The sequence below is a fragment of the Rhinolophus sinicus genome, linkage group LG15, assembly GCF_036562045.2.
Source record: "Rhinolophus sinicus isolate RSC01 linkage group LG15, ASM3656204v1, whole genome shotgun sequence".
Classification (NCBI taxonomy): domain Eukaryota; kingdom Metazoa; phylum Chordata; class Mammalia; order Chiroptera; family Rhinolophidae; genus Rhinolophus; species Rhinolophus sinicus.
In genome coordinates, this window is record NC_133764.1 from 4,239,379 (window position 1) to 4,311,467 (window position 72,089).

The window sequence follows — 72,089 nt, forward strand, 5'->3', positions numbered from 1 at the left end:
TTTGGCCAGAAATAGAGTTGCTGATAAGGAATATAGGAGAACAAAAGAACAAGTTTGCTGAGCTTGGGCGCAGAGACTTGGCTTGTCCAGTGCTGTGGCCAGGCTACTGACTAGCTTCTGATCATTGGATGTTGTCTGTAGTTTTCCTACTGGGGGAAAATATTCTGGGTTTGTCTCCATTGTCAGAGGTACTGTGTTGCTTTTATGTAAACCCGTTGCAGTGGCATTCCAGCTTCTCTACTTCAGGTTCCCATGAGTTCAGTTAGCCTGAGTTAGCCTCTAATAAACCCGGAAAACAAACAGAACTGAATTTCTGAAATGGCAAAGCTGAGGCCCCCAACCTGTAGTCACTTCACCAAAGACTGTTAGGGGCTGGCCAGACTGCCTCATCCTGGCAGCAAGTCCCCAGTGACTGTCACTCTTCAATGGAGTGTCACACAGCAGTTCCCAGACACACCGAGAATGATTACTGAGGGCTTTATTCTCTTTAGTATTAAGAGGAACTCCCGAGTTTTCCTGCTGTTCACACATTTAGACTCCTCTCTGGAGGAAAGAGTGTCTTGAAGTTGGATAAATCTGAATTTTAGTATGACCTCTCTGCCACTTATGGTTTGGGTGGCCTTGCCAAAGCCAATGAACTCCAAGTTGAGTTTCCTCAGGTGAAATGTAAACTCCTACTACACAGTTGTAAAGAGGCTGCATGGACGATCAGTGATGTATATAAGATATGTGGCCCAGCGCCCGGTGGAAATAGTAAGAACTACTGTTTACAGAAATATTGGCTAAAGAGAAAGGGGAAGCCCCAATTTTTTTCCTTAGCGTGAGGAAGTAGGGGAAGATCGCTGTATAATCCCATCATGAGAGCTCTGTGGGGCAGAAGACAGGTGTAAATGTGGCGACAATGTCAGCATCCTGGACCTTAGAATGGGTCACCAAGCTTTGAGCAGCTGGAAGAATTCCGAATCAGGTGTCAGAAGAAAGGCGGGGAGGGAGGGGCGTGGGAATCACCGCGGCTTCTCGCTTGCGTTACCCTTCACCCTTTTCACCTCCCAGATCAAGCAGGTCTCCCGGAGGGCCGTGGTTACTAAGCACGAGAGCGTCCATGGCAACCCGTTCCTCCAGCTGCGCGCGCCCGCCTCTCTTCCCACCGGCCAATCGGCTCCCGGCGAGCCGGCAGGGGCGGCCGTTGACTGGTCCGTAGTCGCTGACGTCACAGAAGGCGGGGCCAGGGCCCTACCCGTGGGGTCCGAGCCTTTGCGGGAGGTAGGTGGTGCGTCTGAGACCCCTCCAGCTAGCCGCCCCTGCCCCGCCCCTCGCCCGGCACCCCCTGACAGGTGAGTGGTCTCGCTGGCTCTCCGCTGGGACAACTCCTGTAAGGTCCCCTTCTCCAACCAGGGCTACAACGTTGACCTCAGAATTCGGGGTGAGGTCATGGAAACCCCGGAATTCCTACTCCCATCTTCACTTCTTTACTTCCACCCTCCGAAATAAAAACCCTACGAACCCACAGGCACCTCTACACAGTCCGTGCCTTTGTAATTTACGTTTCTGAGGCTTTTCAAGGATTGAGAAGTTCTTTCTAAATGCGGAACCGGGAAAGGGGCGTCGGAACCCCCGACCCTCTGCTAACTGGCATAGTTTAGGACACCTGTTAGCAGTGCTGTGCTTTCCCACTGAACACTGTTCCTTGTTCTTCCTGCTCCTTTAGCTCTGGTCTTCCAAGTGCAGCCAAGGGGAGGGCAGGACAATCACCTGGAGGTCCAGACAGAGTTCCCGAGATTCAGGAAAGGCAGGTGTTTGCTTACCGCCCGTGGCCATTTCTGTTGAACTCTGGCTGTGAAGCTCTCACTTGTACTTGGGCAGTTCAGAAAAGCCCCTTTATGATTTCTCTCTAGATGCTTATTTATCTAGATGATTTTCTAGATAAATAAACATTTTCTAAATGGGTAGAATTACTCATTTGGTCATTGCTAAAAGAGCAAGCACAAAGTTTTACTAATAGGCAAAGTGTTTTGTGGTATCTGATCAAATATTCCACTTTTTCTGACTTAAAATGAAATATTTCACCCCATAGAGTGTTCAAGTATCCATGTACCCACACCTCATTTAAAATAACAAAAACTGTTACAAGCACACAGGAGGCCTCCTATGTACCCTTGGGAATCCTGTTTCTCTCTCTCGTTCCCCACCTGTACCCGCCTACCAGAATTTTAGTGCTTTCTTATATTCTGCATATTTTTATAGTTTTACTATTTATGAATTTATCTAAAACGCAATATATAGAGAGTTATTTTTAAAGTTCACATAATGATACCATGCTATACATGCTGTAGGTCATTCATTTAGCTGTTGTATGAACATTCTTGTATGAATGAATTTACCACAAACTATGCATGCGTTGGACTTTTGCATTGTTGCACTGTTGATGGACTTTTAGGCTGTTTCCTTTTAAAACTGATTAGAAACATATCCTTGTACATTCTATTTGTATACATACTTATGTTTCTCTAGGTAGATATCAAAAAGTTGAATTACTGAATCATAGGGAATATGCTTTTTCAACTTTACCGAATACTGCCACACAGCTCTCTAATTTGTAGTAATTTATACTTCCACTATCAATGAAGAGAGTTTCTTATCAAACTTTCCTTGTTTGGAAGAAAGACTATTCAACTTTTCCTGAATTCTTATTTAATATATGCATAAAGATAAATTACTTAAATATTGAAGTCTGATAAAATTTCTTCTAATTCTGGTACTTAATATGTTGGGGCCAGTGTTTTATTTCTGTTCCAGTGTGAAACTATGAGTAATTAAATGGATATGATCAAACGAACTAATGGGTTTATACGTAGTCATTTCCAGATTATGTTTGCCACTTACCTGAGCCGGGTGTGGAACAAGCTGTGGAGACTCGCTGTACTTGTCATGTCTTCTGCAGAAAATGATCTATAGATTTTTAAACCTTGAAATATTTGTGATCTTAAAGTCTTGCCTAAATTTGCCTGTAAAATATGTTTATCCAACTTGAGGCTACCTTTTGGATTGTAAATGGAATTTTCTAGTACTTAAAATCTCTGCATGATTTATTATACTTTTATCATGTTAATATTTATAGGAGACTATCATAACATTTTTCAAGAATGTGGATAACTATTGACCCCACATTAAATTAACATAGTCAAACACTGTGTTTGACTTTGTAGCACATGTCTCATTTCTTAAAATGCTTTTTGGTCATGACTAAAAGAATAATAAAAAGCAGTTACATGATTTAGGGGATGGATTATTCCAAAGCTATTTTCAGTCATTTCCTCAAAGAATATGTTTGGTTTACTTGTAAATATGAAATATTTATAGGAACAATTAATTATCTCAGTAGGTGTCACACATAGCCTTTTAGGACATGGCTGAGTTAGGCTTAAGAGAATAATTTAAACACTATAAAAGGCAAAGCACCAAAGGACTCTGTAAGCTTTTACAAATTGAGGTATTATTTCTTCCTGAAATGTTTGGTGGAATTCATCAGTGAACACATCTGGGCCTGAAATTTTCTTTAAAGAAAGATTTTAAACTATAGAATCAATTTCATTAACTACTATGGGGCTATTCAGTTATCTGTTTCTCCTTTAGTCAGTTTGGTTATTTACATCTTTAAAGAAATTTGTCCATTTCATCGATGTCAAATTTCTTTTATTAGTTGTTGGTAATATTGCATAAAGTTGTTGGTAATATTGCTTCATTAATTTTCTAGTGTTTGCACGGTCTGTAGTAATATTCCCTCTTTCATTCCTTTTAATAGTAATTTGTCCTCTCTTTTTATTTTGATCAATCTAGCAAGCGGTTTATCAATTTTACTGTTAGGGTTTCATTCCTTGCCCCCTCCCGCCGCCCCCCATTTATCCAATTTCTACTTCATTTATTTTTCTCTTTTTATTATTTCCTTCTACTTTGGGTTTATTTTGCTTTCTGTTCTTCTAGCCATTAAAATGAAAGTGTAGATTTTTGATTTTAGCTCATTCTTATTTTGTAATATAGGCATTTAAAGCTATAAACTTGCCTCTAAACACTATTTAGCTGCATTTCACAATTTTTATATTTTGTATGTTTTCACTCTCATTCATTTCAAAATATTTTCCTATTTCCCATGTGATTTCTTCATTGATCTAGAAGTGGGTTGTCTAATTTGCTACTATTTGAGGATTTTCCAAATACCTTTCCATTATTGACTTTTAATTTAAATCTGATATAGTCAGAGAACATACTCTGCATGATTTCAATATTTTAAGGTTTTGAGACTTGTTTTATGCTTCAGAATACAGTCTACCTTGGTGCATGTTCTCTGTCCAGTTGAAAATAGTGTGTAATCTGACGTTTTTGGTGGAGTTTTTAGATGTAAGTAGTGTTCAAATATCCTATTAACTGCTTTTCTATTTGTTCTATCAAGTAGTGACAGATGAGTGTGGAAGTTCTACCTACACTGTGGATTTGTCTATTTCTCATTTTATTTTGCCAGTTTTTCTTCATGTATTTAAAATTCTGTTAATGGTTACATTTTGTTGTATCTCCTTGATTAATCCCTTTGTCCTATTCCTCTCTTTATCTTTGATAATATTTCTTGTTCTAAATTCTACTTGTTTTGATGTTAATATAGGCACTTCAGTATTCTTTTGATCAGTGTCTACATGACATCTTTTTTTACACCTTTATTTTTAACTTACTTGTGTTTTGTATTTAAAATTTGATATTTTTCTAGACAGTATAGAGTTCAATATTACTTTGTAGAAATCAGTCTAAGAATCTGTGCCTTTTGATTTGATTGTTAAACCATTTATTATGATTGGGTTTGTGTCTATCATCATGCTATTTGTTTTCTCTCTGTCTTATTTTTGTCTTTTCTCTTGGATTAATTACATATCTTTTGTAAGTCTTCAATTTTTTTGTTCCACTATTGGCTTACTATTAGCTTTAACTCTGTTTTATTTTTTGTCTTGGGGATAGCTCCAGGTCAACAGATTAAAATTTTTTGGTCTTAGGACCCCTTTATACTCAAATGACGTCATGTTGAAGACCTTAAAAAGCTGTGGTTTATATGGATTACATCTATTTATATTTATTATATTAGAAATTTAAAAAATTAAAACTATTAATTCTTTTAAAAATAACTATAACAATCCATTATATAGTAATATAAATGACTTGTGTGTTTTTTTTTTTAATTAAGAAAGCTAGGTTTTCCGAAACAAAAAATAAATTAGTGAGAAGAGTGACATTGTTTTACATTTTTGGTAAAGTTCTTTAATTTCTATCTTAGTAACTAGGTTCTCATATGTATTTCTGTACTCAGTCTGTTGTGATATCATATGTCACCTTTGGAAAACTCCATTGTAAATTTGTGAGAGAATGAGAGTGAAAAAGGCAAATGGCATCTAAGTATTTACTATGAAAATAATTTTTACCTTATCCCTCTTGAGAAGGTTTTAGGCTAGCCTGTGAATTCCTGTATCACATCTTGAGAACTGCTGCTCTAAAGTTTCAAAATGCATTTTTTAACTCGTCACAGTATTTTTTAAATTTCATTATTCCAATTTAGGTATAAAATATAACCCTTAGAATAATACATTCCACTTTGGCCCTTCCATCATTTGTGCTATTATTACCATATAAATTTACTTCTATTTTTAAAATAACCTCTATAATAATTTTTTATTAGTTTTATTTTAAACAACCATCTTTTAAATAAATTTAAAAGTTAGAAAAAAATTTTTTGTATTACCATTTCTGACACTTAATTTCTTTGTGTAGACCCAAGTTTCCATCTGGTATAATTTCCTTTTATCGGAAGAATTTCCTCTTACAATTTTTTTGGTGCAGTTCTGCGGCTGATGAATTCTCTTGGCTTTTGTTTGTATGTAAACATTTTATTTCACCTTCATCTTTGAAGGATATTTTCACTGGATATAGAATTCTAGTCTTACTCTTTCTTCCAGCCTTTTAAAGATGTTTGATTGTCTTCTGACTTGCATAGTTTCTGACAAGAATTTTGCACTAATCCTTATCTTTGTTCCTTTCTACCTACTGTGTCTTTCTACTCTGATTTTATGTTTCCTATTTATTGTGAATTTTCAGCAATATGATTATAATGAGTCTTGAGGTGATAGTAGTGGTGGTGGTAGTGTGTGTGTACATGCCCGTATGGGTGTGTGTTTATCCTCTTGAATTGTGTGGAGCTTCTTAAACCTAGGCATTTTACAGTTTTCATTGAGTTTGGAAAATATACAGCCAGTATGTCTTAAAAAAAAAATTGTTTTTCTCCCTTCTCTTTATGATACTTCAAGTACAATGATGTTAGACCACTTGATATTGTACCATTCATGACTGAGGCTCATTTTATTTATTTATTTTATTTTCAGTTTTAAAAAAATTCTGCTTTGGTTTTGTTGGATTGGAGTTTACTAATCTTTACTTCTCCAATGTCTCATCTGCTATTAATCCCATCTAGTGAAATTATGCAAGTATATGTTGTACAAGTATACATTGTATGTTTTATCTGTAAAGTTCCATTTGGTTCTTTTTTTTTTTTTTTAATCTTCCATGCCTCTCTTTATTATGTTCTTGTTTTCCTGTAGATGCTTGTACTTAGTTTACTAGTTCCATCACGTCTTTGCTATTCATAGGCCTGTTTGAATTGACTGATTTTCCTCCTGATTATAGGTCACATTTTTCTGCTTCTTGGCATATCTGAAAGTTTTTGATTGGATGCTGGGCATTGTGATGTTATATATTTGAATGTCTTGATGTTGTCAGGCAGTTTAATTACTTGTGGAGCAGTTTGATCTCTTTGAGGCCTCTTTTTAAGCTTTGCTAGAGTGAGTTTTCAATACCTTCATTCTAGAAATAGTTCAGCCTCCTCTCTAATGTGTGACCTCACTAAGGTCTCCATGGAAGGCTCCAGGTGATTACCAATAACTCTCCACTCTGACTGGTGCAAATTCAAAATGTTCTTCACCCTCTGTGAGCTCATGAAATTGTTGAGCTAACAATCCTGCCATCATTCTTTGCCAAGGTCTGTGGAATATCCCTTCATGTACATGCGTCCTATTACTCAGCAAAGACTCAAGCAGACCTCTACGTAGATTTATGCTGCCAGGCTCTGTTTGGTTTTCATCTGTTCTTCCGCATTGCTTGGAAATTGCCTCTAGGCAGAATTTCAGGATGACCAGAGGCCTCATCTTATCTGTTTCCCTTCTCTCAGGAATCAGAATTCTGTGCTGCTTTTTGTCCAATATCTGAAAACAGTTTCATATATCTTGTTTAATTTTTTCAAGATGTAAGAGGCTGAGTCTAGTTTTTATTTCTCTATCCTGGTTGGAGGCAGAGTCAAGTCCGTTTTGAGTATTTCTTAGGACATGACACTCTCAATTTTTTTTTACCAGCAATGAATAAAAATACAACACATTGCCATGCTGTTATCTTTTATTCAGCCTTCCTGAAAGACTTAAAAGATGTCTGACTGAAGCTAGAAGTTCAGTTGTGGCTGTGGAATATTATCTTTCATGTGACACTTACTGTTATACGTAAGGAACTGTACTTCTGTGAACTTCAAAAACAACTGACCTTTATGCTTCAGATTCAAGATTCTAGATTATACCCCATCCCTAATTAAAAGAACTATCACTGGATACTTTTGTAAACTATATTGATTTTTTTCAGTGCATATGTCTCCTCTGGCTTTTGAACCTCTACATCTTCATACATTGCCACATGGAGTAAATCACCCAAGGTTCAATATTTGACAGTATTTGACAGGTTGTGATCCCTCAAGATTTCAATATAATAGATGGAGGGTAAATATAATTCTACACTTGGAATTCCTTGGTTGAAGGACCAAATGAGACATTAACTTTTATACCCTCTATTGTCAAGAATTAAGAAAAGGCAAGTAAGAGTGGTTCAACCCTACGTGATGTTTCTTGTTGAACGAAAACTGGGTTATTTCTAGATTTGGCTTGGGGAAGCAGTTGGAAGTAAAAGTAGCCATAGGGACCCTAAGGTCTCAAGTTACTTTGAATTTGCTTTTTCAAAAAACACTGTTTAAGTTTCAAACTGAAGTGAAGAACAGCAAGTGGTTATTAAGGTTTCTTTTTTACTATTATACTCTGAGTGTGGTCAGTATAGGTACTTGAGGGCTAAGGGAAGGAAGAATTCAGGAAAAAGTCAGGGAGCTAAGCTCAGGTGGGACATCCCACTGGCAGTGGGCAGCTATTACATCACATGTGGTCCAAGTGGATTTAGATTTGACCACAATTCTACAAATAGATTATTTTGTGGTTTGGGTACCAAAGGCTTCAAGACATAGCCATTTAAATAATCATTGAATAATTTTTTTTTCTGAGCAAGCCTATAGAATTGGATCTAATTTTATTTTTCCTTTTCAGTAAATGGGTCCTAGACATTAACCCAAAAACAGTGTGATGTTTAGATGCTGAAAAATATGTTATAGTCTATGGCAGGCAACCTTGGCTTTCTGGACTAATAATGACCAAAAGTTCCAGATAGTAATAGAATACTTTCAACTGGTAAAAATAAATAAAAAAATAAAAAATGAAGAAGTGGATCTATATGTTCTAACGGGGAGAAGTCCAAAATACACAGAGGGTCCCCAAAAAATGTATACACATTTTAAGAAAGGAAAAAACTATATTAAAATTGTAATACTCAATATATGCTGATAACAAAAGATGAATATAAGTCACATTTGACTTCTGCAATTGCAAGAGGTGCTCAAAGTGGTTACCGTCAGCGTAATTTTAATACAGTTTTTTCCTTTCTTAAAATGTGTATACATTTTTTGGCACTCCTCTGTATATTTTGAAAAATGCATGTTCTAGAATGATAAATATAGTGATTAAGATAATTCATTTTTTTGTATTGAAAATATCTGTACATATGTATAAATGGTACATAGGTAGATGTATGTAGGTTTAAAACTAATACGTATGTTGGTATATGAACAGGAAAAATCTGGAGAAATACAACTATTAATGAACTGTGCACAGTGGCTACTTCTGAGTTCAGGTGTTTTTTTTGGGGGGGAAATTTATATTTATCTTTCACTTTATATACTCTGTATTAGTAATTTTAAAAGCTGACATTTATTGAGCATGTACCATGTGTCCAGAACTGTGCAAAGCATTCCACATACTTAGCATTGTCTTACTCAATCCTCATACCCTCTGGCTGCCCTAGAATGTCTATATTGGAGCTGCTTACAGGTGGCAAGTTGCCAGGAAAAGCAGATCTAGGTACTGGCCTTGAGCTATGTTTGCCTACCAACCACACCATTGTAACCGGGATTGTGTGTTTATTTAGGATGACGTGGAGGGGGGGCACGATGCTGCCAAGCAACCCCTTGCTCTGCTAATACTGCTCATAACAATCCAAAGAAGTAAGTACTATTACTCCCAATTTAGAGATGAGGCGCCTGAGGCACAGAGAGGTTAAGTAGTTTGCCCAATGTCACACAGCTAGTAAATAGCAGAACCAAGATTTTAATCTGTTAAAATGGATAGTTCAGGCGCTTAATGTGAATTTGTTACAATATTACTTTTTGTAATTAAAAAATGTTTTAAAAATTCAAATAACCAATCTAAAAATATGATTTTTAATACATCTAGAGACACAGAGGTAAAAAAAAAAATTTGGAATACATTATCACTGGTAAAGGTGGGTATCAAATTCAAACAAATCTCTTATGTGTCAGGGAACACTGCTGCTCATACTAAGTCGGATGTGGCCTTTTATTTGTACATTTCCACCAAAGATTAATTTATGTGACTGTCTATTTTTTCCTGTTTTTCACCCTTTTAAACAGGAGAGATTTACAAGTAGCATTTGAGAATCATGGAGCTTTTAGGTTCTACTTTAACGGCCACTTACGCGCACCCTAGACCAGCATCCACCAGCTTTCTACCTGCCATCAGTACCATGACATCAAGCTATAGGGACCGCTTCCCCCACTACAATTTGACCCATAGCTTGAGCCTTCCTTGGAGACCAAGCACATACTACAAAGCCGCCTCCAACTTGCCGACCTTGGGCCCGTACTGCACCAGATCCCAGAAGGTGTCTGAGAGCACCATGCTTCCCTTCGTCTCCAACAGAACCACTCTCTTCACAAGGTATACTCCTGATGATTGGTATAGGTCCAACTTAACCAACTACCTAGAATCTGACACTTCCCGGCACAATTCAGAAAGACTAAGGGTAGATACAACTCGCCTGATTCAAGACAAATATCAAGAAATGAGAAAAGTCCAGGCAGACTCCACCCAAAATTTGGGAGAACGTGTCAATGACATAGGGTTTTGGAAATCTGAAATCATTCATGAGTTGGATGCAATGATTGGAGAGACAAATGAACTAACAGATGTTAAGAAAAAATTGGAGAGGGCTTTGATGGAGACAGAAGCCCCTCTTCAGGTAAATATAAGACCTTATAAATGACACTGTGTCTTAATGGTTATAACCCACTGGCTACTTCCTGAGGTTATGTTTTCTATTGAACTGTGTTTTACTTCTCCTGTAGAAGCCAACGCCCGTCAATTACTTTGTAATTGGTTTCAGTAATGATAAAACAATTGCCATTTTTATACATTATACAGAACAACCATTTAAGTAGAAAGAGTTCTGAATGCAAAACAAAGGAGGCTAATTAAAGAAACACCTTAGGACATACAATGTTTCCTGGTGAAAATGCTATCTTTCCATCTCTTAAAATATGCTGCTTGATCATTGCTGTCCCTGGATTAACATAAATAATATTTAGGAACAAAAGCCAAAACCAACTATTTCTTTAGTCTGTGTCGTGAAATGCCTCCTGTGCATATGACATGATTCCATTTCAAGGTCCAAATGAGACCTTCTTAGGAGATGGAATGAGTTTGAGTGAATAGAGAAATGGGACTGAGGTTAAGCCAGTTGTGGTCGTAGAGGCTGCATTTCAGTTGGTTGCTGGCCTCTGACCAAGCTTCTGAGTGAGCTCAAATTGCCCCTAACCCTCTGAGTGTATGAAGGGCTCTGCAGCCTCGTTCTATGTGCCACCCCTGAAAGAAGACATTCAGTATTGGAAGATGTGAAAATGACAGAAATTATTTTAGAAGGTATATATAAATATGTATGGATGATAAAAGCTCTTACCATTTTTCTTCATGTTTGTCTGACTTATTCCTCATGTGATAAGCATTTGCTGTAGTTGTTTATTATGACATCTGTAGTGGAAGAGTTTAGAGAATCAAGGAGCTGGAAGTCTAATGGGTTGAGGAGTTTGTCGGCGACCCCTGCACACTGTTATTTCTTATTATGCTCCCTCCCCACTAAACACAAGCACACACAAATACATACAACCACTAGAAATCCTGAGAAAGGTTGATAGACACTAATGATGTCTTTTTACATTAACTCATTATGAATTATGTTTTGGGATTAGAAGCCCTTCTGTACTTTCTGTGCTCTGATTCATTTTGAGGATTCCTGGTGTAGTCTACCTCCCACTGCATCCCAACCCTCACTTACTTTAAATTATCCTGGAAAGGATAGCCACTTACCCTTTTACTTAATTTCCAGAGGAGATTTAGTTTCTTCCATTAATACTCCTTTTAGTGATGACTGCTTTCAGTGAGTTGGGTCTAATTTGAAATTTTTTCTGTAATTTTTTGTCCAGATGTTCTTGTGTGTTTGAACATTTACTGTCAACACAGTATCAGAAGGTTCCTGGTTAAAATTAGTGTTAGTCATATAAACAGATACATCTCAAAAGAGAAACTACAGATGCTCAACTCATATATGAAAAAAAAAAGTTAAAACTCAATAATAAAAATGCAAATTAAATCAATGAAGTAACTATCTTTGGTCTATCAGATTTACAAAAAATAAAAACTGGTAACATGTAGTTGACAAAAGTACAGAAAATGGACACTTTTATATATTGCCGGTAGGACTGTGGATGGGTAGAAACTTCCTTGGAAGTGATTTAGTAATACATGTTAAAATAGTCAGAGTTCCCCTCAACCCATTAATTGACCTTCTAGTAAATGTAAAGTATACTATTAAAAAATTAGAAATTCACTTAAAGATTTTATTCAGTGATATTATATCTGGATTACGGTGTACATACCACTTTAAAATTTGAAAAAGTTAACATTATACAGATATCTCATGTCGGGAAATAGTCTTTGAAAAAAGTATTTTAACAATTAATAATATTCTTTCATACATAATTCATTGTTAACAATCTGTGTTGTTTTCCATTGGAGTTATGAATATGCTTTGTCTCAAAGAATATTTCATAAATAGGGCCTTCATTTAATGTCAACCCTAAAAAACATAATATAAAATGATAAGGGCATTATAACCTCTGATTTGTTAAAACAAACAAACAACTCAGTAATATGAGCATGGCTAAATCATCTTCTATTTTTCTATATTTTTTTCTCTTTAGTGGGTAAGGCAATATTTTTATAATCAGGAAAACAATAAGTGGTACTTTAAAAATAATCGCTTGGGTTTTTGGCTACACAAATATTTTGATGTCTTTAAAGATAATCATTTGTTTTTCCCTTACTCTTCTCAGAAAATATTTGGAAATAATATCTTGAAGACTATGTTTCAGGTTTTTGAAGTATTTCCCTCAAAGAAATTAATGCCAAGTAATTGTCTCAGATGCTAATGTGTGGGGTTCAAGTAGATGTCATCTGCTTCATTTTGTCAACTTTCCAAATTAGAAATTTTTTCAAGCTACTTTGAAGAACTAACAAGAAACAGGGATTTACTTAGTTGTCACGGTCAGTTTCATGCTATATTTCCAACAAAATGGCTTGAAAAGTTGGTATTGTGAGCATTTGTTAACTTGTTTTAGAAACAGATCTTTAGACATGCTAGTCACTGATTTTAGAGTTTATATTAGTGGTTTCCATTATTTGTATCTCTGTAGGTAGCCCGAGAATGTCTGTTTCACCGAGAGAAGAGAATGGGCATCGATCTAGTTCATGATGAAGTGGAAAAAGAACTGCTGATGGTAAATGTGGGGGGAAAGCTTCAACAAGAAACTTAATTGCACACATGTGTTTAATGTGTATATACAAAAAATATTACCTAAAGCCACTTATAAATAAGAAGTTGTAGTATCAAGTGTTTATAGCATTTAAAAAATTTACCTTCTTTTTTGGTTATAAAAGTAATAGATGTTCATTTAGAGAATTGGAAATATATAGAAAATGATAAAGAAAGATAAAAATTACCTGAGGTTCACTTGGAAATCACTATAAACTTTGGAGTATCTTTATTAATCATACTTAGACAGACATCACCCAACTTAAAGACATGTCTTCAAGATTAGAATTATACTGTATAAATAAATTTGAATAGTGCTATTTTTGCAGGCTAAATACTCAGTGCTATTTATTCTTAAATATAGATGTGGGAAGGCAGTGCTATTTTTTTTTAAAGACTTCATTTTTTTAAAGCAGTTTTAGGTTTACAGTAATATTGAGAGGAAGTACAGAGATTTCCCACATGCCCCTTGCTGGGCCCCCACACATACACAGCCTCTCGATTATCAACACCCCACCAGATGGTACATTTATTACAATTGATGAACCTGCACTGACACATCACAATCATCTGAAGTCTATAGTTTACCCTTAGGGTTCAGTCTTGGTGTTGTAGATCCTATGAGTTTGGACAATGTATAATGGCGTGTATTCATCATTATAATGTCATACAGAGTATTTTCACTGCCCGAAAAATCCTCTGATTCTGCCTAGTCAACCCTTCCCCACCCTAATAGTGCTGTATTCATTTAAAAATTATGTTGGGGTAATTTCCCTATATGATTAGATATCCTTTAAGACATAATTTTAATGGTTACATAATGTTCCACAATGTGAGGTGCTTTCATTTAAAAAAAACATCAATTCTCTCTTTTTAAATAGTTAGTTTGTTTCCCTATCTCCTTTATTTCCCCTATTTTCATAACTTTGCAGTATACAAAAATATTATTCATAACTGTATGTATTGCTAGTTTTTTCCTTAGAACACATTTCAAAAAAGGTAATTGATGTGTCAAAAGGTGTATACCTTTGGAAAGCTTTTGATATATAGCCAAATCGCCTTCCAGAACCTTGTAGTTACATCACACTAGTATGCTGCTTCCCCCACTATGCTCTCTTCCACCTCTACCAATTAAATATGATTTAGTTCTAAGTTCGCTAACCTTTACTTCCTACGCTTGCTCCCACAAGATCTCTGACACTCCTTAAGATTTCAGTCATTACATACCCAAGGTCCTTCCTAATCTCCTTTTCCCCGCCCCCCGACCCCGCACTCCAGGTACTCTATTAAGCATTAGTTGAACATCCCTAAGTACCTGACAAACATATTTACATTGGTAACTAATTTTTTGGTTCACATTCATGAAGCCTAAAAGTGAATGTTTCTTCTATCCTGATGCCTTCTGTCCTCCCTTTCTATTGGTGGTACTGTTTGCTGGTTCTATTACTCCTCTGCCTTCCCCTTACGATTAATACTTCCAAGGTTCTCCAGTTACCACAGCATGACTTGCTGACTGTCACCTCCTCCACCTCTGTCATCAGCTTCCAGCTCCTGTACATTGTTCCTCTAATTTGTTTCATTTTTCTATTCCATTCCATTTTTCCTACCATTATTCCAAACCATCCTTTCCTCTTTCACAGCTAGTTAATGTGAAATCCCCAAATACCTTCCCTCCCCTCCAGTTTCACTTGGATCTGTACTGCACATGATTGCCAGTTTTCCTCGTCTGCTAAAACTCTTCCTTGACTCCGCAGTTCCTCCAGGAAAAAATCTACTTTGGCCTTCCATTGTCTGGCTCTCACCCCTTCTCATCTTTCCCATTCTGACTTGCTGAATTTCTGCTGCAGCAAATCCATTAACTGTCCGTGAACCAGTTTTGTAGGGTCCCACCTTTTTAATTTTGATTGGTGCTTGGTAAAAAATGGATCCTTGGAAAGAAGGTAAACATGACTAGCTAGCAACCTGGTCATCTGTATTTTATCCTTAGAAGTTATCAAGGGTCCCTTTTAACACTGCACTGATTTTTTTTTAGTGACCAATTACATTAAGGATGATAAGCAGAAGGTTTTTTCTTTGCTCTTTCCTTTTCTGTACTCCTGGCTCTCTGAAAGCAGTATGAGTTGAAATAATATACTCAGGAAAGCTTTCACCACTTCAGAGAGCCTATGTAATCGACTTATAAAAGCCACAGTCCCCACTGCTGCATTTGAGTAATTAGGAATATGGCATCCTGAGTGAAAGAGCTTTGCAACAAAAACAGCTCTGTTGTTTCTTCTCTTTGAGCCTCTGATGAATCTCACAAGTGTTAAAATAATCTGTCATCTCTTCTGTTGTTCTAAATGGGAAGGAATTTATCAGCAAATATTTCTTGGCCTCTTGTTCTCAGTAATCCTGAGGTGTTCTCTATGAAGTAAATTATAAGCCACTTCTAACAGCTTAACTTTATCAGTTTGCCCACAAACACTCTATGGTATTTCTAAGAGGTTTTTTTTATTAAAAAAAAAAAAAACTTGGTTACTTCAGTGTTTCCATTATTTTAGCTCTCAAATCTGGCTGGAGCTTAGAAGTTTCTTAAAATATCAGTGATTGGGTCCCACATCCAGAGATTCTGATTGAAATCTGGAATGGGGAATAGGCATTGATATTTTAAAATGTTCCCAAATAATTCTCATTAACAACCAGAGTTAAGAACCACTTCTTTAAAACTATAAAATATCATTGATAGAAATTAATGAGTATCTAAATAAATTGACATAGTACGTTCACATATTGGAAGACTTAAATAGTGTTAAGATGTCAGTACTTCCCAATATGCTTCAGAGATTCAACACAATTCCTATGAAAATCCCAGCTGACTTCTTTCTAGAAATTGGCAAGCAGATCCTAAATTTCACAGGGAAATTCAAGGAATGCAGAATAGCCAAAATAATATTGAAAAAGAATAAAGTTGAAGGATTCACTCTTCTTGATTTCAAAACTTACTACGAAGCTCCAACACATGAAACAGTGTGGTACTGACTTAAGGATAAATATATAGATCAATGGAATGGCATTTGAAAATCCAGAAATAAACCCTCATATTTATGATCAATTAATCTTCAACCAGGGTGCCAAGACTATTCAATGGGAAAGGGCTATTCTCTTCAACACATGGGAGTGGGACAATTGGATATCTACATGCAAAAGACTGAAGTTGGACCCGTATCTCACAACATATAAAAACAGTTGAGTCAAAATGGATGAACGACTTAAATGTAAGAGCTAAAACTGTAAAACTCTAAGAAGAAAACATAGGCATAAATATTTGTGACATTGGAATAGGCAATAGTTTCTTAAATCTGACATCAAAAGCACAAAGCATAAACAACATAAGAAAAAAATAAATTGGACATCATCAAAATGAAAAATTTTGATGCCTCAAAGAACATCATCAATAAAGTGAAAAGGCAATCACAGAATGGAATAAAATCTTTGCAAATCATATGTTAGAAAATGTGAAGAACTCTTACAACTCAAAAATAAATAAATAAACAAACAAACAAATAACAACCCAATTAAAAAATGGGCAAAGGATCCGAATAGAGAGTTCTCCAAAGTGGATACACAACTGGCAGATAAGCATAAGAAAGAATGCTCAACAACATTAGTCATCAGGGAAATGCAAATAAAACCACAATGAACTACCACTTCACATCCACTAGGATGGATATACTCAAAAATACAGATAATAACAAGTGTTGGTGAGAATGTGGAGAAATTAGAACCCTCATTTACTGCTGGTGGGAATGTAAAATGGTGTAGCTGCTTGGAAAATGGTTAAACATAGAGTTACCACATGATTCAGTAATTCCACTCTATGTATTTACCCAAGAGAAAAGAAAGAACATGCCCACACAAGAACTCGTACATGAATGTTCATAGCAGCCATTTAGAAACAACCCAGATGTCCGTCAACTGATGAATGTTAAGTAAAATATGTCCTCTCCATACAATAGAATGTTATTCAGACATAAAAAGGAATGTACTGATACATTCTACTACATGGATGATCCTTGAAAAAATTATGCTAAGTGAAGGAAGCCAGTCACAAAGAACCACAAATTGCACCATTCCATTTATATGAAATGTCCACATTTGGGAAATCAATAGAGACTGAACGTAGGTTAGTGGTTGCCTAGGAGGATTGGAAATTGGGGGTAACAGATAAGGGGTATGGTGTTTCTTGGGAGGGAGGGGGGGAGAAATGAAAATGTTTTATAATTGGTTATGGTGATGGCTACACAATTCTGTGAATATACTGAAAAAACACCCAATTGTACAGTTAAATACATAAATTCTGTTGTATGTGAATTACATCTCAATAGAACAATGAAAAAAAAAGAACCACTGCTTTGGAGATGAATTTTTCTAGGTCAGTAGCAGAGGCTGCTTTACCTCAAAATAACTGAGTCTGCAATTAGAGTAATGCTTCACCATTTGAGGGGGTGACTTAGTCATTGCCAATTAATTCAAGTAGTGAATTGTCCTGTAGTCTACTCAAGGTAATATTAGCACATCTTTTATTTTTACCACAATGGTCTCAATTTTTAGAATAACTAAATGAACACTATAAAAAAGTAGCCTTAAAAGGCCTACTTTTGGAAAATGTGGGTGGAATGAAATATTTTCTCATGAATTCTGTTGGCTGTTATATTCAGTCAGTGATATTCACCAAATTCTTACAGAATGGCTTCTCTTGGGAAATTGATCGGGATTCTATCTATATTCATAGTACTTCGAGACCATGCTAACTCCTTGGACTTTGAAGCCAAATGAACCTTTGAGCGCAGATTAATAGATAAGTTAACATTGGGGACAGTCACAAAAGTCTTCAGTTTTAGGCATTTAGACTTTTCTGCCTCCAACCATCTGACCTTCACCATATAACTTTTAAATTTTAATATAAAATCTATTGTTGAGTAATTTTTTATAACCAGAGTCTCATTAAATGTAAATTTTTTTCACTAAAAGTCCTAGGAATTCCTACTGTGTGCATGGTGTACACATAATATAAAAGCTCACTAGGTTTTGGGGTTTGAAGTGGCATTTTTAAAGTACTCCATGTATCTTCTGCCAATACCTCAGTGAAATAGCTACACACTCAAAACAAGCCATAGAGAAAGATGAAGACTGAACAACACTGAAAATGCAGACGGATGCACAACCTACTGTGAGAATATCTTTGCGACCTGTAAGGCCAGGGAGAACCTTGGTAACATGGTGGAAATTTAGTTTTTCATTTACTCCATTAATTCAAAGACTCAGACAATAGAGTTATCACTGAAATAAACCCTAGGTATATTCAATATTTTTATGTTAAACAATTAAAGAATAAAAGATAAGACTATATAGTTGGGTAATAATTAATATTGGAGTGAAGGACTTGATGATCAAATTAACAAAGGCAAAAACCAAAAGGGGATATTTGATTATTTGATAGTTTGACATCATAGAAATCATAAATGTCTATATATCAAAAATACCATGCACAAAATACAATGCAAGGGCTAAACTGTAAAACAAAGACCCATCTATCTATCTATCTATCTATCTATCTATCTATCTATCTATCTATCTATCTATCTATCATCTACATATATATAACAAATATATATGACATGTATCTTGGGAAAGTACAGGCTTTTAAATATAAGAACACATAAGTTAATAAGAAAAAAACAACAGAAAAAAGTGGACAAGCATATGAACAGTTGGTTCACAAAAGAAGAAAGTCAAATGATGAGAAAATACACAGTCAAAATATTAACCTGCAAATTTGAGCAAATGTGCTGTTTTGGGGGGACTCTCATCACACTGGCAGAGATTGAGAGGAGTTATATAGCCACTTGGTGTGCGAGGTGAGGAAACTCACACTCATTTATTATTGTAAATGGGTACAACTTTTCTGAAGGGCAGTTTGGCTATACTTGTCAAAACCTTAAAACCAGCATACCCTTTGGTGGTATCTAAATATTTATTGAGGTTGTTCATCACAGTACTGTTTCATGTCATGGGAAAACGTTCAAGTTTAAAATGAAAAAGCAGAACACAAAACATTATGCACTGTATGATTACTTTTCACTTGAAAAAGTGTTAACAATGATTATGTGCACTTTTTAAATGTCTTCTTGATGCTATTTTGAGTTCCTAGATTTTCTAATGTGAATACGAATTTTGGAGGAAAGTAAATGTTTGTTTTAAAAAAATCTCTGACACAACACGTTATGTAATAGTGTATACATCCTAGCAGCATCAAAATGCTATGTGTGTGCTCAGGTAGGGCAGAGTGGCTAGCAAATGTGTTTGTATGAGTCTAGGAGCTGGGCTGCAGGGCATAGTCAGGACAGAGGGGAGGGGAAGACAGCCTCTGTTTGGACCGTAAAACTGAGTCTGTTGGAGGTTACATGCACTGTGGGAGAGAAGTCCCTTTTTGGCTGCTCTTTTCTCCTCCCTGATTGACTTTGTCTTGGAAGAATAGTTAATACAGAAGAAGCCATGCATTAAATTCCGCCTTGCACATCACCAGAATTTTATTTATTTATATGTTTGTTTATTTAGGACAGAGATAAAAATAAAGAAAAACCTTAGAATTTTACCCCTATCCCAATTTATTCAATTATATAATTTCCCTATAGCCCTATAATATTTAGATTGCCATGTCATGGGGACATATATGTCATGGGGGCATATATGTAAATAAGTGGATGTAAAGTTGTCTTGTTGTTTTACTTTACAATTTTCCCAGAAACAAAGTTTTCCTTCATAGATGTTTTGTTACATTGTTGTTTTTGAATGTTATACTCAATAAATGAAAACATTAATGTGTATTTTTTTCAATTGAGTAGGAAGTTGATATTATTCTGAGTTGTCAAGAAAGGATGAAGCTACATTTGGATAAGGCCATTGCCCAACTTGCGTAAGAGCTTTACCTCTCTATACAATTTAAAATCTAATCATGAAACTGTACTTTTATGCCTTCCATTCAGATTTCTCTTAGCTTCTTATATAAGGATTTTTATGTAAGAAACACACACACACACACACACACGTTTTTATTTAGAGGTTTAAATGAGTACTTGGAGTATTTGCTTGAAATTTTAATTTAAAGAAATAATTTTGAGATTCCATAGAAAGGATTTCTGCTCTAACTTGGAATATGGCTAAGGTTTCTTTTAACTCAAAAGACTTATTCTTTGATAAGAGATTGACTTGTGTATGTTCAGCCCAATAGTTAGAAGAGTAATGAATTGTGGCTCACGTTTATGTTTATTTTCCTTCCCTCTGTAAAGACTCAGCCTTCCCTGGTTTTCCCGCAGCCCTGGTACACTGTCCTTCATGCTCTGGTTGCACCATCTCAGCATTCACGCATCCAGTGCATTGTAATTGCTCACCCGCCTTATTCGCTACCAGAACACACATTCCTCTTTTCTTGGCAATAGGAGATAGTAGGTACTTGATATGATGGTGGGGATTTGGGAAGGGGGAATAATAATCAAAGGAAGGTCTAAAGTCACGACCACAGCTGTCAACATAGTAAAAGTATTGGCTGAGCCTGCTGCGTAACCTGAATAGAAAGATCAGTATTCGTTCAGTTGTGGCCATGGGAAGAAGTTGTGTTGATATTACACAAAGGAAATAATGATTCTGTTTCCACGAATGTTGTCGAGGATCATGTGTGATACACCCAAAGGAATATGTGTGATAAAGGTATCACTATTTCTTCCTTAGTTTTCCCACCCTGCCCATCAGGATTGAAGCTGTGAGGGTTGGGTGAGGTTCAGATGGCTGCCATACCAGATCTGATGGGAAGGACTCTTTAATTCAGAGACTGGTGAGGATAGGCGAAAGGTTAAGGATGACTCTCAGCTCATGGTTTGGTTAACTGTACAATTTACGTAAGCTATAAATACCAGGCAGTACAGTTCCAACATCAATTTCTGGTTTCTGCTCCCTAGGAATTTCAGAAACACACTTTAGTGCAGTTCAAATAATTGTTTCTGTTCTGTTTTCTTCTTGTCCAGTTCCTATTTTTTTTCATAATCTAGAATCTGCTGCCCATCTTCCGTGTCCTTTGCTCTTCTTGGCCTGGATTGTTCCACCCTGGAACAGCCATATCTTCATATCAGCCCCCATTACAAATGGCCTCGGTCTGGGCCTCATGCAGGGCTCTGTCTCTGCATGTGCACTTGTTCAGAATCTTTGTTGGTGATCCTTTAAAGAGCTTGGCTTTCCTTGAACACACAGTGGGCAAAATGCTTACCTCATTTCCTGGGGTGGCTTCCCCCGGATTTGTGGGAGCCTGGGTCACTAACATCATGATGCCTGGGCTTTGTTCAGCGAGGGTGATGGGAGGAGGGTTTTAACTCCATTTGTCTTGGAAGGAACAATGCAGTGCTCAGCTGAAAATGATGTCTCATTAGCTATCAACGTGGCAGCCAAGCTTTTTCCGATCTTGGGCTATAAGGTAGTCCATGGGATGCTGTCTCAAGGACTTTCCTTTGGAAAGCCTGACATCAGGTCAGAAGGGGGGTCGAGGATGTCAGCCCAAGAGAGAAAGCCTATGGGGCATTTTGATCCCAGCCCATAAATGAGAAAGGCCCTCTAATCCCAGAGTTTCAGCACAACCTGAGGCATGAGTCTGAACACAGAAGTAGCAACCGGAGGCAGCTTCTTACTTTTCATCCTTTGCACATGTATATTATTTTAGAATTTACACTCATTTCCACTTCACATGCGTGTGTGTGTATGTGTGTGTGTGTGTGTAAGGAGAGAGCTCTGGTGACAGGTCAACTGACTTACCCAAAGGCACAGGCTATGTTAAAGAGAAGACGAGGCTAGAATTAGTCTATTCAGTCTGTCCATGCAGGCTTTACTGACTGGCTCCTGTACGCTAAGACCGTTTTTGGGTGCTGGGAATACAGAAATGATTAAGATCATTCAGTTGTCCTCCTTTTCAAATATTATGTATGTGATAATGCCTCCCAAATTTTTGTTTCTAGGGGGTGTCTAGGTCCTTCCCAAATTTCAACAACCTACTTGGTACCTCCGCGTGGATCTTTAGACACTGAAGCTCAGTGTGTCAGCGGAACGTCAGACTTCAACCTATTTACCCACAGCCTAGCCCACCTTGGTTGATGGAATTCTGCTACACTAATGACTCAACTTCAGCTCTTTTTCCTCACTGATGTACAATCTCCTGGGAGATTATGTTGGTTTCATTTTTTTTTTAATAGTGATGATATCATCTGAAAAGCTAACATGCTGTTTAAAAACAAGTCTATCCTATTTTTCTTGACTTCTTACATATTTGTACTTTGAAATTTTGACAACCATCAGCTGGTTCTCTGTGTGCATATTTCCATTTTACTTTGTTTATTCTTTTTTTTTTTTTTCAGATTCCACATATAATTGAAATAATATGGTATTTGTCTTTCTCTGACTTAAATTTCACTTAGCATAATACCCTTTAGGTTCATCCATATTGTCACAAATGACAAAATTTTGTTATTTATTTTTACTGCTAAATAGTATTCCACTGTGTGTGTGTGTGTGTGTGTGTGTGTGTTCTTTGTATCTTGGTTCCATCTTTAAAACATATCTAGAATCTGAGCTCTTCTCACTTCCTTCAGTGCTACCCCTGTGGTCCAAAGCTACCACCATCTCTTACCTGGGTAACTGCACCTGTCTGCTAATGGGTGTCCCTGTCCCCTGCAGTCTGTTCTCAACCCGGCACCAGAATCCTTTAAAATTGCAAGTCAGTGGTCTCCCATTCCACTCGGGAGAAAGCCTGACTCCTCCCAATGTCCATCAAGGCCCTGCATGCTCTGCTCTCCTCCTTCAAATCTTTGCTCAAACATCGCCTCCTCAAGGAGTCACACCCCTGACCATCCTATTTGAAATCATCGCTCACACTCCTAGACCCCTTTTCCTGCTTTGTTTTCTGCATTGTTCTGCTAACAAATCACATGATTTGCTTCCTTGTGGGTATTACCTGTCTCCTCCCAGTAGGATGTATAAAAGCTCATTTAGGAAGAGATGTTTGTTTTGTCCATTGATGCATTGCAGGCTTGTAGAACAGTGCCTGGCATGTAGCAGGTATCCAATAATTATTTGTTGAATGAACTACTCCATGAGTAAAGATATGGCTCACCCGTCACCCATGCCCACCCCTCAGGACGTATATTCGGTAGTGAGCAGCTGGGTCTCCTTTCTACTTGGCAGGGCAGTAAACACCATGCATCTCAGAGCTCACCGGGCCTTTTCCTTCCCAGGACTTCTCTGACTTTTGCCTCAGAGGTTAATTTTGACCCTTGGTTTCTATTTCCTGGCCAACTTCTCAGGCCTGGCATGACCACAAACTGAGGTCTCCTACGGATGGAGGGAAGCTGGGCTATAAATGCCTCATAACTTCTCAGGGAATAGCAACCAAAGAATGGCGGAGAAAGGGGTTATAATGTAGAAGAGGAAAAGGAACAAGGAAAAAAAGACAAGAGATGTGGACAGCTTACTCTTAACCAGTGTTCTATATGGAACAGTTTGTGTGTTAGGAAGATACGCCCCAGGACTGGGGCTCTAGACACCTGACTTTTGTCTATCTACACCTCTTCTCCCTAAGCCCCACCCACCCCACCCCATGAAAAGGTCAGTGTGGGAAGGGTTCTGATTCCTCACATGTATGGACACCTCCAGGGAAGGCTCCTTTTAATTGAGGAGTTGGACATTGTGTAAAGGAGGAGAGAGCCGGAGAGCAGTAATGGGTGGGTCCCATCACAGAAGGGCTATATGAAATTGTTACCCAAACTTGAAGCTCCATTTCCTCACTGTGTGTTACAGAGCCAGCAGAGCTGCCCAGCACGAGCTGGAGAAGGACCTGAGTGATAAACAGACAGCTTACCAGATCGACGATAAATGCCACCACCTGCGGAACACATCAGAAGGCATCAGCTACTTTCGCGGAGTGGAGAGGGTCGATGCGACGTAAGTCAGACACACACCCCATCTATGACTTTGATGTCATTTAATTCATTCTCCCTTCTTTCAAAATGATGCCGCTTACAGATTAGAACAGAAGACGTGAGAAGATGTGGAAAGGTCAGTGACACACCCTGCTTTGGACAAGTCTCAGTATGCATGTTCTGCAGTCAGGCCTTGACACTTACAGCCTGTATTCTTTTGTAAAGGAATATTTGATACTTATTTTTCTAACTATGAAAATAATAACTGATTGATGCAGAGAACCTAGAAAACACAGGTAATCAGAAAGCAGAGTGTTGCCTCTGTGTATTGGATGCCCAGGGCTCTGGGGTGCAAGCTGAAGACAGCTTATCGTTTTCATTACCACTGCCTGTTAAACTTGCTTTGTTAGTGGTTTCTTTGCCAGGACCTTGCATGAAATCTTCAGTTCACGATCTTTTCCAGTCATTCCCTTTTCAAATAATCAACTTTATTGAGGTGAAATTCACCTATCATAATACACAGTTGGTATAAGTGTACATTTTGACAAATGTTGACAAGTTCCTATGCCTAGGTAACCATAACGATAGTCAAGGTAAAGAACATTTTCGTCACCTCAGAAAGTTCCCTTGTATTCCCTCCCACACTCCTGACCCCTCCCTCTTGTAAAGTGAATCCCAAATGGATCTCTCCTCTGGGGCTGGTCACCCCCAAAGTAGGCCCCTCTCTTAGCACTTAGTAAGAGCAGCAACATGTACCTACTTTGACTTTTAGATTCTTCAGGTGTGAATCAGATTCAGGCTCTATGTCCTAAGTGGTCCCCACCAAATGCCTCTTACTTGGCTTAAGGTCAGCAGGAAGCATCTTCCTGTGCTCCTTCCAGGGTGAGGAGTGGGTTGGGATGGAGCCACATACTCTGAACACCCAGCCCTCCACAAAAGGCCTCCACTATTTCTGGCACGAGTTCTTAGCCATCTCTTATAGGACAACAAGGTATGGAGCACATCAGGTGATATTTTGGGCCATTGGTGCCTGAGCTAAAATCTCAAGTCAACAGTGAGAGTCTCGTTTGATATCCTATTACATCAAAGAAATGTCACCCATACCCAGAGACGCCCAATGGTAACAATTTACTGTTAGTCCTTCCAATATTCTTCTAGTCATGTAGATAAAAAAATTATGTATTTAAATAATGACATTACACACATACTGCCTGAATAGTATGTCTGATACTTTACTTCATAATATATCAAAAACACTGCTTGTGAAAACATTCTTCTACAATATGAGTTTGCATGTTATATGGATTACTTTTATAAATGTACCACAATTTACTTATTTTTTTCTTTACTTTTGGACATTTAGGCTGTTTCCAGTTTATCAGTGATTGGCATAAATAAAGCTGAAAATGACTGTCCTCACATATACATCTTTGAGTGCATTATTTCCTTAGGGAAATTTCTAGAGTGCTTGCTTCAGCAGCACACATACTAATATTGGAGTGAAAGAGAGATGATACAGACGATTCATGTGGCCCCTGTGCAAAGATGACTTGGAAATTCGTGAAGCATTCCATATTTTTAGTTCTGAGGGTGTAATGTACAGCATGGTGACTTTAGGTAACAATACTGTAATGGATATTTGAAAGTTGCTAAGAGAGTAGATTTTAAAAATTCTCATCAAAAGAAAAAAATTATAACTGTATATGGTGATAGTTGTTAACTAGACTTATTGTGGTAATCATTTTGCAACATGTACCTATATCAAATCATTATGTGGAGTACCTAAAACCAATATAATGTTATATAGCAATTATATATCAATAAAAATATTTCTAGAAGTGACATTTCTGGGTTATACGTATTTGAAAGGCTCTGGTATGTTGACGTTTTACCCTGTAGCATGGTTGTACCAAATCAACATTCCTACCTTCAGGATAAAAGAGAATCTATTTCTAGACATGCTCCTCAGCAAATCGTTCTCTTCACTTTTTGCTGTTATGATAAAGGGTTATTAGTATGTCGTTATTTTCATTACTTTGATTATTCCTGAGGTTGAATATTTGTGTGTGACATGTTTGTAATGAACCTACATACGCTTACCCTTCATCAATGCTTTCTTTCTCCCCAAATTGGCAGAGGAGTTAGTTTATGCTTTGGATTTATAGAAAATTGGTTAGCAGTAAAATAAAGAGCAATGAAGAAAAGTTTAAAACAAGCTTTGCTCTGATGTTTACATTTTACTCAATAAACCCAGGGTCAGTGATTTGGGTTCTTTTACACAAAATGAATGATTGCCTACAGACCATCTAGGCCAATGCATCATTGTCACCATTGTTTGGTTCTAATTCCTTTTATCAGGATTTCAGTGCCTGAGTCCTGGGCCAAATTTACAGATGACAATATTCTCCGCTCCCAGAGTGAACGAGCAGCCTCCACAAAACTAAGAGATGACATTCAAAACCTTTTGGTTGTGACTGCCAATGAGATGTGGAATCAGTTCAACAAAGTGAACTTAGCTTTCACCAATCGCATTGCTGAGACTGCAGATGCTAAAAATAAGATTCAGATTCACTTAGCAAAGGTAAGTCAAGCACTGGTGGTACCCTTAGCTGACCTGGATGGATAGGGCAGGGCCTTAGGGACCACAAATCTCTCACCACTCCTGGAGAGATGCCATAAGGCGCATGACCTCCTGGCCATACAGACTAAGAAAAATTTAAAACAGTACAAAGAGCACCATTTATTTTAACCAGGTAGCCAGGTATCAAAATGAAATTGGAATCCACTGGTTTTTTTTTTTTTTTTTTGAAACACAAAGAATGCACTATGTAATGAAAGGTTCATAGTATTTTTAACAGAAACAAAAATGTTATTATTAAATCTTAATGAATCACCATATGTAACTAGGAAGTAAATTTATTATTAGAACATATTGTAGGAATGTGTTCTGTTAAATAATTTCAGGCACCTTTTTCTGGAATATAAAACCAAACACAGAAACCTATTAGGTAGTTCAAAATGTTTCTGATATTAAATTTTTTAAAGTGCTCTAACTATAAGAGTTTTACAATAACAATAAAATGAAGGATTCAAGCAGAATTCATATGTTTCAAGATAAACAAGGAGCTCTTCTTTTATTTAGTATTAGACTTGGAGGTCTTATTATTTCTGTGGATTATGCTGCATATATTTATATTTCTTTCTTTCTTTCTTTCTTTCTTTCTTTCTTTCTTTCTTTCTTTCTTTCTTTCTTTCTTTCTTTCTTTCTTTCTTTCTTTTTCTTTCTTTCTTTTTTTAAAGAACCTTACAAGTCAGTCATGTCATTCTAAGGTTATGTTACCCAATTGAGAGCACCATGTTTTCTCAGGCTGCAGCAATTTATCTTTCCTTCTCATGGTACCTTTTTTGGGCAACAAATATTTATTGAGCCAGACAGTGTGCTATGTACTATGAAGGGTAGAGAGAAGTATAAAATGTAGTTTTTGTTCCCAGAAAGCTTATACTTGTGGAAAAGAGATGCATATATATGAAAAGCTCATGAATAATTAATAACAGTAGAAAAATTATAAATTGTGGTTGCCAGATAACAAATACAGGAAGTGTTTGGGGGACTTAGAAGAGGAAGTGAACATTCCAGATGGGCAACATCTTGAACAAAGCCTTAGGAGGTAATCAATCAGAGGTTGACTTCAGGTCTGTAAACAGACCCATTTGGCTAGCGTGGATGGTATGTGTTCTGGTACAGAAGCTCGGAAGGAAAGGTAGGTTGGAGCCAGACTGTAGAGGACATTTGTGGAAAGGTATCCTTTGGGCAGTAAGAAGCCAGTCTAAAGGCCTTTTAGAAGACTGACTTGATGGAGTCCCTTTGTTCAACACATTTTTATTTACTATTATATTAGTTTGCTAGGGCTGCCGTAGCAAAGCATTACAGACTGAGGGACTTAAACAGCAGGAATGTATCATCTCACAGTTCTGGAGGCTAGAAGTCTGAGAAAGGTGTTTGTAGGGTTGGTTTTCTCTGAGGCCTCTCTTCTGTCTGTGTCTGCACATGGTCTTCCGTCTGTGTGTATGTCTGTCCTAACCTCCTCTTCTTAGACACCAGTCATATTGGATTAGGACTTACCCTAATGATCTCATCTTAACTTAGTTACCCCTTTAAAGACTCTATCTCCAAATACAGTCACATTCTGAGGTAATAGGGGTTAGAACTTCAACATATTTATTTGGGGGGGGGGAAGAGGGTAGAATTCAGCCCATTAGATTCAAGGTAGTCATTTGGGGGTATACACACATGAGCGACACACTGACCCTGCCATCTTGTATCTTAGAGTGAGACAAAACACGCACGTAGAAAATAAGTGCCATCAGAAAGGTGCAGCATGAACCCCCTGCAGCTACAGAGAAAATGTTGTTTGTTTAGCAGAAGGAGCAGTTATTTCCAATAGCGAGAGACAGGGAGCCCCAGAGCGTGGCCTTGGTGATAGGAGCAATGTAATGATTCGCAGCAGGTTGTTGAAAGCATGGGACAGGAGTCAAAGCTTATGTGACAGTTTTAAGGGTTCCTGGCTTACCCAAGTGCTTGGATCTGTGTGATTCCGTGCTATCTCAGCAGGGGTGAAAGGATGGAGAAGTAGTCTGAGGGCAAAGCCTCGCATTAGGAATGAGGGGAAGTAGGTAGAGAGAAGCATAAGGAATTAGGGCAGCAGTTGGCCCAAGAAATTAAGCAAGGTGAGGGAATTCAAGGAAGGGGAGACATCAGAGACACCTCATCAGGGGTTTTGAAAGCGCAGTCTCATGAGGGCAACTAGGGCCAGAGACTTAATACAGGAGCCACCGTGAGATTCGGTGGGCCAGAAATGCAGGGAGAGAGAAGGCCATTGTTGAGTACACTTGGCAGTGAACGTGAGGAGAGGGGTGAGAGCACCGATTGGAAGCACCCAGGTCGGACTGGATGAGAGAATGATGGTGAAAACATGAGGTTTTAAAGGAATTTGGGTGATACTTGGACTCCTTTCCTGGCCGCAGGAAAGGAGCAGGGGAAGGGGGAGAGTGATGGGGAGACTGTGGGAAAATGAGAGTGCAGAGAGAGATCAAGGTGGGAGGAGAAAGAAGGGTTTAGAGCACAGAGAGGGGATAGCTTCACAAAGGAGGAACCAGGGAGGGATCCAAGTTTATGCAATTTGGGGGACCCTCTTTGAGAAAAAAGGATATAAAATTAGGACTACAAAATTGCCAGTGCTTCTCCCTTGTGAGTGAGGCACCCTGGGGCTTGACCTTGATTTGCTTCAAGGCAAATTCTCCACCAGCAGGAAAACATCTCTGTGAGATTAGTGAGAAGAGAGTGGAAGCCTCATGGCCTCCCTTTTTTCAGTTACACACAAATGTGTCTGGTAAATATTTAACAACCAGTGGCCTCAGGTGGGGAAAAAGCTCCGATTTGTAGTATTTGCCAATATCTGTGGTGTAAATACTCCCACCCTTGCTGATTTCACCCCGAGTTGGGAGTTGGGAAAGTTCCATGCAGTCAGCTCTCCAGGGCAGCGGGAGAACTGCAGGTTTGCTGGGCATGGGGCTAGGAAGGCGCAGGGCACTCAGTGAATCAACCTCCCAATTTGAGGGCCGAGGTGGGCTGGGCCCCAAATGGACAGGCAGGAGGCAGGAAGCAAGTGGGAAGCAGGCACAGCACGGAAGCCTCAGCCATCTGCTTCTCTTCCTACAGACCCTGCAGGAGATTTTCCAGACTGAAATGACCATAGAATCCATCAAGAAGGCCATCAAGGACAAGTCTGCCTTCCTGAAGGTGGCGCAGACCAGATTGGATGAGCGCACCCGGAGACCGAACATAGAGCTCTGCCGAGATTTGTCCCAGTTGCGGTGAGGCAGGAGGGAGCGCCCTTGGCGGGAGGGGAAAGTCAGGTTCGCTGTGGGACGGGACAACAGCCTGACTGGGACGCCATGCTCTTTATGAAAGCGCTTTCTGCCAACACACCGGTAATATGGAAGAGCATAATAATGCTCACTGAAAATATTAATAGTGGGGAGTTAGTGTTTAACGGGCATGGAGTTTTGGTTTGGGATGATAAAAAGTTCTTGAGATGGATGATGGGGATGGATGCGTAGCATTGTGAATGTACTTAATGCCACAAAACTGAACGCTGAAAAATAGTTGAGATGGTAAATTTTTTGTTATGTATATTTTACCACAATTGAAAAAAAGAAAGAAATGACATCAACATTACACACAAAAAAGTGATAATAAACATTAGGCCTCATCCAGGGAGGCCAACAAGGCGTTTGAGTTCCCCCACACTTCCCTGGACTCTCTAGTTTCCAGCACACCTACCTCTATTGTAAGTGGCAGAGTGGCTTGCTGTGTGCTCCTCAGTGCTGGAGACTTGTCAGAAATGGAACTTGGGTTACAGTTCCACTGACCCTTATCTATCTGCTTTCATCCATTTGCTCTCTTTGGCCTCTTTTAGCAGTTAGTGTCTCTGTTCTTGTCATGAAGACCATCCTCATGATCCCCTAAAAATCCCAATGGCCTTTTAGGTTCATTTTACTTTGTTCTGTTCTCAGTAGAAATTGAGAACAGCTGGTCTTCTTCAAGCATGTCTCCTGCATACACATGTCAGGAGGAATCTGATGCCACAGTTTATCGAATGAACACTACATGTATTTTATCATTATTATTATTATTATTTTAACTTGGAAAGTACCTTTTAGGATGGACTTGTAAGGAGTTGGCCAAGATACCCGCCTCCCCCCTCTCTCAACCCCCTACTCAATTCCGGCTTCATTTCTAATTTCCCAGTACCTGCTCTGCCTTTTCTTTCTGGATTTCGTCATTGCTATTCTTAGGTCATAAAATGCTCCATGCAGAGGCAAATTGAATTTATAGTAACTGGAGGAACAAAGGGGCAGCACTTGAAATCCAGAATTGTTTCTGGGGAGAGAGGCTGCCTGTCTTGTCTTCTACCTTGTCCGGTGATAAATTCCCTTATCACCGTGAAGGATTTATCCAGCAGATAAAATGACTTTGAGCTCTACCAAAGAAACAGTGTGGATTGCCTGGAGGGAAAGGGAAGGGAGTTTTCGTGAGGCCAACAGTGATGACAATAATCCTAAAGATAGAGACGGAGATAATAATGGCTGCCACCACTTACTGATCTCATTCTGTGCCGGCTACTGTCCTGAGCACTTTACACTACCTCATTCATTTCCTTCACTTTACAAACAAGGAAACTTGGGCTGAGTGCCTTGGCCCATGTGGCACCAGGTGGTAAGAATGAGAGCCACAGTCTGAATCCTAACCTGTCTTCGTGCAGAGCTCAATCCCACCAAACCAACTATTTGCTTCTGCTTCTCCCATCTTTCGTATTTCAGGGTGCTTTCTCCATTCCTCTATCATGTGTCTTATCTCATCTGACCTTCTTAATGCCCATGTGGGATGAGTTGACAAAGGAGGTACTGTATCCTCCTCTCTCTCTCACAGAGGATGAAACAGAGGGTCACAGAGGAGAGCGATACTGTGAAATACCCTACGCACATTCCGTGTTTCACTGAAAAGAAGATCTAGCTGGACTATCAGCTCTAAGGCATCTTTTGGAGCAAAAATTAATATAAGACCCCATATAATATAATATAATGTAATATAATATATAATATAATATAATACAATATAGTACCTGGTCTTATTTTACTGTAATACCCAGTATACTTTCCTATACTATATAATATATACCGGGTCTTATATTAATTTTTGCTCCAAAAGACGCATTAGAGCTGATGGTCCGGCTAGGTCTTATTTTCGGGGAAACATGGTGGCATGGGTATAGTCTGTGTTGGATGCTAAGAAGCATGCTTTAGAATATATGCAAATAAACTTACTGCATTTCCCCCAGTGGAGCTGTTATCTAGGCCATAGCCACATAGGAGTTCAGCCAGCTACATGTTTCAGAGTGGGTCCCATAGAAACCCTACTCATACAGTGCTCACTATTTAGGATAAGCTGCCCTCCACTACAGAGGCTAGGTGGGCCGCTGGATGGCCAATCTGAAGTGTGTGTTTGCTTCAGAAGAACACCCATTTGGCCAGTTGGGATTGGATCATGAATTGTGGCTTTCTGCAAATATGATTAGGAGAAGCTGAACCGAAATTTCATGCTCCAAAAATTTCTGCAGAGTCATCACAAGTAGAGATCGGGATAAATACATCGTTCAGACTGCCATTAGACAAACCCAGGGTTGCTTTTTAGGAGGGTGTTTAGTAGTGGTCTAATTTTACTTTAGAGTTATCAAACAATGAGGCATTCAGAGAGGCTTCTGAAAAGCTGAATGGTTTTTACTCTTTTTTCCCCTTCACAGCTAAACAGAAGTTGCTTTTCCTTTACTTCCTGTCCACTCCGTAGTATGTCTGTTCTTTTATTGGCTTTAGAACAAAACCTACTTTTGTTCTCTAAAGATTTCTTGTTAAAATATCGTTGCCAAAAATATGGCCCCAGAGTAACAACAGTGGAATTTAGGATTATTATTGGGGGAGGGGGTTATTTTTCCTTTTCAACTGATCATTCTGAAAGCAGCCCTTTGGCTGGGTTGCTTTCAGAATTAGATTAAGAAAAAATACGCGCATAAACTCAGAGGAGGGAGGACTGAGAAAAATTGCTGTTTTCATTTCAAGACTTTTATTTTCATTTAAAATTTTCTAAACGGGTTCTTTCAAAAGTAATTCTAAACATTCCTGGCATCTTTGGTGGCAGGCCTGACCAGGCTCTGCTTTACTTAAATAATCTCCATACTTTTTTTTTTTTTTTTTAACTACGGTAGCTTTATTTGTATTTCAATGCAAAATGTTTTTCAGTTCTGTAATTCTCCCCAAATGAGTGGTTTCAGCAAAATAGCGCTCTGTGATCTGCCAAGAACAAGGAAACCGTGAGTGAAATGTGGCCTTGAAAGATGAGGAAAAATGTTATTTCTAATGGTGAAAGTTGAGGGAAGTGCAGTATCTCGTAGCTGTGTTCACACAGCAGTGGGAAAACAAGGATAATTGCCTGTGCTCTATGTAGCTTGAATTCCTTTTTTTAAACATTGATATTTTAACGTGTATTTTTTCAAAAGTTCCCTGAGATAAATTTTCCACTAGACTAGTATTTGGCTGCAAGGAGTAAAGACTCATATATCTTCCTGCTTCTTTCCCTACTTTTGGGTTCAGGGTTCCTTTTGAAGCCAGTGGAAGGGGCAGAGGGAGGGGTGAGAGACCAGAGGCAGGCCCTGGTGTGACTGTAAATAACCTGCTCCCCAAAGATTGGTTTCTTTCCTAGTGATATTTTATACCCTGGGATCAGGGGGAAACAAAACAAACAAACAAACAAACAAACAAACAAAATATATATAATTCAACCTCCTCTAAACAACAACAAAATGTGTTTTAGATCAGTTCTCAGATTTTGTGTTTACCAATTCCAGACCAAAAGAAACTTGGCACTTAAGTTTCAATTCCTTCCCTTCCCCACTGAAAGTAAGAAAACAGTTACAGGTTCTAAGATAAAAGGAGATGCATAGTCTGGATGTGTTTTCAGAGCTTACTGTTGCTTCTGTGAGCCTTTGGGGTGGGGTGCGGGGGTGGGGGGGTGGGGGGGTGCGGGGGATGGGGGGTTGGAGCTTTGCAGTACCTTTTCCTTCCCAGGCTGCAGGTGGGTTGAAAGCTGAACCTCCAGGCTCCCTCCAGCCTGTGTTTCCTCTCTACTACCTGGAGTCTGGTTTTTGTTCTTTAGAAAAATGTTTTTAAATTAAATTTATTGAGCTACATTGGTTAAGAAAATTGTACAGGTTTCAAGTGTACAATTCTCTAACCTATTATTTGTATATGGCATTGTGTGTCTGCCACCCAAAGTCAAATCTCCCTCCGTTACCATATTTTTGACTCCCTTTACCCTCTTGTACACCTGCCCCCCACTCTCTTACCCTCTGGTAATCACTAAACGTTGTCTGTCTATGAGTTTTTGTTTGTTTTTCTTGTTCATTTGTTGCTTTCAGTTTTATATTCCACATATGAATGAAATCATAGGGTTCTTGAATTTTTCTGACTTAATTCGCTTAGCATGATAATCTCATGATTCATCCAGGTTGCCGCAAATGTAGTATTTCATCTTTTCTTATGGCTGGGTAATATTCCATTGCATATACGGTGTTTCCCCAGAAATAAGACCTAGCCAGACCATCAGCTCTCACGCGTCTTTTGGAGCAAAAATTAATATAAGACCTGGTATTACATTATATTATACCAGGTATTATATTATATTATATTATATTATATTATATTATATTATATTATATTATATTATATTATATTACATTACATTACATTACATTATTATATTATATTAGGCCCCGGTCTTAAAATAAGACCGGGTCTTACATTAATTTTTGCTCCAAAAGATACATTAGAGCTGATGGTCCGGCTAGGTCTTATTTTCGGGGAAACATGGTACCACATCTTCTTTATCCAATCATCTATTGAAGGTACTTTGGTTGTTTCCATGTCTTGGCCACTGTGAATAATGCTGCAGTGAACATAGGGGTACATATATCTTTATGAATAAATGTTTTAATTTTGGGAGGCAGATATCCAGAAGAGGAATTGCTGGGTCATATGGTAATTCTATTCTTAATTTTTCTGAGGAACTTCCGTACTCTTTTCCATAGTGGCTGTACCAATTTACGTTCCCACCAGCAGTGTATGAGGCTTCCTTTTTCTCCACAACCTCTGCAGCACTTGTTATTCCTTGTCTTGTTGATAATAGCAGTTCTAACAGGTGTGAGATGGTATCTCATTGTGGTTTTGATTTACATTTCCCTAATAGCCAATGAAGTTCAGCATCTTTTCATATCTCTGTTGGCTGTTTGAAGGCCGTCTTGGGAGAGGTATATCTGTTCAGCGCCTCTGCCCATTTTTTAATTGTAATATTTATTTATTTTTGTTATTGAGCTGTATGAGTTCTTTATATATTTTGTATATTAGCCCTTATCGAAGGTGTTGTTTGCAAATATCTTCTCCCATTTGGTGGGTGGCCTCTTTGTTTTGTTGATGGTTTCTTTTTCTGTGCAGAAGCTTTTCTTGAGAGATCCTGTGGGCTTGGACCTCTGGGCAGCTCTCTACCTCCCACTGCGACCTCCTTTACGTAGGACATGGAAGTTGGTCCTCCTGCAACAAGCATTTTCTTCATGCCTGTCAACTGCAGGAGGGGCTGCTGGGTTGAGCCTTGAGCAAAGTCAGCTCATGGAAGGGTGCTTTCAGGGAGCTGATGGCCTGCAGGAAAAATGCAGTAAATTACATTGGGCAACTACCTAGTCCCAGGGTTAAGGGAGGGACTTCAGGAAGAAGTGTGTATTTGCTTGGTCTTTGAAGATTGCATAAATTAGCAGATGGGGAGCGATAAAAATGGGCTGAAGGGATGGAAAGGGTGAAGACCCTGAGGTCAGAGATGGAGAGTACACATTCCAGAATGCGCCTACAGAGCAGAGGGGGAGGGGTGCAGTGGCACATGGTAAGGCTCTTTGGGAGATAGGAATAACAGGATTTTATGATTGAGGAATTGGGGGCCATGAGGAAGGTGATCAGAGGGTTTTAGTTTCAGCATCTACAAGGATGGTGACACCATTGCCTGAGATATGGGACACACAGATGGCCTGGGGTGCCAGTGATGCATCTGCTCTATACCCCACCTCAGCCTGAATCAGCCACATACTGGCATATTCACCAAGAAAGGTATGCCCACAAGGTGAGCACAGTGGAGCCGTCCTAGGGAGTTTCTAAACCATTCATCGTCGGCTGTGCTGTCTGAGTAAGATGTGATATTTCCAGTCATTCTGTTGGTGAGCGAGTCACGTCACATAACCTCTCTACAGGTCAAAAAGAGTTCAAATCCCTCAAAAACTGTATTTCCTTTTCGAAAAATAGTTATTGCTTTTTTTTAAATTTCTGCCTTTAAGAGTAGTATCAGTTCATGACAGAAATATCAGTAAATGAAATAAGAAACCATCCTCAATTCTTTGTGCCATCGAGGGATAACCAATGTTAGTAATTTGTCGTATTTGCCACCAGGCACATTAACAAAATTGTGATCTTTCTGCAGATAGGATTTAATATCCTGACTCTTTCAGCCAATATTATATTGTGAGTTTCTTTCCCCATGGCAAATATAAGTTCTTTTTTAAAAAGTATTGCTCGCCTAGTATTTAATCATCTGTCTTTAGCGTCCATTATCATTAGACATTAATATTGTCTCCTCTCATTTTCTCATACTACCAGTCAATACAAGATAACACTATGAAGAAAATATTTCTTTATAATTTTATGTCAAACTGTTCACCTTGCTTTTTTTTCCTGAAAGTTTTTTTGGTTTAATTTCACAAGTAAGATAAGGATACATTCTGATTTTAAAATAAATTCAAATAGTACAGATCTGTACGGAATGCAGAATTAGAGTCCTTTTCATGCCCTCTCCATCGTCTCGCTCCCCAACCTCAGCAACAGCTGCTGATTTGTGCATCTCCTTAAATATGGTTACAGTTTGTCCTTTAGGAAAGGAGAGCATGAAGAGTTTTGAACAGAAAAGCTGTTGCTTTGGTGCCAGTTAATTTGCTTTCTGTAAGAGCCACTTGGGGCCTGGATTGTACAGGCCCCTGTAGCAGGGTTGCCAGATTTTACAAATTAAAACACAGGATGGCCAGTTAAATTTGAATTTCAGATAAACAGTGAATCATTTTTCAGAGGTCAGACAATTAAGTTCACGAACTCATCCTTGAAAAAGTGCTACATACCTCATTGCTGAATACCACTAAGGTCACCTTCGAAGTGCTACTCCCCTTGGAAAGCTATGCACCGTTGCCAGTACCTAGTCTGCCCTTCAAAGCCCTTTTGTAACTCTTTCTGGAATGGCCATGAGAGCTGTCGTTGTATTACCCTTGATGTCCTGAATGTCATAAAAATGTCTTCCTTTCAGTATGTCCTTTATCTTTGGGTGAAGAAAGAAGTCATTGGGGACCAGATCAGGTGAGTAGGGAGGATGTTTCAATACAGTTATTTGTTTACTGGCTAAAAACTCCCTCACAGACAGTGTCATGTGAGTTGGTGCATTGTCGTGATGCAAGAGCCATGAATTGTTGGCGAAAAGTTCAGGTCATCTAACTTTTTCACGTAGCCTATTCAGCACTTCCGAATAGTAAACTTGGTTAACTGTTTGTCCAGTTGGTACAAATTCATGATGAATAATCCCTCTGATATCAGAAAAAGTTTAGCAACATCGTTGCAACAAGTTTGCAAACTTAATTGTCAGTCCTCATATATGTCCCAAATATTGCATGGAATACTTATACTAAAAATATTTATGCTAAATAAAAATACTTACACTGAATATTATTCTGCCTTTTAAAGGAAGGAAATTCTGACATATGCTACCACGTGGATGAACCTTGAGGATATTATGCTGAGTGAAATAAGCCAGTCATAAAACAACAAATACTGCATATTTGGTCGTGTATGAGTTACCTAGAGTGGTCAGATTCAGAGAGACGGAAGGTAGAAAAATGGTTGCCAGGAGTTTGGGGAGGGGAATTGAGAGTTAGTGTTTAATGAGGACAGTTTCATTTTGCAATATGAAATAGTTCTGTGGATAAATGGTGGTGATGGTTGCACAATGTGAATGCAAATAATGTCACTGGACTGTATGCTTTAAAATGGTTAAGATGGCAAATTTTATGTTATTGGTATTTTACCACAATTTAAAAAATACACTAAAAAAATTACACATGTATCTAAAATTCAAATTTAACTGGGCATCCTGTGTATTATCTGGCAACCCCACACTTTAGGGATTACAAATAGAAATGAGATGGCCATACTGAAAGGGTTCCAGTATGTTGAGGCCAACTTCTGGGGTCTCTGCTTCTGCCCTTTTCTCACAAGGAGCTTAGAGGGCAGGAAATGGGACCTAGATCTTTATTATGGCCACTGAGGCTCCTTATTTCCTTCTGAGCTTCCTGGATAACCGTGAGCGGCTTATAAACAGATGTGGGCTGTGTGTCCCTGAAAAGGGCAGTTCATCAATCCTCTGGGCTCAATTTCCTCTTCTGTAAAACAAGGAAACTGACCTTTCACACTTATTTTCCAGTTGCAACGTTCTGTGAAACTATAAAATGTATAACGATTTTAATATAGTCTGGATATTTTTCTATAATCACAAAATCCTTTTCTATCTCTAGAGATGTCCACATCCCTTTTGTTCATTGCCACTGTTCTCTTTCTATTACTGTATATTTTAATTAACTTCATGCACCTCTAGTCTGCTGGTAAATGAACCCCAAATAAAGAAACCTTAACTTTGAATAACTGGTTAAAATTTGATGAATTTGGAATTGTGTTTTCAACTGACCAGAGTCAGGCAGGGGAACAGCATGGGGATTAAAGGCAGCCAATGGGTAGAATCATTGAAAACTGTTCTTTTGTTGTTTTGTTTTCAGTTTTATATACAACAAAAGAACAAGACAAACAAATGAGGAAACAAAAACTTGTAGACACAGACAATAGTTTAGTGGTTACCAGAGGGTAAAGGGTGAGGAAGGTGGTAGATGAGGGTAAAGGGGATCAGATATATGGTGATGGAAGGAGAACTGACTCTGGGTGGTGAACACACAATGTGATATATAGATGATGTACTCCAGAATGGTACAACTGAAATCTGTGTAAAATTACTAACAATTATCACCCTAATAAACTTTAATTTAAAAAAAAATTAAAAAAGATAAACTGTAAAGAAAGTTACCTAAGGTCTTTGTACTTCAGTTTCTTCATCTCTACAATGGGGATAATCATAGTATCTACTTCAGAGTGTTGTTAATAGGATTAAATAGTCTGATCATGTAAAGTACTTAGGATAGTATATGTATATATACTACATATTAGTATATAATAGGTACTATATTATGCATATAATAAAGTAGTTAATAAATGAGTTGCTATTATTATCATTGTTGGCTTTTTATAACCTGTTTCCTGTTTTTTCTCTTGACTGACCACATAGTCATCTCCCTTGGATATTATTGGCCAAATCAGTCAGTAAAGGAGCGCTTGCTTAATTGCTCTTCAGGAAGAGAAATACTTTCTTAATATAAACATAATGCAAGAAATCAAAGAAAAAAGAAAGAGATTTGGCTTAGTTAACATTGAACTCTTACATATAACAAAAGCATCATAAAAATTAAAAGGCAAAAATCAAATTAGAGAAAACATTTGCCACAAGCATAACAGACAAAAAAAAAAAAATCAATATGCTTAGTACTGAAAAAGCTCTTTGCAAATGAGTAAGATAAATAGAAATCCCTCACTAGAAAAAGGAGCACAAGATAGAAAGAGGCAATTCACTGAAGAAATGCAAAATGACCAATGTATATTTACGAAAAGTTTACTAACAAAGAAATGAAAATAAAACAATATCAATTAATGTAATTTGAGGAGATGCTAGATTTTTCCATGAAGTGAAAAATTTTTTTTCCTTTATGTTTAAGTGAAAAATGTGTCATGTTTTTATCATCGCAACATAATTAGAACTGCAACTTGTTTCATGGTGTATGTAGCTGATTTCATGAATTACCATTTTCATCTTCTATTAAGTTTTCAACAATTACTAATATATTTACTCTGGGACCTTGGGATGTTGTTGGGGGAGGGGCATTATAATTTGAGAAGTGGCCCATTAATTAATCCCTCCCTCCATCCCACCAGGATATGTTGACAGGTTGGGCTGAATTCTAGCCACTGAATAAAGTTGGGTATCCCACTTTCCCTAACTATAACAATAATTTCAGTGATAAAGTAGATGTAAGAAAGTCTAGTTAAGTTTTCGTTTTACCATTTTTACTAAGTAAAAAACATGAAATGTTTAAGTTTTCCCCTTTTCAAAAATATACAATTTTTAATATGTGTATATGAAAATTTGCCGGTGTCCCCAAAATATGCTTAGTTTTTGCCTTTTGGATTCTGGACATAGTTAATAGGAGTGGTCCAGGCAGATAGGAGAACCACACACAAGGATTGCTTCCCTTGTGACTATGCAATACGAAGTAGTTCTGACGTTGGTGTAACCTGCATGCTGCTGAGGCCTCCATGTGAGCCCAGCCCAGCAGCCACACCTCCAACAGGGATTCAGTAACCACGCATGCCCTTAATTCAGATAATAACCACTGTCAGGAGTGTGACTTCTGCTAAACTAACTGGGTGCTTCTTCCCTCATGCAGCCTTGTTAACGAAGTGTATGAAGTGGACGAGACCATCCAGACACTGCAGCAGCGCCTGAGGGAAGCTGAGAACACCCTGCAGTCGCTGGTCCACACCAAAGCCACCTTAGAGCATGACTTAGCGGTCAAAGCCAATTCTCTGTACATCGACCAGGAAAAATGCATGGGAATGCGCAAGAGCTTCCCCAACACCCTTCGGCTGGTGGGCTTTTGTTAGGGACCCCCCCAGGAGTGGTTTCCTTACTCCTCGGGAAAGGTAGTACCAGAGCCCTGTCTCAGCATTTAAGTGGAGTGCTAATATATTCACTTATTAAAGGATGTACTGATAGAAATGTACTGGTCTCCTGTCTTGGAAAGCCTTTTGTTTGCATTCAGACCTTAATTTTCTACTATTTACTAGGTCTGGGCAACGGGAAGGATATAAAGAAATATAATCAATCTAATAGAGAAGGTAAAAATATTTATTTGTTTTATTCTTCTTATTCTCTGTGTAACATGAATGGGCTGCAAAGGAGAAATGTGTTTTTCTCTGGGGCGGTAGGGGCAGGAATCACAAACAGTGGATTTTGAGCTATGCCTCAAAAGGAAACATGGAGACAAGGAGAATGGCCTCTGGTTATGTCGTAGTTGGGGGTAGTTTGAGCAAAAGCAAAGGTGGAAAAATACAGAGTGCATTTGAGATAATAGTAAGTCGAGTTGTTTGTGATTCATAAGGCATGGTATACAGGGAGGAAATAGAACCCGCAAGTGCCTGGAAAAGTGGGGGGACTTCACCTCTAGCTTAAGGAGTTGGGGGAAACTGATGGACATCTCGAAGCAGGGAAATGGCCTTATGGAAGCAATGATTGAACAATGAAAAGTTTGAACTGGACAGATGGCAGTGAAAACCAATAAAGGAGGAATGCAAAATATAACAAATCAACAGGACTTGGTAACTCTTTACATGTGGAGGGAGTGCTGTGTGTGTGTGAGTGTGTCCAGTGTGACACAGAGGCCTGGACCCTAGGTGGGCTGGAAAATGGGACAGTGCTTGAATTCTAGGAGGTACGAGGATATCTCAGGGTGTTTGGGTTTTTTGTTTGTTTGTTTGTTTGTTTATTAACTTATTCTTTTTTACAAACAAAAGAACATTTGCATGACACATATTTTGGAAAATAGAGAAAATACACTCACACGAAACTTCTAAAAAGCACTCATTATCACAACACCCAGCAATAATCACTGATGTTTTCAACATTTTATTGCATATGCTTTCAATCCTTTCTCTATGATTATATATGTATATGATAGTTATTTACATAATAGGTAATTGTAATGTTTATTATATTTGTTTACAAATATGTGTAATATGTTTATATGTAAATACATAATAACATTTGGGACTATACTGCTGATTTGTAACCTTCTTCCTCCTATTCAAATATTATAAATGGATTTCCATTGCATTAGCTTTTTAGCTCATTTAGCTTTTTAGCCTTCCTTTTTAGCTCTAAAAACAATAAATATCGCTTATTTCAGTGGAAATTTCAGAGAATACAGATAAGCAAAAGAAGAAAATAAAAATACTAATAAAATGTAGTTAGTATTTGTAAACTAATTACATATTTTGGTATGCATAGATTTTATTTCTGAACATATTCTTTATTTCTGTGTTTCTGTACATATTTTTCTCTAAAATATGGAATCATTCTTAATAAAGTAGCTAGCACTTATAAAGCACTTATGTCAGACAACATTCTCAGTGCCTTACTCACTTGAATTCATTTATCGTTTTCCCCTTGATAATGTGTACTCTTTCCATGTTATTAAACATCTTTTCACAACTTCATTTTAACAGCTTTTTAATATTCTATTGTACTGAGGCTCTAGAATGCTCTATTACTCTTCTTTATGATAAACAAACAATGCAGCCATGATTTAATCTTGTTAGCTAAATATTTGCAAACATCTTTAATATGTTCCTGAAGTTTCTAGGTGTTAAATCAATAGATCAGAAGTTATGCACATTTTAAAAAGGGCTCTTGCATTGTGTTGTCAAATTGCCCTCCTGAAAGTTTGTGTTACTCTGCACCCCACCAGCAGTCTGTGAGAGGGCCTGTCTTTCTGCATTTTTTGATAAGCCTTTGCTATCTTTTTTTTTTTACCACTTAACAGTATAAAAATGGTCTTAATGCTTTAACTTCTCATTCTCTGGAAGCTAATTCTGTAGAACATTGTTCACGGGACTCTTGAATTTCTTCTGTCAATCGCTTATCCTTGTTATTTGCCTGTTAACCCGAGTATTTATCTTTTTAAAATTTATTTTTGAGTTACCTGTATATCGGTCATATGACACGTTCGTCACATATACTGAACATATTCTTTATATGCCACTTGCCTTTACATGTTGTTTATGGTTTCTAATGTACAGAGGATAAAATGTATAAATGTTTCATTCATGATTTATGGTTTTGGAGTTACATCAGCAAAGTTCTTTCTCTTCTCAAGATGATTTACTTATAATTTCGTCTAATTCCTTTAATGATTTCTTAACTTACATTTAACCATCTGGAATTCAATTTTCTATGATGTAGATAGCATGCTAGCTTTGAAGCCCTTGATCTAGAAGCTCTGAAATGGGAAGATGAGATTACCGGAGGGAAAGTGTTTCTTTTCTCTCATCCATCTCACTTGTACGCCCTCTCCCTCCTCACATCTCCTCTGTACCCCTCTTTACGCCCGTGTTCTCCTTGCTCAGCCTGACCACTGCCCATTAACCCCAAACCCCATCACTTTCTTTCTGTTTCTTAAAAGATTTTTTCAGGCCTTGGTTAGTCAACTTCACAAAACATCTCAAAATGCTAGTAGAGTTGACATAAACATGGTAAGCTTGTACCAGAGTTATTTTTGTGGTCTCAGTATATCATTTTAGAAATCAAATTATAGGTTTTGTCATTCCCCCTTTGTTTCTAATGGAAACAAAGATATGTAAGTGCCACTGAAACACTTAGCAATTAGGGCAATCGAGTGTTGATAGTCATTATTTTTAAGACAATTGTAAGAATAAACATAAATGCCATATGTCTCTTATTTGTTGTATGTTTCAGGGAAAATCTTGCCGACTTTTTCCACGAGTCATAATTTTGTTATCTTTTTTGAGGACTATATGCTTGTGGAGTACTTTTACGTAAACATATGTTACTGGCATTACAAGAATGTAATGGGAAGAAAATGTAGTTCAAACATAGAAAAAGGCTGGTTTTCTTGTTATTTTGGTAAACTGTGGGCAAGGCTAAATTCCACAAATAAACATTTGGTTTCTACTCTAAAATGTTGCAGCTACTTGGGTGAATATTCTAATGCCGAGGTCCTGAGCAGCCAAGAGTCACAAAGTGTAATCCTGTTTAAGAATCACAGGACTGCAAGTATCAACATGTGATCTGGCTTTATATATTCAGTACCAAACTATCTTTAATATTGTGTGGCTTTAAGAAGGGCTGATGGAATGGCAAAGGCTTCCGTCTACCCAAGCACCATTCAGATTTAGAAATGTGTGTAACTGCCCCTAAATAGCCGAGTCACCTATAATTTTAGTAATTTCCATTTGTGTCTCCGGAGAGTGTTGTCATAAACACCTCACCTGGCACTTTTGAATCCTGAGTTCATGCTGTAAATAGCTGAGGTGGGTCTGGGTTTAGGTTATAATTTTTGTTTTGCTCTGAAAACGGGGATGGTTTCCTTCCCTTTGTGCAGGGCTGACCCAGAGCACAGGGGAGGAGGTGGAGCTGCTGCTCATTGTTGTGTCCAAAGCTTTCCTGTCAGTCTCCAATCTCCTAGCTCTGGCCCTTCGACTATTCCCAACAGTGCTGGCTTCACCATTGGCATGATGGCCAAGACCAGCCTCCTATGCAGAGTGCTCTGGTGGGATTGTCTGGATCCTATGTCAGTACCCATGCATTCTTGGGGAAAAGAGACAATACTTAATCTTTTCATCAGCGATGCAAAATCTATTTCACCTTGAGGTCCAGCTCTTGACTAGAGTAGTGCTTATTTGGAGTGTGGAGTGGAGAAGGATTCTGAGGCAACGTGTGAGCTCAGATAGGTAAGAATCTAGGTGTCCTATAGGATGGTCACCTCTCCAGGGGGTCCAGGATGGAGAATGGCAGCACAAATACTGTCACCCGTTTTAAACAGTTCTGAATGCTTCTTTATTTTTCAACTTCAAAAGGATTCTGTTTTGTGATCTATGGTTCATTTCCTGAAGGCCTTGCTGTTTGCTATTTTGCTGGGAGCTAATAGGAGACTCTTTCTGCTGCCAAATTATTCAGTTTAGCAAGGATCTTCTAAAGAGCTCACCATGGCTCAAAAAGCTCTGGTGGCATCCCGGTAGCATTAGGAGGGAGCTCCTTGGGGACAGGAAGCCTTTCACTGCTAAGCAGAAGGATGTCCTATTGTGTATGAGTAAGGGTGTGGGAACCATAAGAATTAACTTTTATTTTTCAGGTTTTTCTTTTCTCCTGTAATGTAAAGTGATATCATTGCACTGACTTGCAAAGTGTTCATCTTGGGTATTTTAGCTCTGCAGTCACTTAGACGTAAGGCACTTGTCTTACTTCCCCTAAATGGTGCTCTGCTTGCCTGAAAACCTGCCCTTTTTGTAAACCTATGTGTTTGCTAAGAATAACAACAAATTATATATATAATATATACATTATGTACATATATATTATATATATATATATAATTGTATACATAATTGTATATATAATTGTATACAAGGTCAGACAATTAAGTTTGCAAACTCATCCTAGGAAAAGTGCTACATACCTCATTGCTGAATATCACTATGGTCACCTTGGAAGTACTCCCCTTGGGAAGCTGTGCACTAATGCCAGTGCCTAGTCTACCCTTCAAAGCAATTTTGGAACTCTTTCTGGAATGGCCATCAGGGCTGTCGTTGTATTACCCTTGATGTCCTGAAAGTCATCAAAATGTCTTCCTTTCAATATTTTCTTTATCTTTGGGTAAAGAAAGAAGTCACTGGGGGCCAGATCAGGTGAGTAAGGAGGGTGTTCCAATACACTTATTTGTTTACTGGCTAAAAGACTCCCTCACAAACAGTGCTGTGTGAGCTGGTGCATCGTCGTGATGCAAGAGCCATGAATTGTTGGTGAAAAGTTCAGATTGTTTTCGTCTAAATTTTTCACGCAGCCTTTTCAGCACTTCCAAATAGTAAACTTGGTTAACTGTTTGTCCAGTTGATACAAATTCATAATGAATAATCCCTCTGATATCAAAAAAGGTTAGCAACATCATTGCAACAAGTTAGCAAACTTAATTGTCAGAACTTTGTGGTGTGACTGTGTGTGTGTGTGTGTGTGTGTGTGTGAGTGTGTGTGTGTGTGTATTATCCATTTATTTGCATCAAGCTGTTGGGTTCACCTTCCAACCCCAGCGCACTCAATGTGTGTAGCAAAGACCGAGTTTCCTTAAAAGAGATGAGGCTGGGTGACGGAGAGGAAAATAATAAGCCAGGGCCACAGACAAGACCCCAGAGCACCACACATACCATGGGCTGAAAGAGTAAAGCATTGACATTTTAAAACGGTGCTGGATGGAGCAACCAGCTTCCCCAGTTTCCTAAGGGAGAGGTCATAGATGTTTCTCAGGGTCTTCAGGGGAAAATAACCATGCCTATAAGTGTTTGTGTCCTTGCAAAATCCCCCCACCCCACCCCCGCCCTTGAATACGGCTCAGTCTCTGATCACTTAAGCCAGCAGAATGCTGTGTAACACTGTGACAGTTCCAGGCCTAGGACTTAAGAAGGGCTGGAAGCTTCTGCTTTTATGCTCTTGAAAGCGAGGTGCCATGTAAGAAGTCTGACTACCCTGCGATCACCATGCTGTGAGGAAGCCCAAGCAGCCACATGCAGAGCCTCGTGTGGGAGAGAACTGAGTCCTCAGCCGATAGTCACAGATGTGCTCCAACTAGCAGCTGTGGAAGGGAGACTGGGATCTTCCTGCTCTCCCAGCTGACAGCATGTGAAGCAGAACTGTCCTTTCAACCCACACAATCTTAGGAAATAATGCATTGTTGTCTTAAACTACAACTACGTTTTGGATAATTTTTATGCAACAACAGGCAACCAAAACAAGTTTTCGTTGGCTTTTCAAACATCAAATATCTGGAGAGAAAGGGTATCTAATATTTGTTGAGTGCTTATTACTATGTTTCCATCATATAATATGAGATAGTTATTGTGGCCACTCTGCAAATGGGGAAACGGAGGCTCAGAGAGGTTAAGTAATCCCACAGTGGTTAAGCAACTAGTCTGAGGTTACTCAGATAGATCCTGGTGGATTTAGTGTTTAGTCCCCTTATCTGACACTCGTATGTGAACCACTGTTTTATACAGTGTTCCTCTTCTCAGCAGCAACAACAAAATGTGTAAAATGATTGCATCGATGGATTTAGATTTGAGTGCAGGGACATTTAATAAACTTAATTTTGGAAAATTTGTATAAAATTAAAGCATGAATGGGATCCAGCTTCTGGGCCATTGATCACATCTTGAGAATGATACATATAATGAGTGTGACAGTTAACTGTTGCTGAGCAGGGGAACTTTACATATATTATTTTATCATCACAGCTATTCTCTAAGGTGCACACATTTAATTACTTGCATTCAAACTGAGGAAATGGAAACTTAAAGAAGTAAAATAATCCAGAGTCAAATCACTAATAAGTTTCAGAGTCAGGAGCTGAACTCAGGTTTGCTCCAAACTTTCATTATCTCTTTCTAAGCTGTTTAAAATGCGTTAGACATTCTCAAAGGTTGTGGCTTTTAAAAGAAAGTTATTTTGAAACCAATGTCTTATTTTTGCCAACAGATATTCATGAAGGTAGGATATTTTTAAAAATTAATCTCATCAACACAATAAATTAATTTTACTATGGTATCGCACATTCCTAGCTCTAAACTTCAGTAGAAGTTAAGGATAATATCTGAGTTTGTGCTATACAAATAGAAGAAAAAAATCTCCAACAATTTGATCGAGGGTACTCAATTCTAGAAATCAAATAATTGTTCTTCATTCAACCTCTTCTAGCATCATGTTGACAATAACCATTGACACCGATGGATTGTAGAATTGTCCCCACGTGCCTGGGTCTGTGGCAGCATATTTCTCCTAAAGACCATTCAGTCCCAAATGGGAAGTGTTTGTGTTTAGTGACCACTTACGCCGGCATTTTGGTGCTAGTTAACTAAAATAGGTTCTTTCCCGTATGTGTGCATTTTAGGTTGTCGTCTGAGCTGGAGTTAGCTACAGAAATAGCTAACTTCCTCTAAAGAGAAAAGAGAATTTAGAACTAGGTCCCTCCCTTTCTTACCTTGGTTTGGAGTCTCTTTTCATCTCATCTCGTGGATTTTAAAACCCTTAGATCACAATGTAGTTCTTTGCTCATAGGGAGCTCAGGACACATGGGAATGCATTAATAAAATGAGTACTAAGCACTGTGGAGTGGCAGCGATAGAGACTGTGGAAAGGAGTCTAATTATGAAATATAGAGATGAGAAGTCATCAAATAACCCAAATCTACAAGCACAGAGCTATCTAGTGAGAATTTCCAGAGTCATTTGTGTTCTGGTTGGTTGGTACTCAGGATGAGTAATTACTTTCATGAAGGATGGAAGCCTTCACAAAGAGGAGGGTAATGTTTATCTTTTAGGGAGGGGGAAGCACAAAAGCTCAGGAATAAGAAAAGACCCACCAGTGGTGAAATAATGACCATGTGTATTGGTCAGTTTCATGATAGAAGAATCTTCTCCAGCAGAGAAGATTAAACAGAAAGGGATAGAGGGTCACTGTGAAAGCAGACTCTTGGCTGACCTTCCTGCGTGACTCCCAAACCACATTGCTAAACTAGGCCACCAAGGAAGATGTCTTTTATCAGGACCAGGAAACTTCTCATTGAGTTGACATGCCACTGCTACAGCCACCAGATCCAAGACTCTGCCACTTTTGTTGGGATCAGAAAGTTACTTCTGGTAAATCAGGAAGCAGTAAGCATCGCTACCTACTCTGAACACGACCTCTGTCATCTGCAGGAGCAAAATTCATACCTCACCTCATCCTTCATCTCTTCCCATATAACTGAGTTCCAAAGTCAAGCCTCACACAATTACAATTTGATTAGTGGGACCCAAATCACATCCAGAATCTAGGCTGTGAGACAGTCTGACAAATGGAGTTTTTAAAAAGCTTTAGCCTCTACAGTACGGCATACTTTCAGAAGGTTTGAGTAGATACTGAGGGAGCCAAACCCACCACCCCAACTAGAATTGTGCAAAAGTGGCATGTCGGTAAGAAATTGTTTGGTCTGAACCAACTGATTATGATTAGGAGTTTGGACCTGTTTTTGGAGAGCTCAATTCAAAAAATAAAATTATAAATTCATTCAAAATTTATAATGGTTTTGAATGAATGCAATTGTTAAAGAAAAAAGATTATTAGTCTTCTTACTTAGAAAGGGAACCACTTGCTGAATGCATGATTAGAGAAAATACTTCAGTATTTTTTCATTTGAAAGTTGCGGTGTTATAAAGTGATTATTGGTCGGAGTTTTGTCCCGGTTTTACAGAAGAGAAAACTGAGGACTAGCTGCCCACCAGGGTGTGCTTCTGAGCTACATGCCAAATAGCTGTTTGATTTGTTTTCCAGTTTACTGATGCGGGAAGTGTTCTGAAGACAGACAAATGACTAGTTTCCATAAGAAAGAATTTTAGCATGAATTAAGCTAAGACAAAGCTATCAGTAAAATATAAAATAAGTTTGAGGCAAAATGCAGAAATGAGACAGCCACATAATAGTTTGGTCTGCATGTGGGGCAAATCTATAACCAGGAAAAGAATCGAGGACAGTGTTGCCATGCTCATTAGACATTGTCACTGGGAACCAATTCTGGTAGTCATGAGCGCTGTACATCAAATTATTTCCAGCATTCCATCTCCTTGACTCCTTGTAGGTTGGTAGATCCATGCAACTAGTTCTGGCCAATGAGTTACAAGTGGAAGGAATGTGAGTCACTTTAGGCTTGAGTGTTCAACAGCCAGTGTGAAACTTTCCAAAATTCTCTTCCTTTTGGCATGATGTATTAGTCAGGGCTCTCCAGAGAAATAGAATACACACACACACACACACACACACACACGAGATCTGACAAGTTAGCGAATTCACCCTAGAAAAAGTGCTACATACCTCACTGCTGAATATCACTATGGTCACCTTCCAAGCACTCCCCTTGGGAAGCTATGCACCAACACCAGAACCTAGTCTGCCCTTCAAAGCAAGTTTGGAACTCTTTCTGGAATGGCCATCAGAGCTGTTGTTGTATTACACTTGATGCCCTGAATGTCATCAAAATGTCTTCCTTTCAATATTTCCTTTATCTTCAGGTAAAGAAAGAAGTCATTAAGGGCCAGATCAGGTGAGTAGGGAGGGTGTTTCAATACAGTTATTTGTTTACTGGCTAAAAACTCCCTCACAGACAGTGCTGTGTGAGCTGGTGCATTGTCATGATGCAAGAGCCATGAATTGTTGGTAAAAAGTTCAGGTCATCTAACTTTTTCATGCAGCCTTTTCAGCACTTCCAAATAGTAAACTTGGTTAACTGTCCATTTAGTACAAATTCATAAAGAATAATCCCTCTGATACCAAAAAAATGTTAGCAACATTATTGCAACAAGTTCACGAACTTAATTGTCAGATCTTCATATGTGTTTGCGTGTGTGTAATATATATTATACATATAATATATATATAACTGAATATATATATTACTGAATATATATAATAAGAATCGGCTCACATGACTATAGATGCCTAGAAGTTCCATGACCTTCCATGTGCAAGGTGGAGAAACAGAAAAGCCAGTGGTGTAATTCAGTCAGAGTACAAAGGCCTGAGAAGCAGGCACACTGATGTCTGAGGGCAGGAGAATATGGGTGTCCCAGCTCAAGCAAAGGGAACAAATTTGTTCTTTGTCCGCCTTTTTGTTCTATTCGGGCCCCCACCGGCATTGGTGAGGGCCATCTTCTTTAATCTGTCTACTAATTTAATTACTAATCTCTTCCAGAAATATGTATATAGACACACCCAGAAACAATGTTTTACAAACTATCTGGGCATCCCTTAGCCCAGTCAAGTTGACACATACAATCAACCATCACACATGACAACCAGTAACCTTTGAGATATTCCTTGAGCAACTACACTAAACATAACTTAGCTGCTGACCCACTGTGGCCATGTTACATGAGTTAGAAATATACGTGTGCAATTTGAAGCCCCTGACACTTTTGGGTTGTTTGGTACTGCAGCCTATCCTGGCCTATCCTGAGTGATATACCAGCCACAAGAAACAGCTGAAGGCAGCGACTAAATGGAGAATTTTCCACTGTGAAATTCAGGCTCCTTACTGTCCCAGAATGCACACAGCAGTGCTGACTAAACAACTGAGCACGTGTCCACTCTATCCCTAGAAGTAGCAGGCTAAGGCATAATCTTTTGCACACATTTCGGATTGGAAATAGGACATGCAAGGCCTTCCAAGCACAGAAGCAACCAGCCGAGAGGTGCAGGTGTTTCCAAGTGTACATAAGAGCCAAAACAACCCAAGGCACTTCAGTATCAGAACTCTCAAAGGCTCTAGAGCTGGATGGCAAACTCAAATGCCTACAGGGCCAGCCAGGAGACAGAAGTAAAGAGTATTTAAGTTTTTTTTGTTATAACTCTGCTATAAGAAAAACAACAGTGCAGTTGTGAGGATAAATGGTAGCTGAAATTCTGCTTCTGTGTTGGGGAAACAACAGAGACTGTTGGGAGCTGGAGAGCAGACCTGGAATGAATTGAAGAGTGTGTGCCCAGTCTAAAAGAGGGTGCCACTGTTCTGCTCTGGGCAGTCATTGCTGAGCAGGAATGTGATTCTGTGTAGCTGGAACTGCTGTTGCAGTTATTTAAACCCTGTGAGAGTCAAGAGGCTTTAGCTTGGGGAGATGAGAGAGGGCAAGACGGAAATAATACTAGAATATCTTCAGATGCTTATTTTACAAAGCAACTTAATAATAAAGATAATGGTGGGGTGGAGCCCTGCTTGGAGCTTAGGGTTATTATATTCGTATTATAAACTATAATGTTGATGGCTCAGTGCGTGTGAGATGAACCAACCCCGAAAATGCAAGCATGCACCAATCGAAACAGGTAACATTATGTAGTTTTAATTTATTGTACTGGTATGTAGTTCAGTTGAAGATGGGAAATTGGATCAAAGATCATTCAGTAGAACTAAGACCTATATAATGATTTTATAAGTACATGATTGTTAGAAATCAACCAGACCTAACCCAGAGTTCAATGGACATTCATCCATGTCTACACAGCAGTATGATAATGTAGTTTAATTCTTTTGATGAAACGGGAAAGGAGCCTGACACTCTCTAATGTTAAGTTTGAAATGACAACGGGACAACTAGAGGGAGAAGCACACGTAGGCGGGCCACACATAGTTGGACTTTGTACAAATCCCAAACTGGTCATTTTGCAGGACTTGGTGGCACCTATTCTTGAATGAATTTATGGAAGGCTGCATGGTTAGAGTGTAATTGCAGAAACATCAAATAAAAATTTGGAAACCAGATTGGTGTTACTAAAATCACACTGGTTCAGTGAAGAGATCAAAGCAACTAAACAATTAAATTAGTCAACAAAATCAATCTAGTGATACAAAGCTCAGGAAAGTCAGTTATGCGACTGATGCGATCAAGGCAACTGTTTATTTTTAACATTTAAATCATATAAATCTTTCGTACATATTTAGGATTGGAAATAGGACATGATAAGGCCTTCCAAGCACAGGAGATACATCTTGGGTGGGACATCCCAGTTTTTAAGCATTTGAGTTTTAAATATTTTATGACTAGTTCAATGAAGCAAAGCCCTCACATTTTATACTTTGATATTATTTAAAATGACAAGACAGTACAGAAATATTCTTTTAAAATAATGAAACATTATACATGAGGCTAAATACTCCTTTGACCACCACCCTGTGTCTCCTTAGAGGTAAGTGCTGTTATTGCTTTGGTGAAACATTCTCATGTTTTTCGTTGTGAAGACCGCTTTGCTTGGCCTTTTGGGAGCCATTACTATTTCCTTCAAAGCAGGAGTTTAAAAACCCAAATAGGACTTTAAGGAATATGCTAGTTAAGTATTTTATGTAACCAATAAAAATCCCTAAATAAAATATAAACAAGTGAAATCCAATGGCAAGTGAGAAGAATATACTGAGACCCAATAGGGATGGCAAGAAGGGTCAATCATAAGTAACCCAAACATTGGCTTTCTTTACTCCGTCTCCCTGCTGCCTGTCTAGTTGAATCCCTGACAAAGAGCAGAGCAAGGTATAAAAAGGGTGAACCTCTGCAGGAACTGGAATTTGGGCTGGGGACTGTGACATGCCCTCCTCCAGAGTCACCTTCCTCCTGTCCCCACCAGCCAATTCTCTGAAGATATAGTACATAGAAAATTGCAATTCATTCATCTATTCACTGACTCAATAGATAGAATTGTATTGAGTACCTTCTATGTGGTAGTGCTGTATTTGACTTTGGAGATAACATAGTGAACAAAATAGACAGGGTTTCTTTCCTCATGGAGCTGCCAGTCTAGTGAATAAGATCGCTAATCACATCATCACACAGAGCACTCAGTTAATTACGAGAATTGATGAGAGGGATTAGACCTTGGAAGGCTTTCTTGAAATCATGACATTTAATCAACTGTCTGAAAGGTAAGAAATCCATAAGCAATGTGGTAGGGGTGAGAGAGCGCCCAAGGATGTTATAGGTACAGAATCACATTTTAAAATGTGCTTGAGAGAGAGAGTCACATTTTAAAAGACTGAACATTTGAGGTGCTATATATAGGAGTTACATAGGGGCAAGGCTGGCTTTAGGGACATGAGACCTGGGCAGTCACTCAGGGCCCTGGGCTCAGAAGGGCTAATGCTTGGTTCAGTGCTCTATGGTCACCATCTTTAAATTCTTAATAAGTTTTTAGCCCTGCATTTTCATTTTGCACTGGGACCCTCAAAGTATGTAGGTGGTTCTGGGTGTGGGAGTTTGATCTTATAATATGTGGCCATTGGAGGATTTTAGGAAAGTAGGACTGTAACCTCAATTCCTAAAGGACCACTCTGGTTGTGATGCGAAGAAGGGAAGGGTAGACATAATCATTACCCTTTATGAAATAATAATACAGCTGGTAAAACCAAATCTGGCCAAGGGGTATTATTAAAAACATATTGAAGAGGACCCTGAGAAATTGAGGGGAGGGTCATCTAATGAAAGCTCCTGATTGCAAAAAGCTATAATCTCTTGCACACTTTCTTCCAATCTTCTTTTTCTCTGAGTTACAGACCAGTTCCCTTTGCTTCTTCAACTCAAGGCTCAATTTCTTCAATCAATTAAGAAACTTAAAGATCTGAAAACCACACTTTCATGTTGGAAGCCTCATGATGTCTTCTGGAACTGCCTCATATATTTGGCTTAATGCAAACGACTGCCACATAAGGTGGGGCTCCACTTCCTTCTTCCTTCCTATTATTCAATGAGCTCAGATGACTCCCAGATGATTGTGATGAGGTTTTTCAGTGGTTTGTCTAAATCTCCACTAATCTAATTCCTTAGATACACTGGAGTACATCCCAGAGACACTTAGCTGTCTCTTCCACTTAGTGTGGCTGTGTTTCTGCTGTCAGTGAAGCGTCGATTTTAGGCATTTCCCATAAATGTTATTTTATGACATTACGGCCAGTCACAAGCCCTTCCTGTGCTGTTTTATCTATCGGTGCTGTCCAGTACAACTTTCTGCAATGTTGGAAATGTTCTATATCTTTGTCCAAAATGGTAGCAACCAACCACTTATGGCTACTGAACACTGATTAGAGCTCCACATGAAAATTGGGGGCACGAAAGCTCAGGAAGATTATTTAGTTGTTCAATATCCCAGAGCCAGAATAGCGACAATCTAGATACAAACCCAGAACTTCTGACTGTCAGTGATCCTTTATCCTACGAATGGGTGGTCTCATATAACTATTTATTTGCCAAGTTTTATAGAGCACCTAGTAAGAGTAGTAAGTATTTTGAGGATGCCAAGAAATGAAATATGGTGGAAAAGGAGTCAGAAATAAGAAAAGAAAATCACTTTATTGACCTCTAAGAGCAAGGAAGAAGAAGGGAGAGTCCTTGTGTGGCCCTCCTACAGCACCAAGGAAGGAACGGAGGGTCCCTGTGTTCACCTGCAGGAGTCCAGAGGTGTTACCACTACTGTTGAATAACATGGGTCAAGTTCAGGCTCTGTGCTCCACAGACAAAGCTCTTGAACACAGGAAGTTTGCTAGTGCTTGACACATGCAGCCTGGTACATTCCACTGGCTAGTCCACTCCAAGGTCATTGGGTTTGGTGAGACTGAGGCTAAGTAACTTGCCCAAGCCCACACAGCTACTAGGGGCCCAAGGCCAGACTGAAATCCAGATCCTTTTAATTAGGGCAGCACTGGGTGCCGATGCTGCAATCAAAGTTTGTGAACTGATTGACTGTGGTGGTCTTGAATGCCCCGCTAAGAAATTTAGATTTGATTCATTGGCAGCAGGAAGCCAGAGGAGCTTTTAATGAACGTCTCAGTGGAAACTATTGAGGAAGTAAGAAGAAGAGCAAGTGGTGGTGGTAGAGTGGAAAGAGGGAGTGCTTTAAAAAAAAGAAAATGTGTAAGGTTTTGTAACTTAGGGGCTCTTTTCTCTCACACCCGGAAGATGTTTCGGAGGTGCTGGGGAAAACGGTGGCATTGAAATGGCAAGAAGAATGGTTCCCAGAGTCCACAGGAAGGCAAGCAGTTCATTTTTAAGTCAGGAAGACGTTAACTGATAGTATACTGAGTTGTGAAAACGTTCAGCTGGTGCTTGATGAACGCAAGCCACGTGAGCTAAACCGCATGAGCTAAAGCACCTCATGTTCTTTGGAGTAGGAGGAGAGCAAAGTTAAACTAAGTTGTGGAGGCCACCCATCCACTCTCATAGGAGAAGTGTGCACAGAAAGTACAGGAGGTGCAAGGAGGCAGGGCAGGGGGCAGAGAAGTCCCCCCCAGGAAAGTCAGAGGAGGGCCAGGAGTGGGCAGCGGCCGGAGAGGCTGAGGTGAGTCCAGGTGGTGTGGTGACTGGTGTGACATCACATAAGGAGTTGCAGGAGGTTGAAGATCAGAAATAGATTTGAAGGACATGAAGGAGGCTGCTGATAACTTTTAATAGTTCTCTTTGGGAGCACAGTGTAGCCAGATAACTCAGGAATTTAAGGGAAAGAGAAATATGTTCCACGGGTAACAGGGGTTGAGCGGCAGTGAAAGGAAGGACAGAAATGCAACAGCCAGAAAAACACAGGAAGCCCTTGTTAGTTTCTTCTACATAGAAAAAATATGTTCACATTTGTAAGCATAAGGAAAGAACCCAATGGAAAGAGTGAGAAATGAAACATCTTGGAAGAATCATACTGCATGTGTTATCTTCTAGAGATGGATGAATAATTTGATGACAGTTTTAATGTAAGACTTCTCTTAATATCCTTAAAAATATCACTAACCATTCTTACTTGTTTATTATTTCAGAATCAATATTTTTAAACCATAGCAGTTAAAACTGGGATAGGCAGACAGATAAATTAAATAGAAAATCCAAATATAGGTCCATATATATACGTGAATCTAATAAAATCAATGCTTCATACTAGTTGGAGAAAGGATGGGTTATTAAATAATTGGCTACTTGCAAAAAAATTTTTAGAGTGTAATTTAATGTGATATACTAACACAAATTCTAGTTAATTACAGATTTTTAAAAACCGTGAAAGTACTAAGAGAAAATGTAGGACATTTAATAATAATGTAAAAATATCAAAAGCACAAAATTCTAACTCACAGTTATTGGCTAAGGAAACTGGAAGTAAATTGTTGGTGGCTCTGTCAGAAAGCATCTGATGGAGAACTTGTGAGAAACCCTCCCAGACTCTCCGTATCAATTAAAACTTCCAGAAGTACAATAAGAGTATATTAAAATCAAAAGCTGGGAGGTAGCAGTGAATGGTTTCTAATGCACTTTTAGGTTGAATTGAGCTTTGGAATTTTAAAAGTTCGGTGGAATCATTTGGTTATAATTTTAAAACGCTGTCTATCCAATAATTTCTTCCTGAAGTAATTGAAGAAAATCATCAAATATCAGGAAGGAGTCAAATTCTTTGCAATTAAGTCATTTGTACCATGTCCATCTCTTTAAGAATCTCCATAAATTACCAAATATGTAGTTAGATAGTCCACATACTGCCTGGGTAAATCACTTGACATCATTAAAATGACCTTAATTGATATTATCAGTAACATAAAGTAATGCTTTCAAAAAAACAAAACCAAAAAAACCTCCTTTCTAATTTCAATTACTCATTTGAGTCCCTTTTATCCAATCCCGCCTGTGTGGAAAATAAAGTCTTGTACCTCCTGTCAATACCTTCACACCACGTGCTGAAAAGACATATACGTATATACCAAGTGGGCACCACTCAATCTTAATTTCCCCACTTTGAGTGCATTTCCTGCGTCACTGCATCATGATTAGCATGTATAATGCTGAATACTGAGAAGACTGGCATTTAGGAGGGACTGCCTTCCTCAATGCCTACTTAGTGTTCCATGTATCCTGATCCTGACACACATTTTCCAATCCTCACTATGACTCACACAGCATTCGTTAACTAAAATAAACACCTCTTCTCTCCTACTATAAGATTCAACAGAAAAACTTTGCCAGCTGTTTCTTCCTTGAATGTATGTCACTCATATTCTAAGAGCGAATTCAGAAGTTGGTCCATCAGGGGTTTAATCCAATCACAAACCAGAAACAAACACAAGCCCTACTAGCATCCCTCATGATGTTGCTTTTCCATATTATATGCTATGAATACTCTGTTTCATCCAACTTGTGTCCACCAATTAAAGCATTCCATCACTAGGTATCCCTCAGGTTGGGCTAAGCTATTTGCAGTAACAAATGACCCCCAAATCTCACTCAGCAAAGCTCATATCCAGTGCAGTTCAGCTAAAGGCTCTGCTGCATGCCTTCCTCATCTGGGATCCAGGCTGGTAGAACAGCCACTATTGGAACGTTGACAAGTTGTCATGGCAGCAGTAGGAGAGAGAGCATGGTGAGTACACACTGGTTCTTACAGCTGTTTTCCCACTTTTATTTCTCTGCTTCAGTCAGAGGCATGGCCCTGCCTCACTTCAAAGGCCACAGAGATGCAACACTGTCACACACACACACACACACACACACACACGGAAGGTGAAGAACTGGAAATAGGTAGTGAGCAGTGCTAACGACTTCCACATGCTTATTCTATTTTCTCTCTGAGCACAAATGTGTCAAAAACTGTGAAACTGGTTTTCCAAACTTTGGGAAAATATTTTGACTCAAACCTGTTTATGCCTCCGAGAAGGCTTTGAAGTTTTAGACTCCTTAGATAAAAATATTCAGCCTAAAACTGAAAAGCAACAGTTTGTCCTTGTTCTTGGAAAAACAGTCTCGATACATTTATTAAAAAGGTCACTGTTGGAAAATGATGCAAAATATTCATACCCTTATTTAACAAAGTTTCTAACCAGACAATCATTGCAGACTAGGACAAATAAATTCCTTCGTCTAGTGAAATCCAACTTAAAGCCTCGTCGTCTGACTTCCCACTCAACTTGTCCGTTGGGGTTGTTTGTGGGACACCTGCTTGTCTATCACTTGTTCCAGCACAGGCAGGTTCTAGTCTATATTTGAATTCTCCTGCAGGCTTCTTTCCTATTTATGTTTATGATGTTATTTTGAACTGTAATATTTATATTACTATATTCATTACACTCATTCTTTAACAGACCACTTTTTAGTTAGCGATTGTTTTTTGTGAACTGGGGATTGAACACAACAGAATGGTGATGACGACCACAAAAAAGAGTATGTTTTAAAAGAGACTAATTTGCCAAGGAAGCAAAACTAAGTGCCAAATGAATTAGGCAGACCTCGTTGTACAGGATGAATATATTTAATCAAAGTTGACTTTAAAATATATACCATTTTCTACAATCTTCAACAGAAAATATTTTCCCATGGGGTGGGTGTGTTAGGAAGGTAATTTACCAGAAAATTAAGTTCAGAATATTCCTGAGTAAAGTATTTAGGTGGGACATACATAGCTCATGTGCCCTGGAGATCCTGTATTTGGGTGACTTGTGAAAACAATATAAGAACTCTGTATCTCTAGGGACAGATAATGTAGTAAACCTTACCTCTCTGATTATGGGGGAAAAAACGGGGAGGGGGAGAACAAATCTGAAAAGTTCAAAGTTTATGATCTCCAGAGATATTGCTTTTCCCTCATGCTATTAGACAACGTCCCTCTCAGTTCCCCCAAATGGTTTTATTTTTTGTCCTTTATTGCAAGAGTTGCCCCAATTATTTAACTTGCCCCCTCCTTTAACCTTCTGACTATTTGCCACGGCTGAACTGTGGTTTGGAGGGCCATTCTTTCCTCTTTTTGGTAGAGTATATACATAAGTCTCACTAAGCAACAGAGAAACATTTTCATTTTCAATGGGATATTGGGCATACCAATTAAGAGCCCACTATCTCAATGTAAAGTATGGATAATATCTGGATTAAAAGAGAATTGTCAAGCCTGGGACAAGATGGGGCTCTCTTACCTCCTGACTCTTACCCCAGAATTGAAATCTGGGGGGGGGTCCCACATTCTCAGATGCCAATGGAGAGAGAGAGAGAGAGAGAGAGAGAGAGAGAGAGAGACGGCCTCAAGAGAATTCCAGCTTACTGACTCTCCTACAGGACTGAGGATAACTAGCTGGCTTTAGGTAGCCACTGAAAATACCAGAAAGAATATGTGCCACATGAGCACTGGCTTTAACCCAGTGACCCTGCCCGCTAGTAGACATAATGAATTTCAAGTTTTGATGCATCAGTGATCACCACTCCTCCCTGAGGAAGGACGCTTGAAGCAGGTAGAGAAAGGCCAGCGTGTTCTCTTCAACACTCTTCCACAGGGAGGAGAGAGAAAAGTCTATTCCTCTGTGAGCCAAAATATGAAAAAGGAAAGAAAAATATTCCTTCCATCAGCACCAACGTTTCTTGACCACTATGGTTTGAATGTTTGTGTCCCCCCCCAAAATTCATATGTTGGAAATCTAACCCCCAAGATGATGGTATTTAGGAACAGGGGCCTTTGTGACAATAAATAGGTCATGATGGCAGAGCCCTCATGAATGGCATTAGTGCCCTTATAAATGAGGCCCCAGAGAGCAACTTTGACCTTTCCACTAAGTGAGAACGCAGAACCAAGAAGTAGATTCTCATCAGACTCCAAATCTGTCACCATCTTTATCTTGGACTTCCAGCCTCCACAACTGTCAGAAATAAATTTCTGTGGTTCATAAGCCTCCCAGTCTATGGCACTCTGTTCTAGCAGCCTGAACGGACGAAGACATTGACTCAAAAGGTAGCAGCAGCAACAAAGAACGTGACTGTGATATCCGGGCTCACACAGAAGGGGCAGCACCTCTGTCCAATTACACCTGCATTGGATCTCATGCAGCGGGCAGTCATAGGGATGCGAAGAGGAAACGGAGCTGCCCTGTGCTCAAGGGGCCATGGGAGGTAGTTCATGAAGACAAAGCAGGATCAGTTCAATTCAAGAAAGACTAAGTGACAAGTGATAACAGGACTAAAGGGAGGGGGAATGTCTCGTTTTAGATCAGGAAAAGCTTAATACAGAAGGTGGAAATTAAAGGTAAGGACACAGGAATAGGATGAATTGTGACAGACAGATAGTATAAAAGAAATGGTATGAATAAAGGTATAGAAAAGAGGTGGGGGCCTCCTCGTTAGCTGGAAAAAAGGGTTCAGGGAAGAGAGTAGTGGAGGCCATGCCTGGGAAGACATGTTGGGGCCATTGGGGGAGTAATTTGAATTTTGCTCACTTACCCATAAGGACTAGGGTTGAGCTATGCTTTGGGAAGATGCTTTTGCCCATGGTTGTGGTGTCTGTGAAAGGGGGTGGGGTGGGGCTGGGGAATCCTAGAATTAGTAGTGGGTGGGATAAGATTGGGCAGAAGGTGAGTTTGGTTAAGAGATGCACTGCAGAGAAATAGAATTCTCACTAAAAAAGAAGAAATCCAGAAACTCCAAAGCTGTTCTGGAAGGAGAATCATTTTGGGGGGAGGGAGGCCAGACTTAAAGCTATAGTTCTCTTCTCCCAAGGTTTTCTTCCCTTTGGAGATCCCTCATTAATTGTCCATACCCCACCACACTGTTCTGTGTAGGGATGTGTTCAGGGCTGCATTGTGTCCTCCTAAAATTTGTATGTTCAAGTCCTAAATCCCAGTACCTGAGAATGTGATGTATTTGAACAGAGGATCTTTAAAGAGGTGATTAAGTTAAAATGAGGTCAAATGGGTGGGCCTAATCCAATACGACTAGTCTCCTTACAAGATAAGGAGGGTAGGACACTGATACACGCACAGGAAAGACTGTGTGAAGACAAGGAGAAGACAGCCATCTACCAGCCAATCAGGGAGGCCTCAGAGGAAACCAACCCTGCTGACACCTTGATCTCAGATTTCCAACCTCCAGAACTGTGAGAAAATCAGTATCTGTTGTTCGAGTCACCCAATCCTTGGTACTTTGTTATGGCAGTCCTTGCAAACTAATACGGGGTGTATGGAAAACGACTTCTTTTGCTATCTGATTGCACAGCTGAGAGAAGACATTTAAAGTAAGCTTTCGTAAAGTGTGGGAGACAGCAAAAGGGAAGCAAACTCTAAACCAAGATAAAGCTAGTTCATCGAGCCTCTAATAAATGGCTTGCTTTTTAAGACTCTAATGACCCATCCCCTTCATAAAAGGATCTGTCCAGGGGTCAACGCCTTTGGAGCCTGTTGCTGCCTCTCCCATCCAGAGGGGGAACCCTAAGTACAACCCTGTCATTTTGTCATGGGGCCCCATGCTCACACGAGCTAAGAGCCGGGTTAAGACTCAGACCACAAGTGGTCTGTGGCTGGAGTTTGTGGCCAAGAAAAGAGCAATAGAACCTGGTGTCACACCCCAGGCTTGTCCACAAACCAGTCTGGACATCCTGGGACTCTGTGGGGCCATGGTGTCCCATGCAGGTGCTGGGAGGGTTGTGCAATGAACGAGGTGTTTATAAGCAGATGAACACTGTGTGTCCCCACACCCCTGGGGGCTGGCCTGTGGGTGCAGCAGAATAGGCAGCTGCCATCCATGCACGTGCTTCCCTCCGACTCGAGAGAAACATTATAGGAACATTCTCTGGCACAGACTCACCCCTCCAGAGTGCCCCAGGAAAATAGTTTTGAACATAGGAATTGCCAGGTCTGGATAAACATAGTTTAGTCCCTCAGATGTTTTGAACATGACTGAATGTTCGTACTGCACAGCCTTTCATCAGAGGCCTTCAAATAGTTCACATAAAATCCTGATCCTGTTCCAGGCAGTGGCTGATCCACTGTTCTGGTGACCAAACACCATGAAATGTGGATCCTTTTGAGATGCAGTGAACGAGGGAGAAAGTTCAAGTTTTAGACTGACCTCATGGCGTAGCATTATGCTCATGCAGGAGGGTCCAGTTCTGGACTTCTTGCTAACGATCTTGGGAAGTTTCTTTCTACCCCAAAACTTATTTCCCTCATGTTTAAAATAGGAATAGTAGTAGACGTGTGTCTTCATGTGCATGGCTTCTAAGTTTTAAAATCAGATTAAAAAGCAAAAAGGGCTTGACTCAGCTATAGAAAAGTTCTCAACATCCCTGAACACATTAAGCATTCAGGAAGCATCAGGGGGGTGTGGGGGGGGGGGAGTGAAATGATAATGACCTAATGGTCCTTCAAAGAAGTATTTACCACTGCACTAGGCATTCCTGAGAACTCTATGATTCTATTGCGCCACAGTCTTTGTTTTTTTTAGCCAGTCTTGAAGTTTAAGTTACAGAATAGATACTAGATGAGCCATTAGGTTGTGTATTTAAAATGTTTGAATTAACATAAATAAATGAGTTGTGAAACAGCTCAAAGCAATGTTTAACAGACACAGTGTTAATGTGCATATAAATACCAAGTTTCCACAGGGCAGGCATTCTAGTAATACACAGAGGTTTGGAGGTTTGTATGTTTTTCTAACTACCATTCATTCATTCAGCCAATAGTAAGTGCCTATTTTATGCCAGGGATTGTAATCAGCCATAGGAATCAACACAGTAAGACAAATCCTAGGCTGCCACAGGCTTATAGCCTAGAAGGAGGAATCCAATAAAAAAATAAATGCAATAAAGTATAATTAGATCTGTAACAACTGCATTTGGTATTCATGGTGTCAGCAGTCTCTGAATAGTCAAACAGATCTGTGATATGAGTGATTTCTTTTAAAGACTATTTTTCAGAGTAGGTTTAGGTTCACAGTAAAACTGAGAAGTAACAGAGATTTCTCATAGACTCCTCTCCCTCACACAGGCACAGCCTCCTCCACTACCGACATCCCAAGCAGAGTGGGACATTTGTTACAATCAATGAACCTACTCTGACACGTCATAATCACCCAAAGTCCACAGTATACATTAGGGTTCATTGGTGCTGTACATTCTATGGAGTTGGACAAATAAATGTATAATGACATGTCTCCATCATTATAGTACCATACAGAATAGTTTCACTGTCCTAAAATTCTTCTGTGCTCTGTCTATTCATCCTTCACCCCTCTCCAAACTCCTGGCAACCACTGATCGTTTTGCTATCTTCATAGTTTTGCTTTTTCCAGAATGTCATATAGTTGAAATCATACAGTATGTAGCCTTTTCAGATTGGCTTCTTTTACTTAATAATATGCATTTGAGATTCCTCCATGTCATTTCATGTCTTGATAGCTCATTTTTTTGTGCTGAATAATATTCCATTGTCTAGATGTACCACGGTTTATTTATACACACAGTGATTTTAATTTTGCTGAGGCACCATATAAACTAGTTGGCTGAGAGCACAGTGTGAAATGTATGGGCAGGAACAAGTCACCAAACAGCTGACTGCCCATCTTCCATGTCCCAGAGATGCTTGGTTCTCTATGGGGACTTCCAGCACAGTTACCTTCACCATGCGATACAATATTCTCTCAGTATTGTTGTGAAAAAACAGTCTTGAAACAAAAGCCAGCTGCTAATGACGACAGTGGAAATGAGGAGAAATTAAAGACATCTAAGAAGCAATTGTTCTTTTCCAGAAAACAGCAGCTACTTGAGAGGAACGGTATGCGGCATTGGTGGACAGCCACGTGGGAAATCATGAAGTCCTCAGAATGCATTCCTCACAAGTAGGAAGGCTCTATTCTGTGTGAAGCATATAGCAGGAGGGAGAAAGTCTCAGGAGAAGCTTCAGGAAGGGGGTGATCTCGGAGCTGATTATTGGATGATAAGTCATATAGTGACCATGTGACTAAGGTCAAACGATGAAAAAGACCATAGCCTGTTTGGAAAATACTGGTGAAAAACCAAACAAAGGGACTTTTGTTTCTGGCCAAGAAGGAGTGATAGGGACTCAATTTATCCCCTGACCAGAATAAAGCAATAATAAACGACAACAACAACAACAGAAACCCCAGGCAAAATATACATAAACAGGCAACAAACAACAGTGATCTCTGAGAGACCAGAAACAAATGAGATGAACCTGATTAGAGCGCACCAGTTCACAACACTGAGAGAGTTTCCAGGGCAGAACGCAAGGAAGAGTCAGAGGAGACAGAACCTGTTGAGGAGACACAGCTGAGAGTGTGAGGAGACGAAGCAGCTAGCGTTTGCAGGACTAGAGGACTGCGCAGAGCTGCAGAGAGGGACAACCCTCGAATACTCGAGGACTGATTAGCACATGTATATGTACCATGTGAGAGGCGAGTGAAGAACCATCTGAAAGGATTGGAGGGACTAGTACTCAGAGCTCACACAAGGCTGGGAATAATGCCTGTTCCCATTATCCAAACTAGAAAAACTCGTAGTTCAGAGGGCACTGGGTAGAATAGTCAGAAGAGTCTTGCTTCAGCGGTGAGCAACAGTTAGCCCTGGACTAAACACAGTTCTGGACCCGCCTAACTAATCTTCAAAGTACACCCAGAAATGATCAAACTGTTTCCAAGAAATTCAACTGCATCCTAGAACAAAACTTAAGAATATTTGTAGGGAGACGAGCCCTCAGTGGACAACGAATGCTGCATCAGTAAAGCACTCCCCTATAGCACAGAGAAAAAAAGAGCATGAGAAAGTGAACTCTGAAAATAGAAAGACATAGGTCTTTTGGCTTTGATACTATGATCAAATTGTTTAATTTTTCTAAGCTTTGCTTTCCTCACTGGTTACAAAAACACAAAAATAATAGATCCAAAATAATAGTTGTCAATAATGGTTGGGGATTGACTGGGAAGGGGCTTGAAGGAATTTTCTGGGCTGGCAGTAAAGTTCTGTATTATACAGGTGAATGCAATTGTCAAATTTCATTAATGGTACACTTGAGATGTGTGCATTTTACTGTATGTAAATTTTACCTTAAAAATGTTAAACATATATTGATCTTTACTTAAAGATTTTCATGCCAAAGAATTTAAGAGTGAAATGTCCTGATGTCTGCAACTTTTAAAAGCATAAAAAATAAGACGGGTTGGTAGATGGATAAAGCAAATACTGATAGGTAGCCACTGTAAGATCTGGGTAGTAGATATTTGGGTGTTCATTATGCAATTCTTTCAACTTTTCTGCATTTTTAAAGAAAATATTGGGGAAAAAATAATAGCACCTATTTCTCAGAACATTAGTTCAGTACTGAACGCAATATCTAGAGCATAATAAGTTGGTGGTGATTATTATTAACAGTAGTTAGACAGTGACAAAATGGAAGTTGAGAGAGCATTTCGGCTTTTGCAATAATTCAGACAAATAAAACCATGGCCTAAAGTAGAGTAATTGCAGTGAGAATGGAGGTGGTGGAAACATTTCAGAGGTCGAGCTTTTAACACTTGGTGACCAGTGGGTAATTGGTGTTGAGAGAAGGGGCAGAGTCTGGAATGATGCCCCACGTTCCAGCTCTGGCAATGGATGGATGGTGGTACCATTCAGAGATGACCATCCTCTCTGGATGAAAGAAAACAGGTTCTAGAATGTGCTGGAACCCAACAGAGTTTTATTGCCAAGATGCTTCCACAACCTTGCCTCTTTGACAGGTCAGTTTCTGTTCTCATTTTCACCCTTCCTATACAGCAATGCAAAATATGACATTGTTTTGACCTGAGAGAAAAAAATCTTAATACTACAAAACCCTCCCTCTGGAAGATGCTTCAAGGGACATTCCTTAGAGCACTCTGCATATTTTTCTGGAAATGATACCCTTTATGCTCCCGGTGTATGTTGGTTGTTAGGAAAGTGGTGGCTCAGTGGAGGGGAACGGCCTCAGGGGGCATCATTCCTGCAGCCCTGTGAGCAGACTCACTCCTTCCTTCCTTCCTCCACTCAGATCAGCATCACCATCAAGGCCGTGGGTCCCAGGTGGTTGTAGAACAATGCTTTCTAGTATAACTACTTTTTCTAGCCAAAGAAATGCTAAATGTTGAGAGTTATTATTTTTATTATTCAGTGCCCTTCCCAAGAAAGCATTCTGTTCTTCATAAAAGATTTCCTATTATATGATCTTGCATTGGGAATTGAAGAAATGCCATTTGGTTCAGTGTTCAAAGAAAAACAATAATAGTCAATCTCATGCCACAGCTGAGCTCATGGTTCTAGGAGGGACTACAAATACTGGAGGGCCAGTTTCAGTCTTCTCGAGGCAATGCTCCTCAAATGTTGTCCACACACGTTACCAGAGCCAGCTCACAAACTGTTACAGGGATGCTGTGAGATAAGTACAGAAACTAGGAGGAAGAACTTAGAAACTTTTATAGTAATTTTATGTTGCATGACATCCAAGTACACGATCAAGGGACATGTCCATCTCACACAACTAGCAGGATCATGTAAATGACTGTGATAGATTACAATGAAAAAAAAAAGGAAGGAAGGAAGGAAAGAAGAGGGAAGGAAGGAGGGAGGGAGGAAAGAAGGAAGGAAGGAAGGAAGGAAGGAAGGAAGGAAGGAAGGAAGGAAGGAAGGAAGGAAGGAAGGAAGGAAGGAAGGGCTTCACCATATTAATTTGGGAAGTCCTGCTCTATGCTGCACCTCAGAGCACTTCACAGGTACCCAGGACTCTTTACAGAGCCACAGGCTTCTCCACAGAACTATAAGAGTCTCAGAAAATACCTAAAGTTTCCACAGAGTCAAGTAATTCCCACAGAATCGCAGGAATTTTCTCAATCTCTCTTGCTTACCACTCTCCTTCCTCAGAGATGCAGCTGAGCCAACTATTAAAGTCCATTTTCCAGGCATCAGAACACCAAGAGTGAGTGGAAGTCAATTAGTTACTTCAGGGGACATGGCTTCTACCTTGCTGGCATAGAAACCTGATTCTGAATATAACATGTTTGGTACCTAAGCCCAAGTTCTAGGATTCTTAATGTATCGGTTAGTTTTTGCTGTGTAACAAATCATCCCAAAGCTTAGTGGGTTAAAAAGACAAATTATTGGTTAGCCCAATTCTGAGGACTGGCTTGGCCTTGATTGACATCCCTTCTGGTTTAGGCCAGGATCAGCTGTTTTCTTCTGGGGTGGCCCATATGTCTAGGGCCTTGGAAGGGTTGGCTGGGATAGCTGGGATCACTCTCCATGTGGTCTCTCAATACCCAGCAGGCCTTCCTAGGCTTGTTGAGATGATAGGGGAACAGTATCCAGCAGGAAGAGGGCAAGCCCCAACAAGCAAGTGGTCTTTAAGCCTCTGCTTATGTCATACTGCTAATGTCCTATTGGCCAAAGCAGGTCACTTGGCCGGGTTCGGATTCAAAGGGTGGAGGAATAGACAACACCTTTTCATGGAAGAAACAGAAGCTACATTGCAAAGAGGCATGCAAATAGGAGAAATGAGAAGTTTCTGTGGCTATTTTTGCATTTAATGAAGACTAAAGAGGCCAAGTAATGTTGTTTGCTCCTGGCCCATAGTAGCTGCTCAATAAATAGCTATTGAATAAATATTGTCTTAAGAGGCCTTCAGTTTTCCTTCTCCTCACATAGTTGAGGTTAAGGTGTTCAAAACACACTTCTCCCAGAGTCTGGTTCTCACTGTGGATGGCCTTGGATGCCAAAACACTTAGTCATCTTCTGTTTACTCTGTCATCATGGAAGAAACCAGCAAAGTCCAGTGACCTTAGTAAGAGTAACTGTATGGCTTTTGTTTCCTTTATAGAAACAACCATTGGTGTAAACTGGGAACTGATGCTTCAGTGTGCAGTTAAGACTGCGCCAGCCAATTTCAGCTCTACCTTGGTATTCATACATAACATTGTGTATAGACTAGAGGTTAGGGATCAGCTGCTGAAATTGTTGATTGAAAAATGGGTCCATCAGTCACCTGAGTGGGACACATTCAATGAGTGTAGGGCTCTGGTGGACTACCACCAAGCTTATGTACAGGTTTATGTACAGGTTATTATTTTCCATAGCTCCATAACTAAGTAGTCCATGCATTCAGCCTCATAACAGTTCTTTTCACTCAGTTTGAACGTGTGAAGATTCTTTTTCAGGAGCTCTTCCAGTTGGGGGACCATCACTGGTGATTCGTGTCAACCACTATCACTCTGGATTCTCTGGAAGAAACTCTTCAGCTGGATTATTTGAGGAAGCTGGGATAGTCTGTGTCATGATGCCACCAGAATGCTTCTGTTTCTCTGGAGGAATTCCTGCCTTTCTCTGCATGCATGAATCCTAGGGGCATTGCTGGGTTTCTGTGTACCAGCTCCAATATTTCTATAGAGGAATTACTGCTGTCTATATATTGGGGTTCCTTAGAAGGTCTTGAGGGATGATCTAAGGAAAAAATATGACCACAAGAGGCAGTAACACATAACAAGCTTTATTATGTGGCACTTGGACAGGGTTGCGTGACAGGCAAAGTCCCTCACAGAATGAGACTGTCCAGAGGCTACAGTGGGCACAGGACCTACCATCCAGAAATGGAGGAGGGAAAGGGAACTGCTGGGAAAGAAGGGGATCAGAAAGGGGGCGTATCTGTCTAGGTGATGTAGTTCAGCTGCCTGATGGGGAGTCTCTGAAGGACTGTGGCAACTTGGGGTCTTGTAACCCCAGGGCTCTATCTCATCAATGGCCAGCCGATATGGGGTGAGGTTTCATAGAGTATGTAAAACAGATAGGTTCTAAATGCCTAAAAATATTCTTGTTTTGGCTATTTAAAAAAATATTTGGATGTGTAAAAATTTGAGTTACATTCCAGTAGGCCTTTGAAGTAATGGGTCTCAGCTTGCAGTGAAGAAATAAACTACATAGGGACAGATACACAGAGGCCACCTTTGTGTCATTCATAGCACCATAACTGGGTCCTGGGGTATTCTTCCAAAGACCATGATGAGGCCACCCCAAGTTGAAACACTGGTCCCCCAAAAGGAGAATAAACATATAACAATGGAGAGACTGAGTGGCCATTGGGAATGATGTGGTACAGCACGACCTCAGACCACATCTACCCAAATCCTTACTTGGGATCACAGCAACAAATCTATGGCCTCTTTTCTCTTCCCTGTCTGGGAAAGGTTACCTAGCCTGGAGTCCTTAGCCGGCTCCTACGTTCACATCTGCATCTTCATTTCCTGAGATGTCTATAGTAGGCTTGAAGGAATGTCATTTCTTCCATTTGCTCACCAATAGAGAGTACACTGTCAGAGCTAGAGAGGTCTCGGGGAGTTCCTATGTTTTCAATGGGGAGTTCCATGGAATTCAGGTCTTGGAGAGAATCTGGGAACAAAAGCTCCATGGGCCAATAAATTTAGAAAATGCTGCATGATCTAGTCCTGGGCGTCCACAAGACACAATGATCCATGATTATACAGGAGTAAAGCATGAGATCATAGGAAGTAGACCACCCCGAGAAGACTTGAAAATACCTTGCTGGGAAGGAAAATTCAAAAAAGTTCTGAGGTCTCCTAATCATTGAGGGGCTTACACGATAGTGAAACTCAGATATTAATAGTATTTTGATTTTGTTATGGCTGCACATCGTAAAGGATGGTTGAGGTGATGGTTGGGGTGGGAGAGAAAGAGAGAGAAGGAAGAGAGAGAGGAGACAGAGATCAATTGTGAGAAGTAAGACAATGTGGGAGGTGATAGACCATTGACAACCCTGTAGGGCTTTCCCCTTGGACTTCTACTTGTCTGAACCACACCTTGACCATGCTTTTGCTGTGGGTTGTAGGGATTCTCAGATTCAGTCACATAACTAAACCATTGAACAGTTGGCTCAATCAGGGTCCCTTAAGTTCAGGGTACTTCCTCTCACCACTCCCTGAGTCTACTGATATATTTAAAGAAGTACAAAATAAGGTTGCCAAACTCATGGTCTGCATAAAGCTTATGTTTTACCGTAAGCATTGTAAGATGCACAACTTAATTAAATCCTGTCATAATACCTCTGTGCCTGGAGGTGTGACTCCATCTGGAGACAGCACAGAAGATGAAGCAAGACCTGGCCCGTGCCCTGCCACTACCTCCTACCCCGGGCCCTTCCTGGGGCAGGCTTCATGCCCATTTCCTTCACTTAAGCCAGAAAGTCAGAGATTCATCACAATGGAGGCACGAGGCTAAGACGTGTGGTTATGAACCACTATTAGCCCCGTGATATGTTCAGTTCCATGCAAATTTATTTTTCTGCTTTTATGTTAGAACTTTCGAACACACTGTTGAAATAATTCTTTTGCACTTCATCCTCCAACTGTGCAGTTTTTCAGGTTTTGCTTTCATTTCCGTCATTGTGGAACTTGGGGTATGTCTCAGAATATACATTTGATGGAGTTTAGCGATTAAGAACACAGACTCTTGGAGTTAGATGGGTAAAGTTTACATTTCGCTTCACCCCAGCCAGCTGTGTGCCCTCAGGCACCACATTCACCTTTTGGTGCCCTAGGGGTCATAGCAGCCTCCCCCCATTATTGTAGGTAATAAATGAGAGGTTTAGCACAGAGCCTGATAACTGTCCAGTACATTATAGGTATAGCAATTTGTAACATTTTCCCATTTAACCACACTGTTGCTTCCTCATTTCATTAATTTTTCTCAACACTATTTTTAGTATCTATGTAACATTTCATCTTATCACTGTACCAAAATTTACCCAATCATTTTCCTATTGTTTGAGATTTAGGATGTTCAGATTTTCCTTCATCATAAAAAGTGTTGCAATAATGATTTTTAGAGCCACATTTTTGCATATCCGTGACTATTTTAAGATACATTTCTAAAATTTTTATTCTGAGTCAAAATTCTAAGGTAATTTGCTCCAGAAGGCCCAGGATTACCACTGAAGTTCTCTGGATTGGATATTTGCTAGTCTTCAACAATGAAGAGTAAAAGTACTTGACATTTTGCTCAGTGTTGCCTTGAACCTCTCAAAAGGATTTGACCTTTGTCTGTGAACTTCCCTGGCTTTTAGCGAAAGTTTCACACTTGTTAAGTGGTTCAGGGACTCAGAGATGAAGAAAACAAGTGCTTTTTTTTTTAAGTGCAACTGCTGTTTCTCCAGCTCAGAGGCACGCACAGAACAAGGGACCATGGGGACAATGGTGCATTGTGGGAATTGTTCTGCCAGGGTCCCTTCCAGGATGGTTCATGTGCGCTTCCTTCTTTTTGTGGCAGATTAATGTTCCACGGCTTGGTGTGGTCTCGTCTGCCTGAATCAAGCATTCCTGTGGCTTACAGAAGCCTTTCCTGTCCTCCTCCCCCAATACAGAGAACCACTCACATCAAGCCCAAGCTGCCTTCGCAGCATTGTTATATCTACTCCTCAGGGCCTAGAAAATTCATCCATTCCTCTCTTATTCCATCCATTGCTATGCGGCTGGATAGCTCACATTCCCCACCTCAGTGAGCTTATCCCCAGCTGCAGCAGAGAAAATATCTCTTAGGAGTAAAAGTCTTAGAAGAGTCTCAGAGTTTTCCATCTCAAGTACCAATCAGTCTCTTGCTTAAATTGCTCCCAAATCCTTTCTCTGTTAGCTCATGAGATGTCAGAGAAAGGACCGCTTTCTCTCCCTCCACTTACATCCATGGAATCTGGCTGTCCTAAGCAGCAGTGCATTTGGGAACAAAGAGTTCTCTATACTTTGTATTGTTCCCATAGCACAACATAATCATTCTGTGCTTGTTCTCTCCCACAGGTGAGGGGGGTGAATGATGCAATTTATCCCAAGATAAATTTGTAAATTTATGTAATTTAGGGAACGGCCATGTGCCAACCTGAGTTTGTATGTCTTTAGCCGCTGTCTATCTACTTCTGTGCTGTTCACTGAGAACACCTTCCTGAGATACGGAGACGACATCATGTCAAACATGTCTATTTACATCTGCTCCTGGAAGTCAAT

At 39.4% G+C, this 72,089-nt stretch overlaps 1 protein-coding gene and 1 pseudogene across 2 annotated transcripts; both read left to right on the plus strand.

The window, feature by feature from the left end:
* The first annotated feature begins 1,156 nt into the window (after positions 1–1,156).
* TEKT3 (tektin 3) lies at positions 1,157–40,727 on the plus strand. 2 transcript variants are annotated; one of them, XM_019712519.2, is made up of 8 exons: positions 1,157–1,263; positions 9,875–10,482; positions 12,992–13,075; positions 19,995–20,065; positions 23,983–24,126; positions 26,463–26,685; positions 29,824–29,978; positions 40,394–40,727. In XM_019712519.2, exons 2-8 carry the CDS (start codon positions 9,904–9,906, stop codon positions 40,608–40,610), a joined length of 1,473 nt encoding a protein of 490 aa, XP_019568078.2. In that variant the 5' UTR covers positions 1,157–1,263; positions 9,875–9,903; the 3' UTR covers positions 40,611–40,727. The 2 variants fall into 2 exon arrangements, with proteins under 2 accessions (XP_019568078.2, XP_019568077.2); XM_019712518.2 differs by having other exon boundaries at positions 1,221–1,334.
* Positions 25,569–25,684, plus strand: LOC141569025 (U6 spliceosomal RNA; annotated as a pseudogene).
* Positions 40,728–72,089: the final 31,362 nt, after the last annotated feature.

Bases quoted from the DNA above. Each gene is read 5' to 3' on its own strand.
- TEKT3 (XM_019712519.2), top strand. From the start codon at position 9,904: ATGGAGCTTTTAGGTTCTACTTTAACGGCCACTTACGCGCACCCTAGA. The intron at 24,127-26,462 runs GTAAGTCAGACA...TCCTTTTATCAG, and splicing joins GTGGAGAGGGTCGATGCGAC to GATTTCAGTGCCTGAGTCCT. The intron at 26,686-29,823 runs GTAAGTCAAGCA...CTCTTCCTACAG, and splicing joins TTCAGATTCACTTAGCAAAG to ACCCTGCAGGAGATTTTCCA.